We start from the raw sequence: 51944 nt of genomic DNA, 5'->3' as shown, positions 1-51944 counted from the left end.
CGGGTGGCTCAGCGGTTTAGCGCCGCCTTCAGCCCAGAGCGTGATCCTGGAGACCCGGGATCGAGTCCCACGTCGGGCTCCCTGCATGGAGCCTGCTTCTCCCTCTGCCTCTGCCTCCCTCTCTTTCTCTGTCTCTCATGAATAGATAAATAAAATCTTAAAAAAAAAAAAAAAAAAGGCAACTGAGGAGACCAAAGGATAAGCAGCCTGGTTGCAAGGCCCCTGCTGCCCACAGCCAGGCGCAGGTGGGCCCTGGAGCGGCTTCATGACCCAGGTCTGGAGGCAGCCCGGCGGCGTCAGAGGCTGCCTGGGATTTCTCCTGGCGCTGGGGCGCAGGGTCGCCCAACTGGAGCAGTGCGGGGCAGTAACAGGGCGGCAGGAGGCGCTGTGAAGTGCCAGTGGAAGGCGCGGGAATGCAGGGCGCTGGGTGGCCCCGGCGGGGCGCAGTGCCGGACGCACCGCGGCGCAGAGCGGCCTCAGGCTACAGCAGGGGGCGCTGCGGAGTCGCGGCCGGCGCGTCCCGGGCCCCCGGCGGAGCACACCTGGGCAGGTGGGGGAGGCCCGGGGGGCGGGGCTCCAGGGGCGGGGCCCAGGTCCGGCCCACAAGAGCCGGAGGCGGCGGCGGCGGCGGCGGGATGCTCTCGCTGGCCGGGCGGCAGGACGCAGCGCACGGGGATCGCGCGCACGGGACCGAGCCAGGTGAGCCTAGCCAGGCCGGGTCGCACGGGTGGGGGGCGCCAGGCACCCGGGCGGCCGCGGGGCCGTGGCTTCTCGGGCGGCGTCGGCGCGGTGGGTGGCGGAGCGGGCCTCAGCCCGGGCTGCCTCCGGAGTGGGATGCTGGGGCGCCTCCCCAGTCCGTGCGGGGTGCGGGTCCAGCCAGCTGCCCGGGACGCGGAGCTGGGCGACAGGCGTGTCTGGGCGACTCGGGAACAGGGTCGGGGCAGCGCCTCGCCTGGTCTCTCCGCCCAGCACCTGTGCAGCCCCCGCCCTGGGCCTCGGTGACGCTCGACCACGGCTGTTCCCCTTTCCCTCCGGAATGCCTTCTCGGGGGTGACTGACTGTGGTTGCAGAAAGAAGCAAACACTTGAGTCGCGCTGGATTCCGCACGCTGGCTTCTGCCCCAGCACCGCTGCGGTCGCCCTGTGCCGGGCGGGCCGCGGCGGCGGAGTCGGGGGCGGGGGGGGTGGGGGGTGGGGAGGCTCAGTCCCGCGCCCAGAGCCTGATGCTTGGAAGCCAGGTGAGGTCGGGGGTAAGCCCGCGGGGCGCAGGGGGGAGTCGCTGTCCTGAGCAGCCCTGCAATTTGAAAAAAGTCCTTTGAATCTTGCTGTGTGGCTTGGGGCCGATCACTCTGCACCTCAGTTTCCTCCCCTGTGAAATGGGCACAGTACTAGTACCTCATATAATTAGAGTGAGCGTTAAACAAGGTAATGTGTAAAAAAGAGCTGCGTAGGGCGGCTGGGAGTAGAAAGGGCTCAATAAACGATAGCCGCTATTGCTATTATTGTCATTATTACTATCTGAGGAGTAGCACAGCTAGTAGTTGAGTGTGGACTCCTGAGTTCAAATCCCAGCTCAGCCACTTTCTAGTGTGACCTTGGACAAACTACTTAACTTCTCAGGGTCTCCCTTTCTTTCTTCCTTTCTCTTTCTTCTTTTCTCTTTCTTTCTTTTTCTTTCTTTCTTTCTTTCTTTCTTTCTTTCTTTCTTTCTTTCTTTCTTTCTTTCTCTTTCTTCTTCTTCTTTTTCTTTCTTCATGAGAGACACAGAGAAAGACAGAGACACAGGCAGAGGGAGAAGCAGGCTCCTCGCAGGAGCCCAACATGGGACTCGATCCTGGAACTCTGGGATCACGTCCTGAGCCAAAGGCAGACACTCAACCACTGAACCACCTGGGCGTCCCTCTTTCTTTCTTTCTTTCTTTCTTTCTTTCTTTCTTTCTTTCTTTTCTTTTCTTTTCTTTTCTTTTCTTTTCTTTTTTCTTTTCTTTCTTTCAAGATTTTATTTATTTTTGAAAGACAGAGAAAGAGGCCAAGACATAGGCCAAGGGAGAAGCAGGCTCCCTGCAGGGAGCCTAATGTGGGACTCTATCCTAGGACCCTGGGATCATGACCTGAACCAAAGGCAGATGCTCAGCCACTGAGCCACCCAGGTGTCCCATCAGGGTCTCCATTTCATTTGTATAATGGGGGGAATGAGGATGCCTAGCTCAGAAGTCTATTGTGGAAATGAAATTAGTTAATACCTGTAAAGTACTTTATTTTTTTATATATATTTAAAAACATTTTATTTATTTATTCATGAGAAACAGAGAGATAGAGAGAGGGGCAGAGACACAGGCAGAGGGAGAAGCAGGCTCCATGCAGGGAGCCCAACGTGGGATTCGATCCCGGGTCTCCAGGATCACACCCCGGGCTGAAGGCGGTGCTAAACCGCTGAGCCACCAGGGCTGCCCTGTAAAGTACTTTAAAGAGTGAGAGCTCTGTGTCAGCAGTGGTTCTTCCTCAAAGGCATCATGTTTAATCAAGCAGCACAACCTAGTAGTAACCACAACCTTGCTTTGCTTTGAAGTTGACACACTTGTTTGTGTGAACATTTATCTGTTTTGTGATGAGCAAGACGGTTTAGCTTCTTTCACTTGTGTCTTCAGTGACATCCGTGGCTGATCCAGTGGGGCCGAGGTCAGTCCTGGAGAAGGAGCTGATGGGGCACAGGGACCCCAGGGATTGTGTTCAGTGAGGAGTTAGAGACAGGAGTGTCCAGAATCTGTGATTCTGAACATTACCCAGAGGAGAAAACCTTCCCTGGGTTGCAGTTTTATTTGACAGGAAATTGAACCTGGACCCAGGGTGGGTTTTTTTTTTTAATATTTAAAAAAATATTTTATTTATTTATTTGAGAGAGAACACAAGTGGGGAGAGGACAGAGGGACAAGTAGACTTCACTCTGAGTGTGGAGTCCCAGGTGAGGTTCTGTCCCAGGGCCCGAAACTCAGGACCTGAGCCAAAGTAAGAGGTTTAAGCGACGGAGCAACCCAAGTGTGTCCCTGGACCCAGGTTTTTGAAACAAACAAACAAACAAACAAACTTGTTAACTTTTTTTGCTTTTGGATTGTACTGAGAGAAGAGGTAGGGATGAGAAATATTTTCAATGACAAAACAAAATAAGTTACATTCTTCTTGCCAAGCAGCTAACAGCATAATTTTGAGAGTTGAGGTTCCCTCCATCCCAGTAAGGTCATATGCACCTGGGAGGGGGTGCTGTCAGAGGGAGGTGGCCGACTCTGGACATCTCACTGGCCCCTCCACCCCCAGCACTCTTATTTCCTTTACATCATAAACTTGAAACCCATTAACATCATAACCTTGAAAGCCTCCCACCTTTGCCCCAGCTCCCCAATTTGGAAAATACCCCCAATTTGGACAATTTGGGGTCAGAGTGGAAAAAAAGTAACTCCTGAAGTCCAGAATCCTGCCTGAAGAACTTGATGGGGCCAACTAAAGTTCTTGTCCCAGACATAGGCCTTCTGGGACATGGGGACCACCCTGTCTATCCTACTCCAGATTAAGGTATTCTCTACTTTGCCTCTGTCACTAATGGTAACATAGGAGGCAGAGTTTCCATATACCTCCCCTCCCCCCTTACCAGGGCTCAATACTGTTGGGGGGTGGTTACATTGACTCTCCAGAGTTTGGAAATTAAATAGCTCAGGATCCCTTCTCTCTCCTTCTTCCTTGGGGAAGGGACAGCACCCAGCACACCAGGCCTCTGAAAAGCATACACCACAGTGGTGAAGGTTAAAAGATTCCAATCTGGCCAGCCCTGGTGGCTCAGTGGTTTAGCGCCGCCTTGGGCTGGGGTTGTGATCCTGGAGACCTGAGATCGAGTCCCATGTTAGGCTCCCTGCATGGAGCCTGCTTCTCCCTCTACCTGTGTATCTGCCTCTCTCTCTTTCTCTCTCTCTCTCTGTGTCTCTATGAATAAATAAAATCTTAAAAAAAAAAAAAGATTCCAATCCAGTTCCTCCACTTACTAGCGGTGTGGTCTTGCATGAACTACTCCACCTCTCTGAGCTCATTCTCCTCCTCTATAATATGAAGTTTATTTTTTTTTTTTTTTTTTTTTTTTTTTTAATTTTTATTTATTTATGATAGTCACAGAGAGAGAAAGAGAGAGAGGCAGAGACATAGGCAGAGGGAGAAGCAGGCTCCATGCACCGGGAGCCTGATGTGGGATTCGATCCCGGGTCTCCAGGATCGCGCCCTGGGCCAAAGGCAGGCGCCAAACCGCTGCGCCACCCAGGGATCCCTAATATGAAGTTAATAGTAATGGTTGTTGAAACACAAAATGAAGTAGATGTAGATTATATATAGAGAGAGACTGTATATATTTATGAGACTAGTGAGAGTTTATATATTATAACCATGACTCTCTCTCTCTATATATATATATATACAATATATATAATATACAATATACACATATTAGTTCATTTCTTTTTTTAAAAAAGATTTTATTTATTCATGAGAGACACAGAGAGAGGCAAAGACATAGGCAGAGGGAAAAGCAGGATCCCCGCAGGGAACCTGATGTTGGACTCAATCCCAGGACCCCGGGATCACACCCTGAGCCGAAGGCAGATGCTCAACCACTGAGCCACCCGAGGGTCCCCTATTAGTTCATCTCTAGAAAGAATGTTGTTCCATGTTGTAAAGTGTCTGTGATTGAAATGCATCGTGTACACTGATGAATGTGGTCATTTGCTTTCCAACATTTTCCCCAAAGCTGTTATTTAATCAAAGTGTATTCCCTTAGTTAGTGATATCTTAGAATCATCGAGATATGGCACAGCGCCTGGCAAATATTAAGTGGCCCATAGTTGTGGACTGTTGTTTAAAAGGTGCTCTAGAAACACTGAATGCTTGACTGTAAAGAGAAGTTAAACAGAAATGAAACAGAAACTCTACTTGCACGAAAAGCAGAGGGGGAAAAGCCTAGAAAACATGGCAAGAGTGACCAAACAGGATCTAAGTTGGCTACCAAGAAATTCTCTTGGTAGATTATATTTGCTGGAAAAGATTTGCAGGGCACTTGCTCAGTGCCAGACACTGAGCTAGGTGCCAGGGTGGGCAAGTGTGATAGGAATGCTGCCCCAAGGGAGCAGGCTGAAGGAAGCCATAAGGTACAGGCCTCCTGCTCTAAATATGGGGGAGCGTGGTAAGAGTGGTATAGAGGCCGATGTGCAGAGGGCTCCTGCTCCAGGCACCCAGAGGAAAGGCTCCTCAAAGCTGTCCAGTGATTCACAGGTGAAACCGCACCCTGCGCCCCCACACGGCTGGGCATGGGGGCTGCAAGAGGGGGAGACAGCCCTTTGGCAGCTGCCAAGGCCAAAACACCAAATATCCCGCAAAAGGGGCGGGGACCTCAGAATGCGGACTATCCAGCCCCCAGAGGGAAAAAGGCGGGTGGCCTCTGAGGGCACATGGGCTGGTGTCTCCCAGAGTCTGGCCTCCAGGAAAAGGCCAGCTGGTCGGTGGGGGGGGGGGGGGGGTGTGAGCTCACCTGCTTTGCCTCTCCACCCCTCCAGTTTGCTTGCCCCTCTGTGTCCCCTCCTCGCCATGGCTCCTGGAGAGAAGATCAAAGCCAAAATCAAGAAGAATCTGCCGGTGAGGGGGCCCCAGGCGCCTACGATCAAAGAGCTAATGCGGTGGTACTGCCTGAACACCAACACGCACGGCTGTCGCCGCATCGTGGTGTCCCGCGGCCGCCTGCGTCGCCTGCTCTGGATTCTGTTCACGCTCACCGCCGTGGCCCTTATCTTCTGGCAGTGTGCGCTCCTCGTGGCCTCCTTCTACACCGTCTCTGTCTCCATCAAAGTCCACTTCCAGAAGCTGGATTTTCCTGCTGTCACCATCTGCAACATCAACCCTTACAAGTAAGAGGCAGGAGCAGGGCTAGGCTGTGGGGGCCGGGCAGAGGCCCAAGGCCCTCTCCACGGTGGCCCGTGCCAGCCCCCACACCTGCTTGTGACAAACCTGAATTCGATGCCAATCTTGGTAAACTCTCTCTCCCAGGTGTTAAATCTGTACCAAGTTTCCTGTCTATCAGCCGTTTCTGAGGTTGGACTAGCTCAGGACAGATAGGAGGGGGAGGCGGAGGGTCAGTTGCACTTGGAGGTTGGGCCTGGGATGCGCTAGCCCCCCCCCCCCCCCCCCGCAGCCCGGGCACGTGTGCATGCACACACACAGGCACGGGCATGCTCAGCCCAGCTTAGCCATTTCCCCTGAGCTCTGTAGGCTTATATCCTCACTCTCCCCGAAATGTGAGCTGGAGGCTGACTCAGAAGTGACACCCAGCTGACTTCCGGAAGAATCTCAGCTGCCCCAAACCCTCATCTCAGTGAACCCAGCCCCACTAATTGAGATCACTGGGCTCTGGGCAGGATCAGCCCTCCGTGCTGCCCTATTGTCTGCCAAGGGCCTGTTCTAAATGGGTCACTGGAGTCCTGCTTGGGATTATTGAAAACTGATCTGTGAGGCAGGTCAGAATCCGGCCGAATTCGTCTGAGCAGGTGTGGGTGTGGGGATTAGGGAGGAGCAGGGGAGGAAGATAATCAAAGGAAACCAACTGGTCAAAATCAGAATCAGGTCTAAGACTCATTCTCCGCCTGAGTCCTTTGACTCATTCTTCATCTCAGAGTCTTTCTGTCCCTCCCTCCCTCTCTTCATCCATCGCTTGTTCCACAACAATTTACTCAGCACCTACAAGTCATCAGGCAGTGTGCTAGAGTCTGGGGCATAGGACCAAACAACCCAACAGTCTTTGTCCTAGTAGAACTGAGTTACAGTGGAGAAGTGAAATATTATTATTATTTTTTTAAGAATTTATTTATTCATTCATGAGAGACACACAGAGACAGGCAGAGACACAAGGAAAGGGAGAAGCAGACTCCCCGCAGAGAGCCCGATGCGGGACTTGATCCGGGCACTCCAGATCACGCCCTGAGCCAAAGGCAGACACCCAACTGCTGTACCACCCAGGCGTCCCAAGAAGTGAAATATTAACAAATATAATTGCACTGATAAAAATCAATAGTGAATATTTATACACACACAGACACAGGATAAACGCATTGAATCTTGGTAATAATCCCATTTCACAGATGAGAAAACTGAGACACGAAAGGCTGAGATGATTTTTCTGGGGTCACAAATCCAGAACCGGGATGGGGAACTGGACCCCAGGTAGTTTGGCTCTGGAATGTATACACTCAGCCACTGTGCTGTGTCACCTGGTCACAGAGCAAGGGGCAGAGAGAGGAGAGAGGGGGGCAGATAGGAGGAAGATCAGGACTACTTGTATTATGAAAAGTTAAAGATGGTGTTATGCTTCATACAGTCACCTGTATTATTCTTTTGTGTTCTTAGGGGTTGTCAAGGTGACAGTTAAACATCTTCCCTCCCAGCACTGATTCAAAGGGAATCAGCGGGCAAGGACAAGTGTGCTTGGTGGAGACGGAGCCTGTGCCCGGGACAGACTTCCAGTTAGCAGCTATTGTCTGCACTGTAATTGTCCTCACTGTGGCTGGTTTATGGGAGGCACCTGACAGTCACCACTCCAGAAATGCTGGTTGGGGCAAACTCACCAACACACCCCGAGAGCAAGCAGATGGTAGTGGCAGAAATGAAGCCATGAGAAGTCACACAAGGGTCACACAGGAGCCTGTCACCGTTTATTTAAGCCAATAGTCACTTTGGATGGGGCTTAGTCTCCTTGGCCAAGCAGGCAGGGGAGAAGTGGGCCCAAGGCTGAACGCCCTGACGGAAAGCAGAGGGGGAGAAGGGCCAGCTTCCCCTTCCCCTGACTCCTTCCCACCTTGGCAGGTACAGTGTGGTGCGGGACCTTCTAGCTGACTTGGAACAGGAGACCAGAGTGGCCTTAAAGACTCTGTATGGCTTTCCGGAGAATACGTCTCGAAAACGTCGAGAGGCAGAGTCCTGGAGCTCGGCTTGGGAGGGCACAAGGCCCAAATTCCTCCGACTGGTCCCACTGATGGTTTTCAGTCAGGATGAGACCAGCCAGGCCAGGGACTTCCTCACAGGGCGGAAGCGGAAATTCAGCGGGCGCATCATTCACAAGGCATCGGATGCCATGCACGTCCACGCATCTAAGGAGGTGGTGGGATTCCAACTGGTGAGATGCACGTCCTCACAGCTGGGGGCGTGGGATGGGCTGCAGAGGGTAGGTCCAGGAAAGTTTCTGCTTTGCCATTGGCCTTCTGGTCCTACCCAAAGAAATACACCCAGTTAAGGGTGAATTTTCTACAGGTAACTAAAACTGACTTGGGTAATACTCAGCAGGAAAAAAAAAATGTCTTAGAAAGGGACCAGAAGCTCACAGAGACCTCTCAAAGGACAGAAATTAGGGAAGATTGGGGATCTAGGTGGAAAGAAATGGTGGAAAGTCATTTCACATATGGCTGCTGAATTAAATAAACTTCAACTATTTTCAGGCTTTTTACTATTCCATCCATAAAGGTGATTCAAATCCCGTCTTGGTCAAGCTTTGATCATCTAAAGGCTAACGGAGGGTGAGGCATCATGGTGGACAGTCTCATTAGACTGTATCCAACAGAGGAAAGGACGTTCCACCAAAGCAAAATTAGGATGCAGACCCTGAAGGGATAAAATAGATAAGAAATAGCAGAAATACCTGATGTCCCCTTCAGCACTTGCCTTTGTGAGGTGCTAGAGCCTGGCTTTTCATCTCTCCTTCCTGGTCCCATTTGAGGGGCTCTGAAGAAGCAGCCATTCACCAAAATCGAATTCCATTAGTGTCCTGGGCAAAGTCATTCAATCACCCTACCTCTCCATGCCCCAGACACTTCTGTAGGATGAGATACCACTTCTATGTCTTATACCCAGCTTGCTAATTGTGGGACCTCAGAGCACCAATTACAAATTCTGAAAAAATGACCTTTTCTTAATCGTTGAGACCTTTCCTGGCTGTTTTCATGAGATACCTGCTCCGTAATCCTCAAGAGCAAAATCAATCCTTCAATGTCCGTTTGAGAGTTTCCAAACTGTGTGATGAGAACGTCTGGCACATACGACAGTCTCCCTATAAGGCTCTCATTATTATATATTTTAAATGCTAGTCCTCCCAACTACTCTGTGAGGTTGGGAAGGATGGGCATTCTAGCCAACATTTGGTAGGTGAAATAATGGAGCCATAATGCTTTGCCCAAGATCCTGCAGAGAAATCATGTTGGAGTCTGGGCAAGCATCCAGATTTCTAGACTGCTGAGCCAATAGGAAATGGCTAGAGGTGTGTAGTAAGTCAGTAGCCATAATCAACCATAACTGGATATTTGGAGATGCTAAAGAAACTGGTTTTTCTTCTTAACTGGTGAACAGTCATAGGGAGTTGTGACAGTGAGACTCTGTCTTACTCTCAGCCCCTTCTTGGTCCTTGAGGCTGATCTCTCTCAGCCCCTGGAAGTAAGAGGAAGCCCATCCTTGCTTCAGATGTCTCTACTGTCCCCCCTGAGTGTCTGGTCTAGAGTCCCAGTTCCTCTTCCTTACCGTCCTTCTGAAAGCCAGTGGTAGTGCCAAAGGCTTCAGCCTGCTGTCTTGTCTTATTCACAGTGTTCAAATGACACATCCCACTGTACCCTCTACACCTTCAGCTCGGGGGTCAATGCCATCCAGGAGTGGTACAAGTTGCACTACATGAACATCATGGCACAGGTCCCCCTGGAGAAGAAAATCAACATGAGCTACTCTGCTGAGGAGCTGCTGGTCACTTGCCTCTTTGATGGGGTGTCTTGTGATGCCAGGTGAGGAGGGGATTGTGCTGTATTAGCTCCCTAGGACTGAGGGGCTTGGAGCTCCAAGCCCCTTGCCTGCACCTGCAGCTCAGTTGGTGGGCTTGTGAGCAAAAGATGCTCTTCTCATTGACCCTGCCCTTTGGAAAACAGCTTACATGGGAACTAGGCTCTAGAGTCAGTGAGGAAGATAGAGATGGCATAGAGTCAAAGTATCCATAGAATAAATTATTCATAAAAACAGTGTTGATGGTAGTCTATAACCTTGCATGCTACCATCATGCACACTATGATGGAGAACCACTGACCTAGCACAGAGGAAGGAATGAAGGAAGGAAGGGAAGGTGGGAAAGAGAGGAAGAAAGGTCTATGTACAGATAGGTGATTCCTCAAACCTTTCTGCCTTTAAGTAAGTTAACCCTCAGAGCCCTGGTGGTGACTGAGCAGTGAAGGGACATTCTAGAGTGTTCTGCCTCTCCAAAAGGCTTATTTCATTATTTTTAAACACTATATATAAGTAGGGATATTGGTCCTTATGAAGCTGAGTGATTGGAATCATGTCTGCCTGAGGGTTGGGTTCTAAAGTCAGTATAAGGACACATGTGATGCATTCCTTCTCAGGGGATCATTTCCTTGTATTGGGATGGAAAACTATCATATGCTGGCCAAGAAATTCACAAGTAGAAGAATTTGGGGCAGACATATGGCAGAAGGAGTGCCATGTTGGGAGGAGACAGATGAGAGGATTAAGAGAGGGAACAAAGCGGAGAATAGGCCTTCATCAACGTGTGTCAGCCTGGGTGAGGAAGGGCTTTGTGGTTTATCAAACGAGAGGTGGAGAAAGTAAGTCATGTCTAATGTCTATTGTCCATAAAAGAGACTTAGCCCCATAAACACTGCCCATCCAGCCATCAGGCTCAGGGGCACGAGGGGAGTTGCTACCAAAGTTCCTTCTGACCCATATTCTTCCTCATAGGAACTTCACGCTTTTCCACCATCCAATGTATGGGAATTGCTACACGTTCAACAACAGAGAGAATGAGACTATCCTCAGCACATCCATGGGGGGCAGTGAATATGGTAAGGAAGCCCGCACCAACAGGGAGCATGCTGGCAGCAGGACAGTTGGGGTGCTCCAGCCTTCCAGAAATGCGGGATCTCTCCACCTGGCCAGCAACCAGGGACACCACTTCCCCTTTGACTGCAGTGTTTCCATCAGCATTCGTGTTAGCTCCTTTTTTTGGTGCCTGTTTTCCTTGTTGACATCTCCTCTTTACTTTTGGGAGAGAGCAACAGTGACATCACTGGAAAATCACTCTGCTTTATGCTTGTAGCTGGAATGAGTAACGCAGGGCAGGCAGCTTTCAGGTGGACTTGAACCCAGAAGTTCAAGGAAGGCAAACATACCTTTATCTTGGTTAAGATAACACATTCTGGAGCCCGAACCCTGCTCTGCCACTCACTGTGTGACCCCATGCAAGTTACTGCACTTCATCTACAAAGTGGGAATCATAATCATATGTCTGCTCTAAGGTTACTGAGGGGACTTAATATATGTATTGTGCTTAGAGTAAGTCCTGGCACACACTGTATCGGTCTGCTCAGGCTGTGTAACAAAATATCACAGACTGAGTAGCCTAAAAAACTGATATTTCTGTTCTGTTCTGGAGGTGAGGGGCCCAGGGTCAAGATGCTGGTGAATTTGGTTCTTGGTGAGACCTTTCTTCCTGGCTTGCAGATGGCTGCCTTCCTGCCGTGTCCTCACCTGGGCTTTCCTCTGTGGGAGGCAGAGAGAGTGAAAGAAAGAGAGAATGAGCTCTGGTATCTCCTATTCTCCTAAGGACACCAGTCCTATGGGATCGAGGCTCACCTCATGACTTCACTTAACCTTAATTACCTCTCTAAAGGCCCTGTCTCCAATACTGTCACATTATGGGGTAGGATTTCAATATATGAATTTAGAGGGAGGGAAACATAATTCGGTCCTCAACACACATGAAACACATCATAAGTGCTAGTAGTTACTACTACTACCACCACCACCACTAATAATACCATTATGAGGGGATCCCTGGGTGGCTCGGCGGTTTGGGGCCTGCCTTCGGCCCAGGGCATGATCCTGGAGTCCCGGGATTGAGTCCCACATCGGGCTCCCTGCATGGAGTCTGCTTCTCTGCCTGTGTCTCTGCCTCTCTCTCTGTGTGAGAGTGAATGAATGAATAAAAATCTTAAAAAAAAAATACCATTATGACCTCCAGTACTCCTACTACCGCTGTTCAGCTACTGGAAGGCAGGAACAGATGGGCCTGGCTTACCCACAAGAGGAATTTTTGCAGTCCTCTGCAAATTGAACACGATTTGATATGCAGATGAGGTTCTGCTACATATGTGCTGTGTGACCTTGAGCAAATCACTTGCCTGCTCTGTGCTCTGGTTCCTTTATTTGCAAATGGAAGAAGTCAGAATGAACTCTCAAAGTTTTCTTCTTTCAATCCATATTGGCCCTGCTCATTTGCTCATTCACCAAACATTTATTGAGTACCTGCTGCATGCCAGGTCCTCTTTCAGGTGTCAGAGATACTGAGGTCAACAGATGCCATCTCTGCTTCCAGGGAGCTTGAATTCAGTGGGGGAGGGACAGATAACAAACGAATGAACAAACACGTAGACATTTTCTGCTTATAATTCCTAATGAGGGCTATGAGGAAAGTCAGGTAGTGAAGGGGAAGGGGGTGCTGGAGTCAGGATGGGGGTTTTCTTTCAAATGAAGTGTCTTTGAGAACAGTTAGTTAGGGGTGAGAAGATCCAAAGTAAGGTCCACAGAAGAGCATTTGGGGCACTTAACAAGTACAAAAATCCTGGAAGGAAATGAATTCAATGTGCTGTAGAAACAGAAAGATGTCCAGGGTGCCTGGAGCTTCTTAAGAGCTCAGGGAGGGGAATGAGGAGGGGAAATGCAGGCAGGGCTGCATCATCGTAGATGTGACAGCCATAGTCAGGTTGATGGATTTTATTCCACAGAATTCCCATGTATCCAATGAGATGCCACTGAAAGGCTTTAGGCAAGGGAGTGACCTGATCTGATTTCCAATTTTATTATACTTCTTATTTTTAAAAAAGATTTATTTATTTATTTATTTGAGAGAGAGAGAGACAGAGGGGCGGAGGGAGAGAGTCTCAAGCAGATGCCATGCTGAGTTCAGACCCCGACGCAGGGCTCTATCTCATGACCTTGAGATCACGACCTGAGCCAAAACCAAGAGTCAGATGCTCAACCGACTGTGCCACCCAGGTGCCCCTGAGCTCCAATTTTCAAAGGTCCTTCTGGCTGCTGGATGCAGAACACCCTGCAGGGGTAGGAGCTGGAGTGTGGAGAGGAGTTAGACCAGTGATCAAATACAGCATTAGTGCTTTTCTATAAGGGTTTTAGCAGCCACAGCACTGCATGTCCCTTTGGATGCTCTGCAGAGCTCCGCATCTCAAAAGAACATGTGGAGATGCATGTCTGGGGCAAGGTAGCAGTTATTGCTCAGCAGAACTGTGGCCGTGATGCAATTTTGGGGCACACGGCAGTGAGCAAGTCAGGCACCATCGCCCCAACCCCTTCTCCACGAAGCTCTCAGTCTAGCCCTGTCCATCTTTTACTTGTTGGAAATGCCCATGTCTTGGTTTTGAGATTCCCAAAGCAGCGGAAGAGGTAGGCTACCACCAGGGAGTGTTTAACGAGCCTTTGACCACAGTAGCCATGTATCCTCCCAGGGCTGCAGGTCATCTTGTACATAAACGAAGAGGAATACAACCCCTTCCTGGTGTCCTCCACTGGGGCTAAGGTGATTGTCCATCGGCAGGACGAATATCCCTTCATCGAGGACGTGGGAACAGAGATCGAGACTGCCATGGCCACCTCCATAGGGATGCACCTGGTAAGAGAATATTCTGATTCCTGTAGGGGTGGCTAGGAGAACAGCTCTTTTTTTTTTTTTTTTCAAGGATAAACAATAAGGTACAACTTATGGAAAAGTGTGTTGGTTTCAAAAGGAAGCATCGTCCTGTGTCCTAATAGTCCCTGCAATGGTCATTCCAGCAGTTATGCTAAAGGCTGTCTCTGTATCTTCTCTATGGACAAGCGAAGACACAGGATGGCATTTTGGGAAAGAATTGAAGTAACCTCGCTTGTTGCAAAGACAGACACTAACTAGCACTTATGGAACCTGTGCATCAGACACTAACTATATTTGTCACTAATGGAAATAGAGCAGATTTTTTAAAAAATATAATCTTTTTTAGGATCTTATTTATTTATTCATGAGCGACACACAGAGAGAGACAGAGAGGCACAGGCAGAGGGAGAAGCAGGCTCCACACAGGGAGCCCAACATGGGACTCGATCCCAGGACTCCGGGATCATGCCCTGGGCTGAAGGCAATGCTCAACCACTGAGCCACCCAGGTGTCCTTTTTTTTTTTTTTTTTTTTTGAAGTAGAGCCGATTAACACCTTTCTTTCTGGGCCGCCTGAAAGATCTCCGAAGCATATAAACCACTCCTTTGGCTAATGGGAAGTCACTGGGCCATCGGAACTCTATTTAGCCAATCATACCTCCACCAATTTCACCTCATTTATCAAGAACTATTCTCCCTCAACTCTTTGACCTTCTCTGACCTCACTGGGTGCCAAAAACACTCATACCTGTCAACAGAAGCACATCTCTGCAGATGTCCACTCCCTGAGTCAACTATGCCCAATGGAAGCAGAAGGGCAAGGTGAGGAGGAGTGTGCCCCCCAGCCACTCCACTACTTAGGCAATCTTCTTGTTTGCAGGACTGAGGTCTTTTTATGCCAGTAACTCTCCACCTTTTGTCTTCATTCCTTGCATATCTGTCCTCCAGAGCAGTGGTTTCCAAACCTGACTGATCATCGGACTAAGATCCATTGAATCAGAATCTCTGAGAGATGTGTCCAATATCCGTGTTTTTACCAAACTCTGGTGATTATTCCAAGAGGCAGAAAACTCAGGAACCTCAGCTTTAGAAAGTTGAGTGGTTCAACAGGAGAGGAGAAGCAGTGTGTCTTCCTAAGCAAAAGCAAAGCTAGAATGACAAAAGCTTTATTTTTAAAATTTTTAAAAAGATTTTAGTTATGTATTTGAGAGAGAACAACCAGTGGATTGGGGTAGAGGAAAAGAGAGAGAGAGGGAGAGAGAAAGAGAGAGAGAGAGAGAGAGAGAGAGAGAAGCAGACTCCCTGCTGAGCAGGAAGCCTGATGTGGGACTTGATCCCAAGACCTGGAGATCACGACCTGAGCAGACACTCAACCAACAAAGCCACCCAGGCACCCCTAGAATGACAAAAACTTTAGCACAGCCATAAATGATGGCTTTGTTTGGGGTTATAAAGTGATATAGTGAGCACTGGGAGTATATCCATCCATTATTTATCCATTCAACAAGCATTATCTGAGCACCTTTACATGCTGGACACTGGGACCATATCAAAGTGTAAGACTCTGTCGCTGTCCGGTCGGAGCTTAGAATCTGCCAAAAAATTGCACAAATGATTAATTGTAACCATCATCAGTGCTAGCAAGGAGAAATGCAGGATGCACAAGAACGTATCAGGGGGATGGCTCACCTACTTTTTTTAATGGGGGGAAGTGGGGAGTTCAAGGAGTGCTTTCCTAAGGAGGCAATATTTAAGTTGAAACAGCCTAGATGATGAACTGACACGGTGCCATTCCAGAGGAAATCTGTGGCTCCAGTGCCCCATCAAACGGACAATCCTGGACAAGAGAAACAACCAGGATGGTTCCCTGGAACCCAGGTGCTCTCGGGAGACATGTTCCAAAGTGCGACATTTGTTGCAACACGGGAAGTGTCCTGTACCAACTTGGACTGTGTGGATACGGATTGCTCCTCCCCCCCACAGATAACCTTGAGCCCCAAGCTACGAGACCATGACTTGGAAAAACTTTAGGGTATCGCTTAAGGCTCGAAGTAATTGATTCTTCTAGTCCCCAGAATTGCAAAACTCCCAAATAGGAATAGTGAATGTTTTCACCCAACATTTCCCGTGCAGTTTTATTTGCAGCCTGAATGATGATTCGGGACTTGCAGTACATCCTATATCCTTTAAAAAACTTTTATGACCTCTCTTTTTTGCCCTCTCCATCCCTTCAACCCCTCACAGTGTCTGCAGGCCTGGAGGTGAGGATCCAAGATGTTGGACAAGTGCAAGAACTCAGGACTTCTACCCTTCTACCCTCTGATTTCCTTCTCTGAGCTTAGAAATACCCACCATCTTGTTAAGAAAGAAAATGTTTTCTTTAACAGTGGTGGGTAAACAAAGACATGGGTAGGTTTTCTGCTACACCTAACTTAAGACATATAGAACCAAAGCGACAGAGCAGGGTCAGTCAGCTCTCTTTTTGATTTATGAGCATTTGGAACAACAAAAGGTAATCTTAGGGATTATAAGAGGTCAGCGTGGGGTCACTAAGAATAAGTCCAAACAAACTAGACTTCCTTCCTTTCTTCTTTATTTGTTATTTGTTTATTTTTTTTCTAGACAGACATGTGAAGCTGGTAGACACAATCAATTGGTTAAAACATTTTCCTTCATTCAGTGAGGGACTGTGTGTCCAAAGCACTGGAAATTCAGAAATGAATACAACAGAACACCTGCCTTTAAATATCTTATCTTTAAGACAACACAGCTTTGCAACACAGTTCCCAGCCCCATGGGAACAGAGACATTCTCTGTCTTGTTTCCAGGCTCAGTTCTTAGGACATAGTAGATGCTCAGCAAATAACGTTGGATGGACAGATGGATGTATGGATGGATGGACAGATGGTTGGGAGCCCAGAGAGCAGCTGTTGGTGAAGGCTTCCTAGTGATAGAGTGTTGAAAGACAAGTGTCAGGCAAATAGTTTTGTCCAAACGAAGGGCAAAGCAATTACAAAGGGGTCACAGGAAGGATTTTAAACCAAGCAGTAAAACTTTCTGAGAAATCGCTGTCTGGGGCCCGCCTGGGTGGCGCAATGATTGAGTATCTGCCTTTGGCTCAGGTCATGATCTCAGGGTCCTGGAATCAAATCCACATCAGACTCCCCACAGGGGGCCTGTTTCTTCTGCTGCTTACATCTCTGCCTCTCTCTCTCTCTGTGTGTCTCTCATGAATAAATAAATAAAATCTTAAAAAAAAAAAAAAAGGAAAGAAAGAAATCTCTTTGGCTGAAGCATAGTCATGATAAAGTAGCCAAGATGAGTAATCAAGATACTTGAGGCAGCATATTTACAGTAACCCCAGAAAGAAATGATGAGGCTCCTAGCTGAAGCCATGGCTGGGGGGATGAGCATAAGTGAATGGATTTGAGAGATACTCCAGCATGGAAGCAACAGGGCTTGACATCCAAGGTCAATGAGGAAAGCCTTCACTGAAAGGGAAATTAGATTGATATTTAGGTTTTGGCTTGGGATAGTGGGGTGGACAGAGGTGCCAGGCTCAGAATTAGGGAATGCAAGAGGAGGGATAAGTTTGTGGGGGAAGATGACCACTTCAGTTTGGGACATACCTAAGCTGTTGTGCCTTTGGGAAATCCAGGTGAGAAGGTCCAGAGATGCTATGAACCTGGAGCTCAGGAGAAAAACAGAGGTGGGGGTGGAGGGGTGGGCATCTAGCATAATTTTAGACTTGGAAGTAAATGCCATCACCCAAGACCTGAGACAGAATGCAAATATGTAAGGGCTGAGCAGGAGGAAAATGGAGAAATAGAGGCAGAGAATGAGAAGAAGAAGCCAGGAAGAATTTGGTGTCAGATAAATCAAAGAAGAGGATTTCAAAGAAGATGTGAGCCAAAAGTGCCAAACGCAGCTGAGAGGTCAATCAAGATAAAGGACAAAAGGTGCTCTCTGGGTTTGGCACCAGGAGATCACCAGTATTCTTTGCCAGAGCAGTTTTCGGTGGAAGGAGTGGAACAGAAACCAAAGTATGTTGAGCTGGTCATGAATGGGAGATGAGGAAGTAGACAAGGGTAGACAACTCACCCAGGGTGGTGTGGAGCCAGATCTTGGAGAGAGGGGAGACTTCATTGTCATTGCAAACCCTATTGTGCATTTTTAAATCTATAAACACAAGCACGCCTCTTTTCGCAAGCATATGCATAACAGGGATTAAGTGCCCAGGTTTGTACTTTGGTTGTATAATCTCAATGTCTCAGTTACCTCATCTGTGAAATGGGGATGATAATAATGATGTGACTTTATGGGCTGATGAGAATTCAATGAGTAGACTCATGTGAAGCACTTGGAACAGTGCTTCGTATGTAGTAAGTGTTCCAAAAATATTGGCTGCTACTGTACTTTTTATTTTTAGGAAAAGAGATGTGAAGGAAAGGAAAATTAAGTTTGAAGCTAAAAGAGAGGTTAGGAAAATTTTTCTTGGCATTGGTGACACCTTCCTCCTTTCTGAGACATTGATCTCTTCCATACATAAAGAGCATAAAGAGTACTAGTTATTTGCCATATGTATTACAAATATCTTTCCCGGTTTATGCTTTCCTTTCGTTTTCTTTATGCTACTGTTTTACATGCAAATACTTCAGATGTTTACATAGTCGAAATCTTTGTTTTCTTCTTTAGTCATTATGCTTATTGAGGATTTTCCTTCCTTGAGATCAGATACTGAGCTGAGTTACCTTCCAGTTATTTTATTATTTCAATTAATACTTTAATTCACTAGAATGTTTTTTCTGCAGGATGTGAAGTTGAGATAGAATTCTCTACTTCCTCCAAAGAGTTAACAGTAGTCCTCACTTCATATACGGAGGAATTCTTTTGTTCCTCCATTGATTCAAAGTACCAACTTTGCCATACACAAATAAATTTTATAATTTATTACAATATAAAAACAGAACAAAAGCAAAAGGAGAGTTAAACCACCCATAATTCCATCTAGGGCATCATTCTGCTGCCTGGGCTTTTCCCTGGCACAGTTCATACCTTTAAATAGGTGAGCTGAGGGGTGCCTGGGTGGCCCAGTCAGGTAAGCATCTGACTTTGGCTCAGGTCATGATCTCAGGGTCCTGGCATCCAGCCCCTGGGGGAAGCTTAGAGGGTGGCATTGAGTTGAAGTGCCCTCCATGGAAGCCACTGTTAGCATCTTTGTACACCAGGGCCCAGCCAGCCGTGGCATGTTCTGGACACCCTGAATCTGTTAGCCACCCCGCTATTGGAGGAATGGAGTAAGTCTGTTTATTCTGTACTGATGCAGAAAGATACTTACTCTTTATTGTTAGCAAGAAGGGGAGATTGCAGGGCAAAGGCAGTGTATGAGTATGGATATGTCTGTCTGCCTGTCTCTCTGTGTATCTGGGATCAGATCTGCTCCTCTCCTAGGGAAGAGAGGAGACCACGTGGTTACTTTTCCCTTTGCTTCTGTTTAAATGTTTTATTTATTTTTTTTTTATTAAAACTTTTTTTTTTAATTTTTTTTTATTTATTTATGATAGTCACAGAGAGAGAGAGAGAGAGGCAGAGACACAGGCAGAGGGAGAAGCAGGCTCCATGCACCGGGAGCCCGACGTGGGATTCGATCCCGGGTCTCCAGGATCGCGCCCTGGGCCAAAGGCAGGCGCCAAACCGCTGCGCCACCCAGGGATCCCTGTTTAAATGTTTTAAAATGGGCTCTGTTCATTGCCCTCAAGGTCCCTGCAGTTAATTGGGGGAGACTAATGGAGAGCAGATGGATTACAATACAAACAGAAGGAGATTACAGCTACTTGAGTTGGCTACATTTTCTACCTGGGTCAAACTTCTTGATTCCACCCTCCCCCCAACCTTCATCCCCTTTCTGTCTATCTGGCCACTCTTCAAGGAAAAAAAAAGATTTTCTTCCTCTCACAAATCTGCCATCGATTTCCCCTTTTCTCCCACTCTCAGGAAAAACAAAAAACAAAACAAAACAATACAACGCCCCCACCCCCAAGGAAACTGGCTATAAACTGGTCACAATTTATATTCAGTTATCATATCCCTTAGGAGACATTATACTTTTTTAAAATTTATTTTAATATTTTTTAAAGGTTTTATTTATGTATTCATGGAGAGACATAGACAAAGAGAGAGGCAGAGACATCGACACAGGGAGAAGCAGGTGGCTTCTCCCTGTGGGGAGCCTTATGTGGGCCTCAATTCCAGGACCCTAGGATCACGCCCTGAGCCAAAGGCAGATGCTCAACCACTGAGCCACTCAGGTGCCCCATTCTTTTTTTTTTTTTTTTTTTAATTGGCTTGTCTGGATTGTTTATTTGCAGTGACAAATAGTAACCAGAGCCAAAAGTAGCCAATGAAACATTATTTCAGAAGGTTTTTGAACTATGAGTTATGATTCTCTCACCTCCTCTGATCAGGGTATCATCATTCTACTCTATTGGGCATTCCTTGGCCCTCTCCAAGAAAGTCAATTTTCCCAAGTCAACTTCTGGGACCAAAATACAAGAGGGTAGGAAATGGGTCTTTCCCTGGAAGGAGGATCTCATGAAGCACACAGCCACTGCTTATCTTTTTTCCCCTCCTGCCCTCTCCCAGTGGATTCTCCAAAGGCTTACTACCATTTCAAAATCCAAACCCAGATTTCGCAGCATGGAGTCTGCCGTGATTTGGTCTTGGCCTCCCTCTCTGGCTCCATCCTTCTCGTGCTGCCTTCCAGCCACCCTGCACTCCAGCCTTTGCTGCTTCTTTTGCCTTACCCCCTTCCTCCACGTCTGAGCAAATCCAGCTCTTTCTTGCCATTCCTTGTTGAGCCAACATGTCCCTTTCTCAAAGACACCTGCCCTGATCACTCTTGGAAAGACCGTACCCCTCCCCCCAAGCCCTCCAGTCCCTCTTCCCAGTTTCACTGATCACTGGCCCTAATTATCCACTTATCGGATGCATTTCTTTGCCTCTTGATTGTCCGTCTACCCCACTAGAAAGTAAGCATGAGAGCAGGGAGCTTGTCCATACCGATCATTGTTGAGTCCCCAGTGCCTAGAAGAGTACCAGGCATCTGGTAGGTGCTCAGTAAATATTTGCTAAATGACGAAGTGCTCAGCTACCAGGGGTGTCCCCATCTGGATCCTGGGACAAGATAGGGCTGAATGTGTGCTGCTGTGATTTCAGACGGAGTCCTTCAAGCTGAGCGAACCCTACAGCCAGTGCACGGAGGATGGGAGTGACGTGCCAATCAGTAATATCTACAACGCTGCATACTCCCTCCAGGTATGGGCGGAGGGGGCCCTCAGCCCTGGGCTGTGGCCTGGACCCAGGAGACAGCTATCTGGAGGCTGGGGTGTGTCTGGGACCAGGAACTCTGGTGATGATTCCTGGGGTTCATCCAAAGACCTCAAGAACAAATAATGCCAGCGGTTTGTAATCTTCTGCAGCCTGTCTGTAACGAGAGCTGAATTGATTGAGGTTTGGGTGGAACACAATGTACAGCCGAGACAGGCCTGCTTCCCTAAATAGGCCTTGGCAAGTGAGGGACGGGAGAGAAACAGTCTGGGAGGGGCATGCGCTGAGCGGTCGGGACCCTGGCTTCTGGGCCTCTTCCTGCCCCTCGCTAGCTGATGTCCTTGGGCCAGTGATGTCATCCTCAGCAATCATGGGGAGGATTGGATCAGGGGCTGCCAACTGGCAGCTCCCCAGCTCCTTCCAGCCTGCACACCTAGTTTTTCTGGCCCAGGTGGCCATTTAAAAGTCAGAGACTTTCATATAAAAACCTAGATTTCCAGCCTCTCTTAAAAAAACAAGGTCTGGCAACATGGGGGCCCATATGCCTGCAGTATAAACAGTGGGTGGAGTTGCCCCATTAAAAGACGCGTGTGTTCTCATTCACTGTAGTCCCCACCAGCCCCTAATGCACTACCTGTATCACTGACCCCTGAAAGCATTTGAGTGTTCAACCCTTGAGGGCCATCCCCTTATGCCTTCTCTTACATTCTGGGAGTCTGCAGTTCCCCTCCTACTGGGATGCTCAGAGTTCATGAAAATCACCCCAGCAGAGTAAAAAGAGCAGGTGTTCCTACGCCCTGAGTCCTCTATAGCTTACACCAGAGCTGAGCTGGAAGGTGGTAGGGATGCTAAGTGAGAAGAGATTGCTGGTCAAAGAATGTCCACTTGTAATAAACATACAATCAAACTGAATTCAAGACCAAGAGAAAAGAAAAAAGGTCAGTTCGTTGGAAAGACACGCCTGGTTAATATTTAGTGAGAGGCTACCATGTTCAAACACCTTACAGATATCAACTCACTTCCTGCTCACAACCACCTCATGAAGTAGGTACTGTTAGACTTATTTCAATGGTGAAGAAACCCGAACATCAGAGAAGTTAAGGAAGTCCCTGAGGTCACACAGCTGGGGCATGGCAAACCGGGATTTGGAGCCCTTGTCATGAGTTTTCATGCTATATAAGCTTTGTGGATATATTTTTTTAAGATTTTACTTATTTACTTATTTGTGAGACACACAGAGAGAGGCAGAGACGTAGGCAGAGGGAGAAACAGGCTCCCTGCAGGGAGCCTGATGTGGACCTCGATCCCAGGATCCCGGGATCACAACTTGAGCCAAAGGCAGACGCTCAACCACTGAGCCACCCAGGTGCCCAAGCTTTGTGAATATTGTGGCGGCTTATGATGCCCAAGGATCCAGTGTAGAGGGACTGGACCTGAGAACAGAAGAGTTGGGGACCATGTTTCTCTCTGTTTCTTGGCATCTGCTCCAATGTCCCCTCCTCCCATGTCAGCACTCAATGCAATTGGGAAAGGATCGCCCCGGGTCCAGCCCCAGCACAGCCTGTTCTCCACAACTCAGCCGAAATTCTCCATAACTTTTCTACCTTGGTCCCTTTGGTGTCAAGGCCACCCCTGGCCCAATCAGCTGTGCCACGAGGGACCCATCTACGCTGTCTGCCAAGGCTGTGGGAAGCTGATCCTCTGGATGCGGGTTGTGTAGAGAGGGGAGCTCTTTGGCGTCCACGTGCAAGGAGGTTAAGGGAATCCTTGGGCTTCGTCTTTCAGATCTGCCTTCACTCGTGCTTCCAGACAAAGATGGTGGAGAAATGTGGGTGTGCCCAGTACAGCCAGCCCCTGCCTCCGGCAGCCAACTACTGCAACTATCAGCAGCACCCCAACTGGAGTAAGTAAGACCCAGCCAGGGGCGAGCATCAGCTCAGCCACAGCACCAGCCTGTGCTGTGGCCTTTTGCAGGAGGGAGGTGGTGGTAGAGAAATGTGAAGCAGAGTTTCACTCCTGTCCTCAAGCCTGGCTTGAATTCTACTTTCTGATTTGAGGACCTAATGCTGAACCCCAGCCTGTGCTAAGAGGTTGACCACCTCTGTCAACTCCAGGAAGTAGAACTGTTGACAGTACCCTTTTCACAGAACGGATAACTGAGGTTCAGAACGGTTAAGCAACTTGTCCAAAGTCACACAGCCAGGGAGTAACAGAGCTAGACTCCAAGCTAGTGCTGCCGACCCCCCGACGGATGTCCTTGACCTCCACAGCATTGTGTCTCCCAACATGGCAAAGCAGCATTTGTTTCCAGAGAGCCAGTGTTTGTAGAAAATGGGAGGAGAAATCATTTAAAAGAGACCCCGGGGGGGGGGCACCAATGGTGACTCCCAGGAAGGGCGCTGTGGCCCTGCAGCTCACACCACCCTCTGCCTTGTCCCTCAGTGTACTGCTACTACGAGCTACACCAGGCCTTTGTCCGAGAAGAGCTGGGCTGCCAGTCAGTGTGCCGGGAAGCCTGCAGGTGAGTGGGCCTGGGAGGATGGGACACACCGGGCTGGGCCAGGTCGGGCGGCCCACGCTCACTCTGTGCCCTTCCTCCCTTAGCTTCAAGGAGTGGACACTGACCACCAGTCTGGCACAGTGGCCATCTGTGGTTTCCGAGGTAAGTTCTCCTGGCCTGTCTCTGCCCTCACATCCTCAGCTCTACCTGTGTCCTCCAGCCTCAGGGGAGATGCACAGAGGAGGCCAGGTGGGGGGCTGAGGCCCACAGAGGAGGCCCACAGCCTGGCCCCGGCCTCGCTAGGCATCCCCAGGTCATGCCTTCTTTCTCCATTGCAGAAATGGTTGCTGCCTGTTCTCACTTGGGACCAAGGCCAGCAAATAAAGAAAAAACTCAACAAGTAAGTGGACCTTCGCCTTGTTTCTTCTGCCTCGGCTGGCTGTGGGCCCCAGCCTCCTCACCTGCTTCCTCACTGCCATACCCTCTCTTTTTCATGTATTCCTTTCTTTATTCAACAAATATTGATTGAGCTCGTGTCGGGAGCCAGGCCCTGATTTAGGTCTGGGGTTCTCAAACGTTTTGACCATAACCTGCAGTATGAAAATGGTTTTCTATTGATTATATAAATGAGATAAAAAGTCTCATGTAACAGCCCTTCCTTATGATGTACAAAGCATTTAGGCCAATCTTCAGACGCTGCAAACCAGTAGAGCCAAATCAACTGTTTACATCCATTCCAATGATCCTGACACCATTCTAAATGATTAGTGCCTGTATCAGTTGACAAAGACTTTGAACATCCCTGTGGCTGAGATCTGATATTTCCTATCCTGTTTTGCTTTGTAAAAAGTACTGGTCATGGCTTAGGAAGTTGGTTTCATGGCTTCCTGATACATCTTGACCAAGTTGGAAAAAAATACTCCTCTGAGCCCCGCAGCTTCTGATCTCACTTAAATTGTCCACATCAAAATTCACTTCCAAGGGAGCTTTAGCCAAAATCAGCCAGGCCAGAGTTCAGGGACCCCTGGATGGAGACAAAGGTGTAAGAGAGGATGAGGGACTTGCCATGGGACCTCACATCTCTCTGGGCCATTCCCATCTCCACAGAGCCCAGCACTGGGCCTCGCCCAGTGGAGGTCAGACTAGCCTCCAGTATTTATTGAATATCCCCTAGGTGCCAGGTGCTGTGTGCAGTGCTGGGGGTACCATGATGACTGAGCAGACATGATCCCTGCCCCCAATGTGCTTATGGTCTAGTCATTAAAATAGACTTTGGCCAAGCAATTGCAAACTATTAAACCAAGCATCGCATGCAAGGCAGTGACCCCTAGACCAAATGCAGCTCCACAAAAGGGATCCGTTACTTCTGGCTTTCCTAAAAGATCAGAAGTTCTGGAAATAGCAAACCTCTGTTCTTGCATAGCACGAAAGAGCTGAGTAATAGCTGCCCCTTTGACATAGGCATGGGCTTTCCAGCTTGCCGCAGTTCTATCAGGAGGCAATTTAGTACCATGGCTTACAGCATAGACTTTGAAGCCAGATTTATCCAAGTCTGAATTGCAGTACATTCTTGGATAAGTTACTTAACCGACTGGGGTCTTGGTTTCCAGATCTATAAAATGGGGATGATTAAAACATAGCTACATAGGGTTGTTTTGAATATTAAATGAGGTAATTCACATAAGGCACTTGGAATGGTTGGTGGTGGGGATACCTGGGTGGTTTAGCGGTTTAGCACCTGCCTTCAGCCCAGAGCGTGATCCTGGAGTCCTAGGATCGAGTTCCACGTCAGGCTCCTTGCACAGAGCCTGCTTCTCCCTCTGCCTGTGTCTCTGCCTCTCTCTCTCTCTCTGTGTCTATCATGAATAAAAAAAATCTTAAAAAAAAAAAAAGGAATGGTTGGTGGCAACACAGGAAGTGTCCAATAAATGCTGGCTGTTATTATGGTCATTATCATTTCCTTATACCCAGCCTACCTCACTCATTTACATTACCTGCATGTCTCCTGTACGTATTTGAGATTGCAATCAAATAATCGCAATGTCAGGGCTTAATAAAGAATAGGGAGCTAGGGGAGTATATAGCAGGGTGGGCTGACTTAGTCTGGAGAGTGGGAAATGGTTTTGAGGGGAATGAGTGACCTGAAAAACCAGACCCAGGCTGGGGATGTGGTCTAGGGTACACACAGAGCCCCATGGGCTGGGTTCCAGGACCCCCAGGAAGCTCAGGGCTTGGGCTGTGCTGGGGGTTGGGCAGAAGCGCTGGCCATTTAGTAGAACCCAAAGGTGCCTGACTCACCTTGGCCCCGCCTGTTGGAATTTCTGCAGGACAGACTTGGCCAAACTCTTAATATTCTACAAAGACCTGAACCAGAGATCCATCATGGAGAGCCCTGCCAACAGCGTGAGTATATTCCTTCTGGCACCTGTCCAGGGTCTGCAAATGTGCCCATCCGACAAGCCTCAGGGAGCAGAGTCAGATGCTGGCGATCCAACCTGAGCCGGTAGGGCCGCCGTAGGCCAGCCAGGCCTGGGATCAGAGTAGGCAGGGGAAGAAGGAACAGGAAGCCCACCCACTGCTTCCTCCAAACCCATTCAGGGCCAAGACTTGCCAGGGACTCCCTTGGGAATCGGGGTCCCTACATGAGACCAACTCGGGAGGAGGGGCCCTCTTAATGATGTGGCTTGACTTCCCTTGCAGATCGAGATGCTTCTGTCCAACTTTGGTGGCCAGCTGGGCTTGTGGATGAGCTGCTCTGTTGTCTGTGTCATTGAGATCATCGAGGTCTTCTTCATTGACTCCCTCTCTATCATCACCCGCCGCCAGTGGCAGAAGGCCAAGGAGTGGTGGGCCCGGAGACATGCTCCCCCCAGCCCTCAGGGCCAAGACAACCCGGGCCTTGATATAGACGATGACCTGCCCACTTTCACCTCCGCATTGCGCCTGCCGCCAGCCCCTGGGACCCAGGTGCCTGGCACACCACCTCCCAGATACAATACCTTGCGTTTGGAGAGGGCCTTCTCCGACCAGCTCACAGATACCCAGGAACCAGCTGAGTCTTGAGGCCGGGAGGTGAAGAGAGATGTAGCTAGGACCCCCAGCCACGGTCTGAGATCTTAGACCCTGTCTCCTGCACATGGAGGGGGACCCTTGGCACCTCCTCTAGGCTCTTCAGAGACATTGACTAAAAGTCTGCTTTGAACAACAACACAGGGCTTCAGTGTGTGCAGGGGGATCCATTGGACCCTGCCCAGCAACCCTCACAGCTGTCCAGGGTGAGAAAGATTTGGCAGCCCAAACCCCTCGCACATCTGCTCCAGAGAGAGATGGGGGCCAAGGAAATGGTGCTCGCCCGGACAAAGGCCAGAAGTGAAGCCTGACAGAGCTATCACCAGATCCTGAGAGAGAAAGACTCCCCCAAAGCCCCAAGCCTGGAGTTTCACCCACTCCTCCAGCCTGGGTGGGGACATAGGGGGATGACCCGAAGTATCAAGGGCGGACAACCATTGCCTAGTGCCAAAGCCAGAAGAGGCACCAGCCCTGAAGCTGGAGCTGTCTGTGAATCAGGTGTTCTCAGTTTGTGACATTGGGGCCAGGTCTCCTCTGTGCCCTCAGGCAAGGAGCTGGCCCAAGGTCCTCAGAGGGTGTACGGGGCAGAGTGCAATGGGGGATGCCTGGGGGTGTGATGGGAGGTCCTCACTCTGGGAGCAGAGGTGGGGCCATGTCCTCTGCAGTCAAGCCAGTGCTCCGGGCCCCTTACCCAAGCACAGGGACACCCCGGTTAAGAGGTGGCCCAAGGCACAAAGGATCATCTGATAACTCACCTCAGCCTCTCTTCCCCTTCAGGCAGGCCCTTCCTCCCCCACCAGTGGCCTGCTCCTCCCCAAAAAGCCAACCACCGCTGTCCACCACTTCCATACTCACACCTTCCAACATGATAATACCTAACATGTATTGAGCACACAGGTGTTCAATATTAGCTCAGCAACAGTGTGCTGGGTGCTGTTCTAAGCACCTACAGAGATGAGTGTTGGGGACAGCAAACTGCGACCCGAGGTCCAGATCCTGTTTTTGCTCAAGACCTAGGAATGTTTTTTTATTTCACTTTTCAGTGGTTAAAAAGACCAGAAGACTCTTCTGTGACTCGTGGAAATTACATACGATTCAATTTTTCAGTGTCCATAAATAAAGTTTTATTGGCACCCAGCCATGCCCACTTATTTACATTATTACCTGCACCTGTGTTTGTGCCACAGCGGCCGCCAGCCAAGTAGTTGCAACAGAGACCCAAAGTTTGGGAAACCTAACATATTTATACTCTGGTCCTTCACAGAGAATGATCTCCCAGTCCTTGGATTGGCCCCTTAGGTAGGTCTGATTATCCCATTGTATGCATGAAGAAACTGAGGCACAGAGGGGCTAGTTTACTCACCCCAGGGGACAGGGGGTAGGAAGTTGCACAGCTGGGATTTGAACCCAGACAGTCCGACTCCAGAGCTGTGCACCTTGTCACTCCATCACTTTGCATCCAATCAGTATCTGTGCCTTTTAAAGGTGAGGCTTGTGTCAGTGCAGGTGGGAAGAGTGGAGGCTCAACATCTGGCTATGGGGCAGAAGGAAGTCCTTCACCCAGTGTGCAGAGGCCTGCATTTCAGGACTGCCCCCAGCACAAGGATGGTTGCTAGTGGAGACAGGTGTCTTTGCAAAATAGCGGGGGCTGTGGGCCCCTTTCTGGGCCCAGGGACACCTGGTCTAACCTGACTCTAGGCCAGTGGCTGCAACAGCCGTCTCAGCCCGATTCCACGGGACCTCCCTGAGTGGGACGCTGGAAGAAGCCCTGGCAGCCAGCAGGGAGGAGGTCACCGTGACCCCAGGCTGGCTAGAGCGCGCCTGAGGAGTGGGCTCAGAGGCCAGGGCCCAGGCAGGCAAGCATCGGGTTACAGAGAGTGCAAGCTTGGCTCCTGTCCATCCTGGGCCGGGGTGGCTGCAGCCAGTGCTGACAGGGTATTGCGGGGCACGGCTGCCCGGGCATTGCCACGGGCTTCCTCCTCCTCCTCCTCCTGCTCCTCCTCGGTCGAGGCGGGAGCAGTGGGGGCTGTGTCCTCAGATTCGCGGAACTGACCGGGCTCCGCATGATGTCACAGGCAGGAACACTTCCAGCAGGCCGGTGTTGCTGCTGGCTCTGTCAAAGGCGAGATCAGGAGCATGTGGAGTCAACAGCCACCCACTCCTCCCCCCCTCTGGGGAGCACATGCTCACACCCTGGGCTCCAGCCATCTCCTTCCCTCCTGGGAACACACCCAGGGCTTGTGTCCCTGCTAAGCGGCCCTTTCTTCCTCCACTCATCGATGCAGGCCAGACACTAATGTCACCATCGCTATAAAGTCTCCCCAAACCCTCTCTTGCCCCAGAAGTCAGAGTTCCCTCTCTTATAGAAGTTTCATCCCCTGGTAGAATTTGTATCCATGTAACTGTCTCTCTTCACTAAACAATGACCACTCTGAAGGCAGGATGGCTTATCTCTTCGCCCTGAGATGGGGACAGGACTCAGTCTAGTGATGGCATTTAAGAAAAGCTTATGGAGCTAATAAAAACAATAACGATCATAACCATGGCTAATAGTTGTCGAGCGCCTGTTGTTTGCCAGGAATTCTGCTGAGGGCTTGACATCCAGTGTGGGTAATCTTGCAAATAGGGAAACTACTTGCAGAACAGTTGCAGCATTCTCCTCCCGGCCCCACCACCAGTGCTGACAACCAGGAGCACCGTCTTTCAGGTGGAAGCTTTTTCTCAGAGGTTGCCAAGTTCCCTGCCCCGGAGAAAGCCCCTCATGCCAGTCCTCTCTGCCTTCCCTCCATCCAGCCTGCTCAGCCAAAGGGCCCTTTGGGCCAGGACAGAGGTGAGGGTGGGAGAGAACCACTTCATCCCCAGACCCCATGGCCGGGAGTTACAGACTCCAAGGGACAATGACTTCATTTGTAGATCATAGGAAGATTTGTTCTTGACATGCTATGGTCCTCAAGCTGTCACTTCACTGCTCCTCTGGTCTCCCCTCCAAGTGTGCCACAGCCCACAACCCACAGAACATCTCCCTGGTGACAGAGACAACTTGCCCTCAACAACCCGCACCCCAGAGGGGAGAGCAGAATAAGACCCCAACGTCTGCTGGGGTGACAAACTCAGGAGACAGGCTTGGGCCAGATGGAGATGTGTGGTCCTCGTCAAGGGAATGGATTAGGTCACCGTGGGGGACAAACAGTCAAAAATGGAAGCAGCTGAGACCCCTAGGTGGCTCAGTGGTTGAGTGTTTGGCTTCGGCTCAGGTCATGATCCCGGGGTCCTGGGATCAAGTCCCACAGCAGGCACCCCTCAGGGAGCCTGCTTTTCTCCCTCTGCCTGTGTCTCTGCCTCTCTCTCAGTGTCTCTCATGGACAAATAAATACAATCTTAAAAAAAAAAAAAAAAGGGGGGAAGTAGCTATAGCATGAGAAGGTGTCCAGACAGAAGATGAGGCATCACAAGGCCCCCCTCCCTCCTCACAGATCCCTATTTCCCAGTCCTCTTTCCTCCCTCATCCCCACTCCAGGCCACACCAGAAGAACGTCAACCAGGGGCAGCACTTCCTGCTTAGAAGCCTCTGGTGGCTCCTCGTCACCTTGGCTGCACTTCTCAAGTCACAGGACTCAGCCTGTGGTGCCAACTCAAGGTGGCACACAGACTTAATGGCCATGCCACGTGCTGTCCTCTCTCTCTCTCCACTCATCCTCCCAGGCCAGGTATAAATCTCCTGTCCCTATAAAGTCTGCCCAGACCCCCTCCCCTGGCCCTGAAGTGTTAAATACCACTGACTGATGGAATGGGGAAACCCTTCTACTTTCCCAGGTGCAGAGACATCAAGCTCCCCTTTCGTGCTCCTGCGCCTCTTACACCCTGGCCTGCGACAGCTGCAGCGGAGCCTGCAGCCCGACGGTACTAAGCACCGCTGTTTCCACTGCCTCTTTCTGTTCCTGTTACCTGCTCACTTACTGTAAGCAATACTGGGGTCTCCTGCGGTTACTTGTTCAACAAGCACTTCTTCATTCAACAACTGTTTGCAGAGCACCGCATTAGTTTCCCATGGATGCTCTAATGAACCACCACAAAGTCAGTGGCTTAAAACCACAGACATTTGTTCCTGTGGAGGCCGAGAAAAATTAAGACCATTGCCTTTGTCAACAGGGGCCCAGGACCCATGATTGGGTCCTGCAAAGGATCCTCTGAAAAAGGGGGGAATGTGGGACCCAGGAAATCTAACAAAACTCCCCTACCCCTGGACAAGCAGAGCAGGACTAACTCCATTTTGTGCTACACCCGCCATCTCATGTAAAACCCCCCACACGACCTGCCTGTTGTTTAAGGCGCTCCCTCACCCTAGTTTAGCTATTAAGCACACCCTTATCAGAAACCAGCACACTTAGGAATGCGGGACCTCTGACCTTTAACCAGCCAAGGAATGAAAACCCCTCTTTTACCCGCCAAACCTGCACACCAATTCTAACCAGAATAATAGGCCAGTTCGAATGGTCACTATAGGGTGAATCGTGATTCAATTGGCCACCTGCCTGCGGACCAACATGACTGTGCAACTTTCTGCGTGTGTTACAATCTCACTGGCCGCGGGCCCCTATGACACTGCTGTGCTTCTTAGTCTCAGGGTCCAAGTCCCTGCTCTGCTGCATGGAGTATATGTGCAACCAAGCTCGAGCTTGTAAATAAACCCTCGTGTGTTTGCTTCGGTGTCGGCTCCTTGGTGGTTTCTTGGATTTGCAATCTTGGGCACAACAGTTCCCTCACAGTTCTGGAAGCCAGAATTTTGAAAAGAGTCTTTTATTTATTTATTTATTTATTATTTATTTATGATAGTCACACAGAGAGAGAGAGAGAGAGAGGCAGAGACACAGGCAGAGGGAGAAGCAGGCTCCATGCACCGGGAGCCCGACGTGGGATTCGATCCCGGGTCTCCAGGATCGCGCCCTGGGCCAAAGGCAGGCGCCAAACCGCTGCGCCACCCAGGGATCCCCTTGAAAAGAGTCTTATGGGCTAAAATCAATGTGTGAGCAGGCCTTGTGGTCCCTTTGGATGCTCTAGGGAAGAACGAGTTTCTTTGCCTTTTCCAGCTCCCAAAACTTCATTCCTTGGCTTCTCCTGGCCCCTTCTTCCACCTTCAAAGCTGGCCGACTAGCATCTTGCTTCGATTGTCACACTGACTTCTTTGGATGCACCCAAAGCTCCTCTGCCTCCTTTTTATAAGGACACTGGTGATCACATCCAGGGTGCACCCAGGTAACCCAGGATAATCTCCCCATCCTGAAATCCTTAACATAATCCCATCTGCAAAGTCTCCATTCGTGCCCTAGAAGGGAACTTTCACAGGTTCCAGAGATCAGGATGTGGATGTTTTGGGGATGAGCACTGATGGATGTAGGGGCTGGGGATGCATCTGTGAGTCGAGCAGAAAAAATTCCCTGCCCTCGTGGAATCTGCTCACTCCTGGGGGAGAGACAGATACAAAAACGATGAAGAAAAGAAGTAAATAAATCACATAGCACGTCAGAAAGCAAGAAGTGCGATGGAAGAAAGAAAATGTGGGGTGGGGCAAGGGGGGACTGGGAATTTACAGGGGGCCACTCGTGGTGTTATTAGGGGAGAACTTCTTGCAAATGCATCATCTGAACAGCTTGAAGGAGAACAATGTTGCAGGCAGAGGGAAAAGAGTAATAAAAGAGTATCCTCTCAAAAGACTTAAGCAATTATTTCATTAATTATTATTATATTATTTATCTACATTTATGTATTACTAGAATATATATTTATATCTTCTATGTGTGTTTCTATATTATTTATATAATTATCCTATTTAATGTAATTATTAATCATTAGTAAAATATCACTCAGCCTTGAAAAGAAATGAAGTTACCAGTATTTTCCATAATACAGACAAAGCTCGAAACCAGTATTTTCTATAATACAGACAAAGCTTGAAACCACATGTTGTATGATTCCATTTCTATGAATGGAAATCAGTGAATGCACAGGGACAAACTGGATTCAGAGTTGCCAGAGTTAGGGGAAGGGTAGAAATGACATGGCTGTTTAATGCATATGGGGTCAGTCTCCTTCGGGGATGATGAAAATGTTTCAAAACTAGATAGAGGTGAACCTACAAAATGTCACCGAATTGTATACTTTAAATGGGTTTTAACTTTATGTTATATGAATTTTGCCTCAATAAAAGAGTCGAAAAATAAATCTACTTAAAGAAGAACAGTGAAGTGAAACTATGAAGAAAAGCAAGAGGCACCCACTGCGGGACAGCAGGAACTCCTGGGGGGCGGGAGTACCCCAGGCAAGTGCAGAACTGGCTAGCAACGATCAATTTCTCATCTTAAATGGCAGTGCAAACACGGCTGTGTGCTTTCCTCTTTTTTTTTTTTTTAAGATTTTATTTATTTATTCATGAGAGAGACAGAGAGAGAGAGAGAGGCAGAGACACATGCAGAGGGAGAAGCAGGCTCCATGCAGGGAACCCGACGTGGGACTCGATCCCGGGTCTCCAGGATCACCCCTGGGCTGAAGGCGGCGCTAACCCACTGAGCCATCCAGGCGTCTCCCCCTTTTTTTTCTCCTTTTACCCAAACATGGTATTTTACTCCTTTATAGTGCATGATTTTGCACAATTTTTTAAAATCTCAGAAAAGGGAGAAAATGACGAGTGAGTTATAAGATAGGTATGGCGTGGACGTTAACAGCATCCTAGAAACAACACAGTGTTCCAGGAAATGCCCTGAAGAGTCAAATATCACACCGGCTCCATCCTTTCCCTCCTCCACAGAGACAGCCCCACAGAGACAGCCAGGCATCCTTCAGGATGGGTACCCTGGGAAGTTCCCCGGCCAGGCCTGGTCTCCCCATGAAGCCACTGCACCCCCCAGCCAGCTCAGGAATCATTTCAGCTTCTCTCCCGGGGCAGGACCAGCCCAGGGTGGAGAAGGAGCCTGGATCAGCAAGATTCCTGAGACATGTGCTTTAATTGCAGGCTACAGGCTGAAGGAGTCTCATTGTGCCCAGCTGGAAACTGGACAGAGCAGGAGAAGGTGAAACAGAGCTGATTGTTCCAATGTTCCCTCACCCTCCTCCAGGAACACTCCTGGAGGAATCTTCCCAGCTGTCTGTTCCCATCTCTCTGGCCAGACCTGCAGGTGTTTGTTGATGAATAGTTGTGTGATAGCTGCTTGTGGACTGACTGTGTGTCCTCAGGAATCTGGTGGTTGTCTTTTTTTCCTTTTAAATAACATTATTCGAAATACAAATTTGCATTTGTATTTATACAAGAGTGATACATGTTGCATTAGAAACCTTGTCTGCAGGGATCCCTGGGTGGCTCAGCGGTTTAGCGCCTGCCTTTGGCCCAGGGTGTGATCCTGGATCCCGGGATCTAGTCTCACATCAGGCTCCCTGCATGGAACGTGCTTCTCCCTCTCCCTGTGTCTCTGCCTCTCTCTCTCTCTCTCTCTCTCTCTGTCTCTCGTGAATAAAAAAATAAAGTCTTTTAAAAGAAGAAAAAGAAACCTTGTCTGTAGGTGCCAAAAACCTAACTCACGTTGGACTGAGAAGGAAAGAGCTACATTTCAGCTACATTTCAGCTCCAATAACCAGAAATGTATTCCTAGCTTCAGGTCTGGCTGGATCCAGAGACTGAAATAATACGATCAGAACTCTCACCCCTCCCCTCTCCGTTGTGCTATACTCTGTAATAATTCCATTCTCAAACACACCCCCTCACAGAGGGCTAAAGGATGCTGGAAGCCCCAGATGTGTATCCCATCTCTCAGCACCCCCAAAAGAAAGAAAGCCTCTCTCTTACAACTATTTAAAAAAAGAGTTATCTCATGGGCTCACATTGGACACACTTGGGTGAGCGTCTCTTCTTCTTTTGGCCAATCACTGTGGCCAAAGGGATGAAACACTGTGACTGGCCAGATCTGGACCATATGCTTATTTCTGCATTGGAGGAACGGCCTCCTCTCCTAAAAAGCGGCATTGACAGGGGGTTAAGGAGTGATTTAACTCCAGGATCCCCACCAGGGAACTGCTATGACAAGAAGGAAGAATGTATGCTGGTTTAGTACAAACAAGAGACCTGCTTCACATTGCAGAAAATCGGAAAATTCAGAAAAGCACACAGAAGAAAATAAAGACCAGCCCTTATACCACATTGACAGGCTTCCTCGATGGATCTTCTGGATTCTCTTTTCATACATGAGGGAACTCGATCAAGCTCAGAGGGCGCTCCGACCCAGCAACATGACAGCGATCCTAGCAAGAATATGAGCAAGAGAAGAATAGCAAAGAGGACTTTGGTGAGACAGTGAGACTAGCTACCCATGGTTCCTTGCCAACCTCCCACAGCAAGTCAGTACCAAGTCCCCACCAACCTCAGAACAAATTGCTGCCTCCTCGAATACCTCCAGTCACCCACCCATCCATTGTCAATTCATTCATCCATTTATCCATCCATCCTACCACCCACCCATCCAACAAGCTCCAAAGCCAGACTACCTGGTCCTGGGGACTTGGTTCAAATCCAGATCCCAACAATTTCCAGCTGGGTGGCTTTGGGCAAGTACAGGACCAGTCCATGCCTCAGTCTCCTCATTTGTAAAGAGAGGCTAATAACAATTTCTACCGTCTAACATTATTTTGAGGATAAAATGAGATAAGGCAGATAGTAAGTGCTTAGCTGAGGGCCAGGCTCACGAAAGATCCTCGGTAGGGTTTTCTAGTGTTAGGTTTCTGTGGTTGCTTTTTACACTAGGGATCTACCCCAATCGGACATTCTCCAGGCTGCCTATAGGTAGGCAGGCTAAGGTTGACCTGGGCTAAGGTCAGCCAACCACTGCCAGCTACAATTTTTCTTTCTTTGCTGCCCGAGGGGCAGTTTCTGGCTTCAAAGAATGGTGAGGACCACAGGAAAATGTCCTCGGGGACTTAGTGATAAGAGAAACTGCTGTGGGCAGCCTGGGTGGCTCAGCGGTTTAGTGCTGCCTTCAGCCCAGGGCCTGATCCTGGAGACCTGGGATCGAGTCCCACATCGGGCTCCCTGCATGGAGCCTGCTTCTTCCTCTGCCTATGTCTCTGCCTCTCTCTCTCTGTGTCTCTCATGAATAAATAAATAAAATCTTTAAAGAAAAGAAACTACCATATCTTGTTCCTTTTTAGAAAGAGGGGGAGAGCTGGTGTGCATTTGCAAGGGTGGGGGAGGGGGGCAGGAGGGGCAAAGGGAGAGGGGGAGAGGGAGAGAGAACTTTTAGCAGGCTCCATGCCCAGCCATGAGCAGGGCTTGATCTCAGGACCCTGAAATCATGACCAGAGCAGAAATCAAGAGTTGGACACTTAACTGACTGAGTCACCCAGGCATCCCAGAAGCTGCTCTAGCTTTAATGGGGAAAAAAAAAAAAGCAGTTCAGGCTTTGCAACTCCCGAGGGTTCTGAGGCAGTTGTCCAGCCCTGGCATCTGGTATTACTGACTTAAACTTCCTGGCTTACAGCCGGACACCTGTGAATTCACCAAACTGGACCATTGGAAAACCCCTCTGTAATGTAGACCTGGGGAGAGGGACAGACAAGTGTCAGCAACCCCCTTCATATACTTGGTGGACAGTTTATGGAGATGGACAGACTTACAGAATACCTCAGGAACCTCAGGAACCAAGAGAGTGTCCTCATTATTTCCTCCCCCTTGGGCAGAGAGAGGGGAAGATTTGGGAAGTCACTAGCTGGTTCTCCAGATGGAAAACTGTATTTGGATTTCTGGGCCAAGATTTGAGATCTTGAAATAATGTCCTAGGTCCTCACAAGTGATGGATGCAGCTCAGGAAATAGTAGGATGCTGTGGTTGCCCCGAGCCAGCCAGCTGGCTCTAGAGACTTTACCCTGAGTCTGAATAAAGAGAAAAAGAACAGGATCAGGGCTTGGCAAGGGCCCCGAGTCAAGGGTCATTTCATGGCCATCGGAGGGCCCAGCCCACAGTCAGGGTCAGGAGTCAATCTGTGGTCAGGATCAGGGTTCAACCCACATTAGGGCCAGGCCCAGTTAGTGACCAGGCTTTGCTTATCAGGTTTTGGTGGAGGCTGCTCCCTTGCTGGCAGGCATTTCTGGAGGTGCTCTTGATGTTCTCCTGGACCCTCTCTGCTACTTCCATGCCATTCCTTATTGCCCCCCTCCTTTGAGGCCCTAGGCACTTGATATACCACCCTCATACATCCTTGCCTATGTCACCTCTGACATCCACCCACCCCCTAGCAAACCTATATTGCTTTGACTCATTCACATGTAAAGAGATGGGGTTCTTCTTGCCCAGCTTACGTAGATCAGACTCATCAAGTGATTCTGAATGTCACATGCTCAGTTCTGAGCCAAGCACGGTGGCCAGAAGATGAAGCTCAACATTAGGCTGGAGGCCCAATGGAACTCACTATCCTGAACCTTGGGAACAAGCACCCCTTGAGGGCAGCTTTCCACTGGCCTCCCAATTAAGGGCTTTAGAACCCAGCTCCACAGTAGGTTTGGAGGAGCCCTAAAATGTGCTGCGCATCTCTCGGGGAGATAGGCCTTCCAGGAATGCACTTTCCAACTAGCTTCTCACATCAGGGAGTTGGAAACTATGTCCTTAGCAGTGGTGGAGGAGCAAAGGGAAAGCAGTCTACTTACCTCTGAGGACAAAGCTTTCCCTGAGGGAAGCTCTCCACTGGGCTTCTCACTGGTCCCTACCCCAAATCACGGGGATCCCCAAAGAATGGTGGCTGCACAAACAAGCATAGATCCTCACTTTGAGCAGCTAGAATTTGAACCGTGAAGAAACCACTTAATCTGGAGACCTCCCAACTCCATGAATACCTCCATTCCAATTGCTTCCATCTCCATTCCTCTAGAGCCACCCACTCCCAAGGCCACACCATGAACTTCGCCCCCATCTGTCCACTCTTCCTACTCTACTCCCTCCACCCCAGCTTCTTGACCCAATCCAAATCTCCAGACACCCTCAGCCTTCCCTAGACTCCCAGCTCATCAGGCCTTGCTCCTCACTTTCTTTCCACTCTAGACCCTCTGCTCTCAAATATTTCAACCACCATCATCTTACTCTTTCCAACCTCCCAACCCTGTTCAGTTTCAATAAGAGTTCTTTCTTCGGGCTTGCGAGCTCACCACTGGGGACAGTCATGTCACTGTGTCAATCTGTCAATCATACCTAGGGAGGGCAATGGTAGTTACTTAGCATAACGCTTCTAAGTCTTTGATGTGCACACAGTTCACTTACAGATCAAATTTAAAACACAACTGCTGATTTCTTAGGTCTGGAGTGAGGCTTGCAGTTATCAGCAGCTTCCAGGTGAGGCCACTGCGGATGGTCCCAAAAGTTCACTTGGGACAGCCAGGTTTTAGAACAATTCTTTTTACTCTGCTGTTCCTCCTACTTCCCTCTGGGGAAGAACCTCCCGGGGCACTTGTTAAGTATAAAGATTATCAGGTCTCTCCTCAGGAATTTCTGATTAAGTAGGTATGAATTGAAGACCTAGTGACTTCATGATTTTAACACATTCCAAGTGCCTCTTATCTCCTGGGGTGATTGAGAAAGACTGCTGTCTCATGGTCATTTGGGTTGAATGATTCATTTCAGTTTCCAGGACTTCTGTCCTCCACAAGCTCTACACCTTCCCCACCGCCCTAACCTTCAGCAGGTGAGCTGGCCCTTACCTCCCAGTGAAAACCCAGACGGGTTGGCATAAACTCTTCTGCCACTAAGCTTTAGTTACACCCCCTCTTCTCTTTGTTCTTTTCTCTCCAGTCTTGGACAAAGAGGCATCTTGTCTACCTTAGCCCATCCCACCGGCCTGCCTCAGCCACCTTGCTCTATCCACAGCTCCCCTTCTTGCTTCTCGGCCGTTCTCCTGACCCCTTCTCTGCCTGTGAAAATGCTCTTGTCCTGAAATCCCTCTCTATTCATACCCAACCTTCCTCCTTCCTTTACCACTTTGTGTGTGGGGTGGGGGTGGGGATGGTTATATCTATATATATCCTACAATGCTATCATTTAAAAAGTGATATTTTAGTGATGCCTGGGTGGCTCAGTGGTTGATCCTGGGGTCCTGGGATCAAGTCTGCATCGGCCTCCCACAGGGAGCCTGCTTCTCCCTCTGCCTGTGTTTCTGCCTCTCTGCGTCTCTCATAAATAAACAATATCTTTTAAAAGATGATATTTTGTCAGGAAACATTTTTTAAAACATTTTAAAGAGAATTTTTTTAAAAAGAGAGAATTTTTATTTTAAAATCATTTTAGGGGGCATCTGGGTGAATTAGTTGGATGGGTGTCTGCCCTTGGCTCAGCTCATGATCCTGGGGTCCTGAGGTCCTGGGATCAAGGCCTGTGTTGGGCTCCCTGCTCAGTGAGGAGCTTGCTTTACCCTCTCCCTCTGCCTCTGCCCCCTGCTCATGCTCTCTCTCTCTTTCTTTCTCTCTCCCTCTCAAATAAACAAATAAAATCTTTTTTAAAAATCGTTTTAGATTTAGAAGTGAGTCACAAAAATAGTACAGAATTCCTATATACCTTTCATTCAGCTTTCCCTAATATCAGCGCCTTACAGAACTATGGCACATTTGTCAAAACCACAAGATGGACATGGGTACCATGCTATGAGCTAAACTACAAACTGTATTCTATTTCTCCAGTTTTCCCGCCAGTGTCCAAAACTAGTATATTTTTAGTTAGACAAGGCCAATCATTCCTTTAAAAATTAGGCAGTACAAATATAAAAAGAGAAAAAAAAAATCATGGTCACCAAAGCCACCATCTAGACACAACTACTGCTAATATTATATTCTTCCCCTGCTATGTTTTATCCATATAAATCTTTTTAAAAAATATTTTATTTATGTATTTATTTATTTATAAAGCAGGGAGAGGGGCACAGTGAGAGGGCAAGAGAACATCTCAAGCAGGCTCCATGCTGAGCACAGAGCCCGACATGAGGCTCAATCATACAACCCTGAGATCATGACCTGAGCTGAAATCAAGACTCGGACACTTAACTGACAGAGCCACTCAAGTGCCCCAAATCTTTATTCTTTTTTTGTAAAAATATACTCACCCTCCTCTTCAATGTATTTTTCCCACTAAATACTGTATTATAAATGGTCCTGCATGTTAGCAATGGTAGCTCCAGATCAGAATTTTTATTTAATTGAAATTTTTCTTTTAACTTTTTAATAGGTAATTAATTCTCATGGTTCAAAATTCAGAAGATAGAAGGAAGCATTTAGCAAAAATAAAGATACCCCATTTCCCACTCACCCAGTCCTTTCCTCTCCCAGATTATTATATAGATCACAAAATGTTGAAGGCTGAAAGCAAATTCCGGGATGAATATACCAATACTTTACTTAGACCTTTCTGGTTTGATACATAGGCTGTTTTCAATGGTTTATATTATAAACGATACTTTGGTTTTTTGTATGTTTTGGGTTTTTTAAAAAGATTTTATTTATTTACTCATGAGAGACAAAGAGAGAGAGGCAGAGACATAGGCAGAGGGAGAAGCAGGCTCCCTGCAGGGAGCCCGATGCGGGACTTGATCCTAGGACCCCAGGATCACAAACTGAGCTGAAGGCAGAGGCTCAACCACTGAGCCACCCAGGTCCCCTTATAAATGGGGTTGTTTGATTTAACAACCTAATAACTCTACCTTTGTCTAGTTGTCCAATGATTTCCTTAGGATAAATTCCTAGTGGAGTGGGCAGATTGAAAAGTCAACATATTGTGGGGTGGGGAGGTCTTTGATTTCAAATTGCCTTCTACAAAGATTATGCACCACTTCCCAACACCAAGGCCCAGCCAGGTTATCAGATGGGCCACAGCAGTGTTGCTTTAATCTGCATTTCTTTTGTAACCAGACAGGTTGAGTTATATCTATTGGGTATCTAGATACAGATAAATTTCTTGGAAGATGACCTCAGATGGCTGCCTCCACTTCTCTACTCTCTGGTGACCTCAAACTCCTTACAATCTGAGATTCAACTTCATCCCTTCCACACCACAATGTTCCAGCAAAGTGGGCCACAGAAGCATCCAACCAACTGGGCCCTTCTCAGCCTCATCCTGTTTAAGTTCCCATTGTCACTGAATGGCATAGACTGGCCCATCCTTTAAAAATAAATTGTGGTTGTTAGATTGAGCCTGTTTTGTTTTTTTAATCCAGCTTTGTTTATAGAATTCACATTTCTATGTATCTAATTCAAATTTTGACAAACGTATAGTCGTGAAATCACCACCATGATCATAATATAGAATACTTCCATCACTCCCAAAAGTTCCCTTGTGTTTCTTTCTAGTCAATTCCTCCCATCCCCAGTCCCCGGCAAGCAAAAATTTGTTTTTTACTACATAATTTTGCCTTTTCTTGAATTTATATATGAGTGTAATCAAATATTATTTGGGCTTTTGTTTCGGGATTTTTTTTCACTTAGAATAACGCTTTTAAGATTCATCACTTTTGGGGCATTTGGGTGGCTCAGTCGGTTAAGCGTGTGCCTTTGGCTCAGATCATGATCCCAGGGTCCTGGAATCAAGCCCTATATCGGGCTCCCTGCTCAGCTGGGAGCCTGCTTCTCCCTCTCCTCCTGCTTATGCTCTCTCTCTCTCTGTCAAATAAGTAAATTAAAAAAATCTTTTTTTAAAAAAAGATTCATCGGGATCCCTGGGTGGCGCAGAGGTTTAGCGCCTGCCTTTGGCCCAGGGCGCGATCCTGGAGACCCGGGATCGAATCCCACGTCAGGCTCCCGGTGCATGGAGCCTGCTTCTCCCTCTGCCTGTGTCTCTGCCTCTCTCTCTCTGTGTGACTATCATAAATAAATAAAAAAATAAAATAAAAAAAAAGAAGTGAATTTACTTATTAAAAAAAAATAAAAAAGATTCATCAACAGTGTAGCACATATCAGTAGTTCATTCCTTTATATGTCATCCTATGGATACACCACCTTGTTTATCCGTTCCCAGGTTGATGGGCTTTTGGATTGTTTCTAATTTGGGGCTTATTTATTTATTTATTTTAGTAATCTCTACATCCAGCGTGAGGATCAAACCCACCACCCTGAGATCTTTGACTGAACCAGCCAGAATCCCCTGGGGCTATTATGTTCCTAAGAACATTCAAATACATGCTTTTCTGTGAACATACGTTTTTCATTTCTCTCGAGCAAATTTCTAAGAGTGGAAGTGCTGGCACACTCTACTTATCTTTGTAAGAGGCTGCCAATCTGTTTTTCCAAAGTGACCGTCTGATATTACATTCCCACCAGTGGTGTATGCAAATTCCCATTGCACTACATCTTCACAGCACTTAGAATTGTCCGGTTTATAGCTTTAGCCATACTAGTAAAGTGATACCTCACTGTGGTTTGTTGTTGCTGTTGTTGTTGTTGTTGTTGTTTTAAAGACTATTTACTTATTTGAGAGAGAGAGAGAGAGAGAGAAGAGAAAGCAAGAGATAGAGCATGAGGGGAGGAAGAGGGGCAGTGGGAGAGGGAGAAGCAGGGAGCTGGATGCAGGGCCCGAACCCAGGATCCCGGGATCATGATCTGTACCAAAGGCAGACGCTTCCCTGACTGAGCCACCCACATGCCCCTCATTGTGGTTTTAATGTGCATTTCCCTAACAATGAATGAATTTGAGCATCTTTTCCACGTGCTTGTTTGTTACTCATGTACCTTCTTCAGTGGAAACTTTCAACTAAAAAAAAAAAAATTGGCAACACATGCCCAGGGTTTAAAAAAAAAAAAACTCAGAAAGTACATGAGGGAACAGTAAATCTCCTCCATGTCACTGATCATACTGTAAAGGTGACAGCTGAGGAAACGGGTAACTTTCCTCCAGTTACAAAGCTAAGGAGTGGTGGATCTGGGGTTTAAACCAAGACAGTCTGGCTCTAAGGCCACATCCTTATCCTTTTTTTACATAAATCATAGCATGTCCTGTTGTATTCTGCTTTTGACCTTTTTTCACTTCAAATATCTTGCATATTGTTCCACATTAGTACTTATTGATCTTCCTTATGTGTTTTAACAACCCCATATACTCCCCTGAAATAATGTGCCATTATCTATTTGGCAACTCCCCCACTGATGGACACTTAGGTTGTTTCCGACCCTTTGCTTCCACAAATTTGCTTCAGTGAATATCCTTGTACTCTGTGAGCATAGATAAGCATATCCATCCAATGGATTCCTAGAAGTGGAATTGCTAAGCCAAAGGGTGTGTGCCTTTACTCTTCTAGAGTGCCTGTTTTCCCACATCCTCTCTCGAGACAGAGTGAAACTTTCCTGTTCTTGCCAGACTGGAAGATTTTTTCAAAATGGTGCCTCTTCATTGTTTTATTGCCCATTTCTTTATGAGTGAGGCTAAGGATATTTCCATGTCTTGAAAATCCAATCACAGTTCTTTTCCAACATTCAAAATTCTTCTTAAAACGCCTGGTGGTATCCCATCTACTTCCTGGTTTTGCTCTTCTTTCTCCAATTTTTCCTTCTTCCCCATCTTCTTTGCTGGCTTCCCTTCCACCCTTTTCCCTCTCCAAGTGGCAGTTCTCCATGGTTTTCTCTTTGCCTCTCTATTCATTTTACTTCACACTTCCGGACTATCTTGTTCTTGCTCCTTTGTAGCAGCGGTCATCGCCCCCTTATTTGCAGTTTTAATTCTATATCTTTATATGATTCTCTGGGACCTCCAGATCCACATTTTTGGTTGCATTCTAGCCATTTCTACATCAACACCCTTCAAGCACCTCAAAAGTCTCTAAGCTCAGGGGCGCCTGGATGGCTCAGTCAGTTGAGCTTCCGACTCTTGATTTCAGCTCAGGTCATGATCTCAAAGTTGTGAGATCAAGCCCTGCATTGGGCTCCATGCTCAGGGGATGGCCCCCCTCCCCACCCTCACATACACACACTCCCTCTCTTAAAAAAAAAAAAAAAAGTTATGTTCAAAACTGAACTTGGTCCCTCTCCCTCCCTCCCCAAATATGTTCATCTTCCCAAAACGGCAGCTGGCAGCACTTCTATCTACCCAGAAAGTCAGGCAATACCGCCTGGAAATCATTCTGCCCCACCCTGATCCAATCAGTCACCAAGCCCTAAATGATAGGCAGGCTTAAAAGGAGAGTTGCCTCAATGCATTGGACCAGAGCCATAACTTACACTTCTAAACCTGGGGACAGAGGTCTTCATCAGAGACTCTTTCAAACCTCCTTTGGCCTACATTCCTCTCTCCTTGGTCCCAGGATAGCCCTGTCATTTACCTTTTATTCCCTTGATATTTGAGCACCACCTTTGATTTTGGATATTTTACTCTGAGTAAGTAGAGTTGGCGAGTGCTCAGATTTTTACCTTCTCACGGCAGCCTTAGGCCAGGCCTTACCTACAGGGGAAGCAGGCCAGGGAAAACCCAGTTACTCTGCACCACAACTTGGCCCCAGAGAAGTCTGGGAAGGCGCAGGCCCAGGAAAAGGCCTTTCACCTTCTCCAGGCCGGCGCAAACCCGGGGCTCTAAGAGATAGCTGAAGCTATCCCTCCAGACTGGGGCAAAAGTTTTACTCCTCCTATCTTCCCCGAAATGCACTACAGATGATAAAAGCAAGCCTAGATGGTAATCGTTAACACTGATAAAACTTTTACTCTATGCCAGACTCTAGAACCGATGTGCTATACTCAACAACAACTTTGTTTGAGCCCCACAGGGGCCTACGAAACCAGTCTTGTCCCCATTTTACAGAAAAGGAAATGGAGGCTCTGAGATCTTAAATAAGTTTCTTTGACTGCAAAGTCCGTAAGCTTAAACACTTCCTACACTCCAGGGTAGTGGCTCATGGGTGCAGAACCCCAGCCAGGGAGGACTGGGCTGCAGACGTGCTGCATTCCTCGGGCCTGGTGTTTCTTGGACAATGGCAGAGGGTCTGCCCAGTGTTCAGCCCTGGCACAGTCCTTGCCACTGTCAGGCAGTTCCCCCCTGCAGGCCTCCAGACCTCAGGGCACGGGCCCAGATTAGGAGAGCTCGGTTCTCTCTACCCTAGGACTTATTTTGCTCCCTGGAGCTGCAGTAAAACCCCAGCCACCAGTGTTCCACCAGTCTTGCTGACCCCCGGCCACCATCTTTAGCCTGGTTCCCTAAAGCAGGCCATTTATTCTTTCAGTGAATATTTACTAAACAATCTGTGACAGGCCCTGGGCAGGAGACAAAAACAGTGCCTAGCCCTGTGGCTCACATATACTTGACTCCCCATAAATATTTTTCGAATGAATAAATAGGCCCTGCCACACTCTGGAGACAAGGCTGTAGGGGAAGACACATCAGTGAACAGAGTTAAAATCCCAGGTGGTGAGTTCTGTGACAGCCGGAATACAAGAATTCCTAAGAGCACAACGTAGGGTACCCACTTGGGAGGACTTCCCGGAACATTTCCCCGAGGAAGCAGTGTTTAGGCTGAGGCCTGAGGCATGGCTTAGTGAGCCAAGTGAAGGAGGATGAGGCAAGGGGTCATGAAGTTTATTATGAGGAAAAGCCACCCCACAGATGGGAAATAGGGAGGGGCCCCATTTACGGCAGGCCAGCAGCATTCAGGAATTTCTGTAAGATACAGGGAGCTTCAACCAGATTGAGGGGAGGGACTGCCAAGCCACGCTTCATTCCAGGCAACTGAAAAGCCCATTCAAGGACCAGGTGGAAGGGGCACGAAGATCCCCATGGTCCCTGCTAGTGGCAAGCACACCAGCTAGGGACAGCGGTGGGGCCAGTGTGTGAGGGTGATGTGGGGTGGGGAGGGAACAGAATTTGATTCGGCTCATATGTCCAACCCTGTCCAAGAGATGTGCTACATTAAAAGAGGTGACCCCTGTACATGGCCCTCAGGAAGACCAGCTGGCTTTATTTAAGAAGTTGTCAATGCTCCAGTTATATCTGAAGATACAAGGGACCCCTGGGTGGCTCAGGGGTTGAGCCTCTGCCTTCAGCTCAGGGCATGATCCCGGGGTCCTGGGATAGAGTCCTGCATTGGACTCCCTGCAGGAAGCCTGCTTCTCCCTCTGCCTATGTCTCTGCCTCTCTCTCTGTGTCTCTCATGAATAAATAAATTTTTTAAAATCTTTAAAAAAAAAATCTGAGATACAAGAGGCCACTTTACACACAAAAGTGAAATCTTCAGTGCGTCTGTCCCGGGCTCCTTCCCTATCTCCACAGGTTGCTGACGCTTTAGCAAGCAAAGTAAAAGTACAGTAAATATAAACTTTTCCCTCCTCTCTTTGAATATTTTGATATTCAAACAGGCCGTGTAACCCATCTTATCGCCTAGCATTGAGCAAACATAGGCCTCCTCCTAAAAGAATAAACAGGAAATCATGACTGCACATCTGTAGAGATCAAGCAGGTCAAAGGGATGCTGGTATAAGGGATTAGAGCAAATGTCCCAGGATAAGTTACCCTGATGGCCCAGAAGATAAAAATGTAAGGGAGAAGATTTCTAATTGGTGGTCTTGAGAGCAGAAGCTGTTGAATGTCTCAAATATATACAAATATATATATGTATATATATGTATATATTTTTAAGGAGGCTCCACACCCACACCCAATGTGAGACTTGAACTCACGAATCTGAGATCAAGACCTGAGCTGAGGGGCACCTGGGTGGCTCAATGGTTGAGTGTCTGCCTTCAGCTCAGGTCGTGATCCCGGGGTCCCAGGATGAGTCCTGCATCAGGCTCCCCCACAGGGAGCCTGCTTCTCCCTCTGCCTGTGTCTCTGCCTCTCTCTCTCTCTCTGTGTGTCTCTCATGAATAAATTAATAAAATCTTAAAAAAAAAAAAAAGATCTGAGCTGAGAGCAAGAGTCAAATGCTTAAATGAACCTCAAACAATTCTTAATAATAAAATCACTTAGAACATGACACTACTCTGGAGATGAAAACTATATCTGTTGAGTTTTAAAAGGACCCACAGACAAGTTAACAGAAGCTTGGACATTGCACAAAATCAAATCAATCAGAAGAACAGATTAGAAGCTTCTAAAATTCAGAGGAAAAGAAAATGAAGGAAAAACAAAAGATAAGCACATAGAAGAGACTCAAGGGAAAGATGTGCATATAATTAAATCCCCAGAAGAACAGAATAGAAGAAAAAGACTCAAGAGACTCACAGAAATTGTCACTGAACAGAGGTTTCTCTCTCCCTTTCTTTCTGCCTCTCCCCTTGCTCACTCTCTCTTTCTCTAAAATAAATAAATAAGTCTTAAAAAGGAAAAAAAGAAAAGAAAAGAAAAGAAAAGAAAAGAAAAGAAAAGAAAAGAAAAGAAAAAATCTAACATGCAAAAGTTCAGCAAAGATACCACCCATATATACCTTTCCAAAACAAATTTCACAATGAATCTCTCCTGCCTGAGAAACAATACCAAAAAAACCCTCCCGGGAACAGGAATGCTAACAAACAAACACATTAGAAAAAGAGAGATAAGCAATATGGATCTAAGAAAAGATCAGGGAATTTTAACAATACCAATCATGATTCAACACCTTGATTTGTTACCTATTGCCACATAACAAATTACCCTAAAATTTAGTGACTTAGCAGCATTTCAACTGGCCAACCAAGTAAAAGACATGGCCGTTCCCAATACAAGGGGTGCATCATCCGATCCACCAAGAACCAGAACAGGACAAGAAGACAGAGGAAGGGGAATCCACTCTCTCTGCATGACTCTCTGGGGTTTTTTTGTTTTGTTTTGTTTTTTAAAAAGATTTTATTTATTTATTCATGAAAGACACAGAGAGAGGCAGAGAGAGAAGCAGAGACAGGGGAAGCAGGCTCCATGCAGGAAGCCCCATATGGGACTTGATCCCAAGACTCCGGGGTCACACCTTGAGCCGAAGGCAGACCCTCAACCACTGAGCCACCCAGGCGTCTCTACCTGACTCTCTGTTGAGAGGGGATATTGGACTTTGATCTTCCCCTGTGCTTGAACTGGGACCGACATCGTGTGAAATGTGTGTGTGTGTGTGTGTGTGCGTGCGCACGTTATTGGTTCTGTTTCTCAGGAGACCCCTGACCATACCACAACACCATAACAGTTGTAGCCATCAAAAGAGTTGTGATGCCGAGGGACATAAGCCCAGTTCAAGCCAGCATAAGCTAAAAGAGGAATTTATTGTTTTACATAACTGAAAAATCTAGAGATAATGAATCAGGTTTCAGGCATGTCTTGATCTAGACACTTAAATGATTGCATTAGGGCTGTATCTTTCCTTCAGTCCTTCAGAAAGTCTTTCTTAATTGTGGTGGACAAAATGGACTCAAGCAGTCCAAGATTCACATCCTAAAAGCTTAGCAACCCCAGAACAGAGACAGAATCTCAGGTACACAAGTGCTGGAAAGAATTCTGATTGACTTTGGTTGTGTCACGTATCCATCCTATCACCATGGTCAGGGTGGTAGGGGGCTCTGATTGACTAAGCCTGTGTGTGTTATGCATTATTTTAAAACTACATAAATGGTATCATATCATATCATATGCTAGCTTTAAAATATGTCCACAAATTCTTTGACATCCTTCCTTTGAAAAGCGGAGCCTAATTTCTCTTCCTTTAAATGTACACCAAACTTAGCAATGTATTTCTTTTTATTTTTTTTTAAAGATTTTTAAAATTTATTCATTTATGATAGACATAGAGAAAGAGAGAGGCAGAGACACAGGCAGAGGGAGAAGCAGGCTCCATGCCAGGAGCCCAACGTGGGACTCAATCCCGGGACTCCAGGACCGCACCATGGGCCAGAGGCAGGCGCCAAACCGCTGAGCCACCCAGGGATCCCCTGTATTTCTCTTTTTAAAAAAAATTTTCGTTATTTATTTGAGAGAGAGAGAGAGACAGAGACAGAGAGAGAAAGAGCATGAGTAGGGGGAAAGGGTAGAGGGAAAAGGAGAAGCAGAGTTCCCGCTGAGCAGGGAGCCTGACACACGGCTCGATCTCAGGACCCTGAGACTACCTCTGGAACCAAAGGCAGATACCCAACTGACTGAGCCACCCAAGCACCCCAGTAACTTATTCCTAATAAATGAATATATAAATGGAATATGACAGAAGTAATGGCATTTGACACCCGAAGTTAAATTATAAAAGACACTGCTGCTTCTGCCTTGTGCTTTTGTGGATCACTTGCTCTGGGGGCTAGTCAGCTGCTATATTGTAAGGAGACTCAAGCAGCCCCGTGGAGAGGTCCACGGGGGGAGAAGCTCAGGCCCCGCACAAGAAATCGGCTTGACTATGACAGCCATACAAAGAAACCACGCCAGAAATGGATCCTCCAGCCCCAATCAAGTCTTTGGATGACTGCAGCCCCAGCTGACATCTCAGCTGCGTGAGAAACCCTGACCTGCAACCTTCCACTTAAATTCATGTTTCAGGGATCCCTGGGTGGTGCAGCGGTTTAGCGCCTGCCTTTGGCCCAGGGCGCGATCCTGGAGACCCGGGATCGAATCCCACATCGGGCTCCCTGCATGGAGCCTGCTTCTCCCTCTGCCTGTGTCTCTGCCTCTCTCTCTGTGTGTGTGTGTGTGTGTGTGTGTGTGTGTGACTATCATAAATAAATTTTTTTAAAAAATTCATGTTTCACACAAAGTAGGAATATGATAAATGTTTGTGATGTTTGAAAGCCACTGATTTGGGAGATAATTTGTCACGTGACAATAGATAGCTAATACTCTTATATTCCTGTAACATGCTTTTTTCCTTTTCCCACTCAATGTTGTGTTTTTTCAGCTCTAGCCATACTTACTGATGCATATAGCACAGGTGAGTTATTTTGAGTTATTTTGCCTGCCACAACCACATCTTATTCAGCCATTCTCCTGCTGCTGGGTATCTAGATTGTTTCCAGGTTTGCTTTTTTTTTTTGCCATCATTAACCACACCTCAGGGTACATGCTTCCTTATGCATGTATATAAGAGCTTCTTAGGCAACAGGCACTAAAATTTTTCTGGAGAGTGCTCACTTGTTCTCCAGAGTCAATATTCCCAGATGGTCTCCCACTCACAGTGTTTGAGAGCACCACATCCCCCACATCCCTGATAACACTGATACTGTCAGACTTTTGAACTTCACTCTGCCACCCTGAAGAGGGAAAAGAATCCCATTGTTTGAATTTGCATTTCTCTGGCAACCAGTGAGCATGCTCGCTCCAAGCCTCCCACTAACAGGCCTTTCTCTGCTGGCATTCTGGAAGCACACCTGGGACCAGAGTCCTCACCAACATGGGGCATAGAGCTCATCAAATCACTCTCAGAGATCTTCACGTCCCAAAGGATTTCCCACGAGCTTCCATGTCCTGGGCAAACTCTCTTCTTTGTTGCTGGCCTGTTGGAATACCTAGAAATGCCTCAGTCAACCAGACATTTCCAGGAAAGATGCGGGCTTCCGACCAAGGTCTGGAGTCACCCAGTTCCGGGGCTGGGGGCCGGTGCCACCCCCTCCTTTCCCCTCAGGAAATGGGGCAGCCTATGGCAAGGGGCAGCGGCCAGCCAGGCGCTGAGCCAGAGTACAGTCTTCCACAAAAAAAACACCCCAGAGTTCTTCCCCTGGAGTGTGGCCCAGTAGTGCAAAGGGGACCACGGAGGGAAGAGACATTAGCAAGCTTCCCAGGGCAGGCATCAGGCACCTGCCAGGGCCCACAGGCCTCTGCTTGTACTCTGAGGAGCCGGCCAGTGGGAACAGAAAACAGGGATCTGGCTTCAGATTTCCTTCAGAGTTGGGCTGTTCTCATGGGGCCCCAGAACCAGCCCAGACCACAGGCAGAGCCTCAGCCTGGTTCACACTACACTAGCGACCCAAGCGGCCCCACTATGTAGTTCTTCCCCCAGCTTCAGGAACACTGTCCGGGGCATCTGCAGGAAGATGCACTCTTTATCATCATAAAGTTATTTGCAAGCACCTTCACAATTTTCGCATCCACAGGCCACTGCACAATTATAACATCCACTGACGATTTCCAATTTAAACACGTTCGTTGTAAAAGGAAGCTTTCTATCCCTATCCAGCATCCGTTGCCAAAAAGAAAAGGCAACTACTGAATATAATAAAAATAAACAATATTATGGGACACCTGGGTGGCTCAGTGGTTGCACATCTGCCTTCGGCTCAGGGCGTGATCCTGGAGTCCCGGGATCGAGTCCCGTGTCCGGCTCCCTGCATGGAGCCTGCTTCTCCCTCTGCCTGTGTCTCTGGCGCTCTCTCTCTCTCTCTCTCTCTGTCTCTCATGAATAAATAAATAAAATCTTTTTTAAAAATAAACTAAAATATTACTTACTAAAATATTAGTAAGCTCTATTAAACACCATCATCTGCTCTCCTTATTACGAAACAGGCTGGCAAAAACAGAGAAATGTTACAGACCGACTAGCACCAAACTGAACTCTTTCTCAGTGATTCTATCTTGTTTGATGTGTACAAGCCACTCTGTGAAACAGCCTGGTAGCTTCTCATCAAAATTTATTTTTATCTTTTTCGGCAATAGGGTAGCGGCTGCCCAAGCCTGTCTTGCAGTTTAGGGCGGCCTGGGCCCTTCTGAGTAGAATGTGAGCAGATGCCACTTTCTACTGAAGATTTCAGATTCTGCAGGTGCCTCTTTCTTGCTCCTTCCAGCTCACCAGGCTGGCGAAGAAGCTACAGGTTAAAAATGCCAGAATCACTGCTCTGAAGGACTGTGTGGGAGTTGTCCCACCTCCGTACAGCTGCCAAAGATGATCAAATGGGCAAAAAATGCATTCTTATTTCACTGGTGCCTCTACATCTGTGAGTCTGTTTGTTAGCCATTTAGCCTGCTATAATACCAAAACCTACAACCTTTGCTCTCAGTGATACTCATTCCACAAAGGGAAACAATGTATTGCAACGATTAGGTGCACGGCTTTGGATGGGGTGCCTGAGTGGTTCAGTTGGCTAAGTGTTCGACTCTTGATCCCAGCTCAGGTCTGGATCTCAGGGTTGTGAGTTCAAGCCCCACATTGGGCATAAAGCTTACTTTAAAAAAAAAAAAAAAAAAAAAAGAGTGTGGCATTGGATGTAGGACAGATCTGGGTTTAAACCTGGCCCTGCTCCTCACCAGATGTGTGAACTTGGCATGGTCAACTAGCCTCAATGAGCCTCACGCTATAAAACGGACCTAACGATCATGTCTACCACATAAAGTTTTTCTAAGAATTAAGTGTAGAAAGTGTCTCATGGATTCTATTTCTTCA

The 51944-nt window shown here is 47.9% G+C and overlaps 1 protein-coding gene across 1 annotated transcript; it reads left to right on the top strand.

Annotated features, from left to right (window-relative positions):
• The first annotated feature begins 606 nt into the window (after positions 1 to 606).
• Positions 607 to 27795, top strand: SCNN1G (sodium channel epithelial 1 subunit gamma). The gene is made up of 13 exons (XM_025416190.3): positions 607 to 699; positions 5585 to 5932; positions 7881 to 8190; positions 9645 to 9835; positions 10800 to 10903; positions 13583 to 13746; positions 20979 to 21077; positions 22875 to 22992; positions 23532 to 23610; positions 23694 to 23751; positions 23928 to 23989; positions 25917 to 25992; positions 26290 to 27795. The coding sequence occupies exons 2-13, from the start codon at positions 5616 to 5618 to the stop codon at positions 26650 to 26652; spliced, it is 1941 nt and encodes a 646-aa protein (XP_025271975.1). The 5' UTR covers positions 607 to 699; positions 5585 to 5615; the 3' UTR covers positions 26653 to 27795.
• Positions 27796 to 51944: the final 24149 nt, after the last annotated feature.

This window comes from Canis lupus, chromosome 6 (assembly GCF_003254725.2).
Source record: "Canis lupus dingo isolate Sandy chromosome 6, ASM325472v2, whole genome shotgun sequence".
NCBI classification, from domain to species: Eukaryota; Metazoa; Chordata; class Mammalia; order Carnivora; family Canidae; genus Canis; species Canis lupus.
The sequence above is the reverse complement of the archived record's forward strand: the minus strand, read 5'-3'. Positions and strand labels throughout refer to the sequence as shown.

What these genes read in the sequence shown, in the direction of transcription:
- SCNN1G (XM_025416190.3), top strand. Translation starts at nt 5,616, where the DNA reads ATGGCTCCTGGAGAGAAGATCAAAGCCAAAATCAAGAAGAATCTGCCG. An exon ending in TCAGCAGCACCCCAACTGGA is followed by an intron (nt 22,993 to 23,531) that starts GTAAGTAAGACC and finishes CTTGTCCCTCAG; the next exon opens with TGTACTGCTACTACGAGCTA. An exon ending in GTGTGCCGGGAAGCCTGCAG is followed by an intron (nt 23,611 to 23,693) that starts GTGAGTGGGCCT and finishes TTCCTCCCTTAG; the next exon opens with CTTCAAGGAGTGGACACTGA.